The sequence below is a fragment of the Ceratosolen solmsi genome, unplaced genomic scaffold (assembly GCF_000503995.2).
Source record: "Ceratosolen solmsi marchali unplaced genomic scaffold, CerSol_1.0 scaffold26, whole genome shotgun sequence".
Taxonomy (NCBI): Eukaryota; Metazoa; Arthropoda; class Insecta; order Hymenoptera; family Agaonidae; genus Ceratosolen; species Ceratosolen solmsi.
This window is the reverse complement of record NW_011948442.1, coordinates 498904-566145: the sequence shown is the minus strand read 5'-3', so window position 1 is coordinate 566145 and position 67242 is coordinate 498904. Positions and strand designations below refer to the sequence as shown.

Sequence of the window (67242 nt, the reverse complement as noted above, 5' to 3'; positions counted from 1 at the left end):
ATCATTCCGTGGCGGCTCTGCTGAAAATACCGTCCGTTCCATGGCGGTCCTGCTGAGGGCAGATCGAGACCCGTGTGCCATGGTTTCTACTGGTAGATGGTTAGATCGCTTCACTATGGTCGGGTTCACTGCTATCAGGTCACGGTAATGTGACGCAAGCCTGTACTAGGATATTTAAGGAGACGCGCTTGACGCTCTCGCTCTCTTACTAGTTCAATCAAGCATTCATCAAGATCGGATCGCCGTCCTACAGATCGAACCCAGCTCAACGTACGTCAAGCTAGTTTCGGCCACCCAACACTGCATAGATCGATTCCAGCTCAATGGAAGCCAAGCTCACTCGGCTCACCAACGCTGCAGAGATCGACTACATTTCAACGAAAGTCAAGCTCACTCGGCCTACCAACGCTACTACAGAGATCGACCTCAACACATGTAAATAATACACACGTTCTTACGTACCATCAATTCAACTGAGATCGACTCCACAGACGTAAGCTACGCTATTACACACGTTCTTACGCATCACTAATACACGGCTCCCACCAACTAAGTAAGCAGCAATACTAATACGTGGTACCCGTCAAGCAGTGACGTGACACGGATATTCTCCCTCCATTAGACCGCTACTGCGTGCATCTCGCTAGCGGCAACGGCAGATCCACGCTGCTTCCTTATGAGTGACGTCACACAAGCGCCCCCCACTCAGGCCGCTACAGCTCTTCTCGGCAGCAGAAAAGGCGGCACCATCGCTGCCCTTTATCAGCGCGAGTCTCCCACCACCACCAAAGTTCATAACTACGAGTTGGAGAATCAAGCACCAAGCTACCAAGAATACACTTACAGGATTCTTGTCACTCATATTAATTGAAGAAACTCTCATCTATTCATTGAATCATACATTCAATTCGACATCCATAGACCACTGACTATTTATTATATTTATTATATTCAATAAAGGGAAAGACACAACATTCAAAGGCAGTTTTGAATTATTGCATTGTCCCTTCCACTTGCCAGCAAGCCTCCATCCACCATCACAGGGAGGCTTTTAGACTGATCCCAGACAGTAGGGCATAATACCTTCGTATGAACTTATAGTATATTAGATTTTATGTTGTAAAACTTGCTCGGACTTGCCGACTTATGTTTATAAACATTCGCCCGAGTGCGAGTCCCGGTCCGAGCGCACGTGCCGTGCGACGTACTGTGCGTATGACCCACTTTTTCTTAAATTTGTGGAAACTGCATTAATCTCGAACAACTAGTATTTTATAAATTGTTAACGATGAGTATTTTTAAACTTTATTTACGGTAATATTTTTGTCAATAAATATTTTTGTTAAATACATATTTAGCCGAATTCCTCCATAATTTTATTAATTTTTTAAATATAATTTCATAGAACTGTAAAAAAAATCGTTATTTACCAGTGCATATTGATGTATTTTTTAAACTTATAGACATTTTTTCAAGCGTTCGTTACGTTAAGTTATTAATTATTATAATTATTTATATTATTGCTTAGTTCTAATCAGTATATATAAGAATTATTATATACTAAATTTGATAACATTTATAAACGATTCTATTCACATTTTTAATTTACATAATTTTTTAATTATACTAACGAAATGGCAAAAAAAAATTTTATATTTTGTAAAAGAATTCAAATATTGGAAAGTGTATACCGTGGTATTTACATGAGAAAATACTAATTAATATTTAGCTTTATCAATTAATATTATTCCAAAAGATTTTTATAAAATAGTTAGAATGATTTTGACATCTTAAAAAATATATGAAATCTTAATATCAGTATGATATTTAATATATGTTGATATTAATTTATTTAAAAAATTATTTATACATTTTAAACTTAGAAATAATTAGGGCATAAAAGTTTTATTTTAAAAATATTATCAATAATCTTTATTAAATACTTTTTATATTCTGAAATATCGATAGCAAATTGTTATCAGAATACTATGTAACTTATATAATAATAGGAAATTTAGTTAAACAGTATTATAAATTAAATTATTAGCAATTTAAAGTAGAGTTTAAATTTGTTTATACAAATATAATGACATCAATTTATTTTACGATTAAATAAAAATACGTAAACAGTATTTATCAAACATTTTCATTCACATTCTAAGATAAGAATCTTATGAATTTTAGCGCCAACATGATCATATGTCTACACTTCTGTAGGCTTCTTTTGTTTAATAAAATGTATATATAATATTATATATTTACATTATATTTATTTCATAATTAAATTTTAACTGAATGATAAGTGATATTGCATTACTTACTCAAAGTATTTTATAATATGATTTTAATGTATACAAATAAGAAATAAAAAATTTTCTAAACTTGTTTATACGACATAGATATATTAAATTATTAAATAAATCTATGTACTTAAAGAAGAAGTAATACAATGATATTTTATGTAATTTCTATAATTTTGCTTACTAAATGTACAGAAATTATGAAACTATACGAATATTTTTAATAAATATATAATTCAATAAAGAACACTTGTTTGAATAATCAGTATATGAGAGATTTAAAATAGACGATTTATATTTAAAAAGACATATTTTAAATAAATAAAATGTTTGGGAAATTCACATTTTGTATATTCTTTACACATTTCAAAATAATTATTATTTAAAAATATTAAGCATCGATTTATTGAAAAAGATACGTATATTATTATAGATTTTTTATTTCTATACTTTATTCTAGTTTTTAAAGTTATATAAAAAACATTTATTTAAATTTTTATGTATGATTGTTTAAATTGTAAGTATAATTATTATTAGAATAAAAATTAAAATATTCGTAAAATGAATAAATTATTGAATATTTATATAAAAATATTTAAATGTAATCTCTTTTCAAAATCAAAAATCTATAATAAAAATTTGTGTACACAGTACAAATAATATACTAACTTAATCTTTATTGTATTCAATGAAAACATATTTTAAAACAACTGTATTTAAAGGAAAATTCTTTATAATTACTTCGTATTTTTACGTCATTTAAACCATGAAAAAATGTTTGGAAAAAAATTAATTGATAACCATAACACTCTTCCACGATGATGGTGAACATATTGGTGAAGGTAATGAGAATTAAAAAAAAAACTAATAAACATCTTTCATACTATTCTCCATATTCTACAAATCTAATTACAACAATGAATTGATTTTTAAATTAACGTCAACACTAGAAAACGTTTGAAAAAATGAAAATGCAGAATGTGAAACGAATACATTTTCGCAGTTTCCACATGATTTATATTTTTTAGTGATTTGTATTTCCATGTAAAGTCTTAAAAATTAAAAAAATATCTCGTGTGAATAAAAAATCTTTGAATTATTATTAATTACATTTTACGTTTATATTCATCATTAAATATTTTTTATTATTCTTTGGGAAATTGGCCTTGGATTGCTCTTCTCGGCAATTATTATTTAGATACAAATCAGAGGAGTTTTTTTTGCGTTGGTTCTTTAATTTCACGACGTCATATTGTTACGGCAACACATTGCTTTATACATGCACCCGTATTTCAATATTACTAATATGAAAGATGACATTGCTATTTTAAAACTCTTCAAAGATATAAATTTTACAGGTACAGAAATTTTTATATTTTAAAATTCATTTTTAATAAATAACAATTTATATAGTAATTTATAAATAAAATTGCAGACGTTATTGTAATGAAATAATAATACTTTAGATTTAAGATTAAAATGATTAAATAAATGATAAATAATAATAAACCAAAAAAAAAATATATTTTGGACAAATAATTTTTATTAATTAAGTTATTAAAATTCTTGTTTTTAACTTATTTTTAATTCTTACTGTTATATAAATAAATATACTGAATTAATAAAAGAATATATTCTAAATAGTATTAGTTTATTATAAATGAATATACAAATGAATAAGATTTTTAATAGTCCTGCATTATATAAGTCAATTTTACTTCAAAACACAGATACCTATATTGCCTAAGTCTTATAATTTATTTTAATGTTGTATATATTAATATATAATTATATAAATATATAATTTAATATAAATATGTAATTCAATTTACACAAAGTTATTTAACATTTTCAAAACGTTATTATTTATGTCATAAATATTAAACTAATTAGATTGAACCAAAAGAATATTTTCATATATAATAATAATTTAATTAGAAAATGTAAGTCGAAAAATGGTCTTATTTTATATTCCATGAAAAATATCTAATTAAAATTGATACTTTAAATATTTTTATTGTTCTTAAGTCAAGGATTTTATTTAACTTTATTTATTAAAATGTTGAAATATTAAGTAAATAAGCAAAATGTCCAAAAACTCGATATTATTTTTTAGAATTTATTATAATTAAATTTCTTTTATATATCATGAATTTATTTATATAATTAAATTTATTTAACATATAATGATGTTAGAATTATTATATGGAAAATTAAATATAAACATTTAAAAAAAAACATGAATCGACAGAACATCATCTGCTTTAAAAATTTAAAAATATGCATTACCAGATATAGTTACAAAAAAATAATGAACGAAAACTGGTGTTTATATAAAAAATCAATAGGGCAATTAATAATTAAATCTAGATATATATATATATATGTAGTAGAAGATTTTGTGCGCATTGTTATTAGTAATATAACACATTTATAAAAGTTCCAGACTTTTAATAACATTTCTTGTTTTGGATATGCTTTCATAGTCAATTTATTTTTGTCTATATAAGTACCACGCTTAAATTATAATAAATATAACCATACATTTTTTTATTTGTAATATAGAGTTCGGTTTTTGCTACGTAAACCCATAGATACAATTATTATAAAGAACGATATAATGATAACAATTATTTAGACAATTCTGAATTTCATATATTATTCCTTATCTCAGAAATATTATTAATATTTTTAATGCGTACCAATGTATTCTAGTATTTATTAATTAATTCAAAAAGTTCAATTTTTCAATAAGAAATTGATTCAAAATGAATTGAATCTATGATAGTCCTAAAAATGATTAATTTACATGTCATATTTCAAGTATATATTCAAATATCTATATAGTTTTTATAAATTATTAATTCAAATAATTTATTTTGAACACTTTTCAATATCTATTTTCAGTTCTTTGTACTATTTTCCATATTTACAAACTTATATGATAAAATGTAATTGTGATTTTATCTGTTTTTATTTCGTCCTAATGCCGACAAAGATGTTTTAAATAATTTGATTTACGTTTTATTTTTTTATAACTATGTATTTTCATTGGTTAATTACAAGCTTGATAATTACAATTTTATTTTATATAAAATTTTTAATATTGTTGTTTTAAGTTACACATAAATTGATTCAATTTCTATTGATTGAATTACAATTATTTTTATTAATACAATTATTAATACGAAGACATTTGAATAAATTGTATTTATGAATAATTTAATATAAAAATATAAAAATATGTATATATGTTATAGTATTTTAATATGTATAAATATAAATAAATATGTCTGTTACTTTTATTTTTATATATTTTAAAATCTATGTTATTATAAACTTTTAGTATCCAATGTAATATCAATTGATAATTTTTTTTAAATATATAAAAAAAAATAAAAAATAAAATGAAATATATTTATGCATAAATATTATAAAAGCATTTTATTAAGCTCATATTTAATTTTATAGTGTAATACTACATTTTTATTACACTATTGTTTAATGTTAAATGAGATATAATTTCATCAATATTTTGCAAATACATATGTAAAGAAGTGCATGCATATTTTAAAAATAATTATTGCATAATACAATTATATAATTTTATAATTTTTATTTAATTCTTAATATAAATGGTAAATATATAATATATTATTACAAAATATAAAAAAATTTGGTTTGATTAAAAATAATGATTAATTACAATACTTATATAAAATTAAAAATTTCTTTTTTAGATTATATACATCCGATCTGTATACCATCAACAAAACATACACGTAAAATTTTTTCTAACGTTAAAGTACATGCTGCAGGTTGGGGAGCGGTACAATATCGTTGTATTATTATTCTTAATAATTTAATTTCAAAACCCTGGTTGTGTTAAATTAATAAAATTAAAAAAATATTTTAGATTTAATAAAAATTTATACTCTAAAATAAGTTTCTATTTCAACCATAAATGTGAAAAAAGTAAAAAAAAGTAAAAGTTAAAATTTATATAAAAAAAGGTAAAAACAGCTATGTCGTCTGAAACAAGAAATACATACTTAATGCAAAATTAAGAGAATGTTTATATAATTTTATATATTAAATGAGATGAAAAATTTGTATTTTATAAATCTATTATTTATCATTTAAATCTATTATACCTTGTTCTTTAACAATTTGAAATAGTATTTTAAAAACAATTGTATTTATTCTTTTAGAGTCTAGTATGAGTCAAGTATTACGTTAAAATTGAACTTAAAATAATAAGTAATAACAATTGTCGAAAAGTTCTTCGCCATGTAGTGAATATAAACGTAACACCAAAAGAGACTTGTGTTGGAAATGTTTATAAAAATACGTGTCAGGTAAAAAAATTCATCTAATTATATACTGCTTATATTTTATTATATGCATATATATACAAAATTAAAAATATGTATTAAGCAATTCTTAAAGGTATGAAAAGAATCTGTTTTAATGGTCTAAATATGTATTATATAAATGTGATCATACAACATATTTTCAAGAATTATAAAAATTATAACGATATTTTTTTATTCGATTTTTTAAATATTAAATGTAATTACAAATAAAATATTTTCAAACAAATTTTGTAATAATTTCTTCTAATAGCAACTAATTATTAATATATTTATATGAATAACATATTTTAATTATTAATAAAACATAAAAATGTATTTAAGACGAATTAAAAAAGGATTATTACTTTTTATATTTAATTAATATATTAGATATAGTCAATTTGACAGAATAATAACTGTTATCATTTTTATGTTTTTTTTTAAAATAATTTTATTAAAATACATAAGCCAGTGAATAAATTCCTCAATATCAATAAAAATTACACAAATATTATAGAACAATTGAAATTCAAGAAGATACTGTCTGGAATCGATTAGTTGCAAGTCTTATCTTAATTAATAAATTGTAATTAGTTTAATAATCTCTAAATTAAGTATACCTATCAAAACTTATATATACTTACTTAGATTTGTATATTTCTGGTAATCTGTTTTAATATTTAGAAATTATTGTACAATTACATTAAAAATTATATAACTACTTATACAAAATATTTTCTTTTATTATCTAATATATATCTTATACAAATATTTACGGATAAAAATATTCGATTATTAATTTCAAAAGATTTCATAAATATTTTTGTATAATGCTCTTAGCTTTTTAAATATATGTACTTAATATTATATATATATACATTTATATACTTAAAATTTATTTATTTTAAAGGGTGACAATGGCGGCCCATTAGTATATATCGAAGATTCAATATATTATTTAATTAGAATTATTTCTAACGGAGTTGAATGTGGAAAAACCAATACTCTCGCCATTTTTATGTGCATTACTGCATATATTAACTTTATTTTAGCTAATATTAATTAGTTTACGAACGTAAAACAATAATTAATATATATTTGATTATGTAATTGCAAATAAATTGCTGTGAAATTATTAAAAATGTATTTGAAATAAAAATTAATTACTATAATATTGTATTCATTTTTGTCTTAATTCGCTAATAAATGAAAGTAAATAGAAATTAATTGTTATTAAAAAAATTTTAAATTAAATGTTTGTAAATTTACTGTAATAAAAATTTTATAATTCTAGAATCTACAAAATTCATTTAAAATATTATTTAAAAATATGATTATAATAATTATCCAAATACAAAATCAGCATTTTTATAAAGTGTTTTAAAACAAAATAAATTAAAATATATTTATTATTCATAACAAGTTAATTTGGTGAATTGTAAATTAAAATAATAAACAATAATTAAATAATAATAAAGAATCAATTCATTTTTTATTTTTAATTTTTTATATATTATGTTGATATTCTATTCTTTAGATTTTATATATTCATGATAAGAAAAAGTTTTATAAAAATATTTAATCATTTTAAAAATGAAAAATTAGATGAATAATAAACATTAAATTTTTATTTTTTGTATAATTTGTTGCATTGTATTTAATGATTAGATTTTTATACAAAATTAGAATAAATAAAAAATTATTATTTCTATATTTGATATAACATTTTTATATAATAGTATGTAATATAATAGTTGCACACAATTCTTTCAATTTCAATAAATTTAACAATTGTTGTTTAGAAAATAAAATATACAATTTTTCACTTAAAAATAATTTTAAATTACAATTAATATTTTTAGTAAAATGATTTAAAATTTGAAAATTTATAAAAGAATTTATAGACTAAAGCACTAAAAATGAACTATAAGTGTATTAAATTATTAGCATTTGAAGAAAAAATATAGTCAATATCTCACAACATATAACAGAGATATATTAGAGATTGCTATTTTTTTTATGAAAGAATTGATAATAAGATTGTTTAAAATTGAAATCAATAATTAACAATATTTAGTATTTATAATACAAATTAATGAAGTTCATTAAATATTCAATATTTAACTAATACAAATGAAAGTTTTTTAATTTCATTTTTTCTACACTCACTTTGAATTATTGTTCGATTTTGAAAATAAAAAGTTGAATTGAAATATTGAAGGCAGTCTTATCATTAATAAATATTAAATATGAAAGAAGGCAATAATATTAAATAACACATCTTCTAGTAACTGGCTATGGGATTATATCAAGAACATTTAAGTATTTATTTCCAGAATTATTTTGTTTGCAAGAAAAATTAATTAATAGTCACGCAGTTTCAAAAATCTGTATAGAAAAATCGAAAATGAGTACACATCGAAGTACGTATATTTTTTCCATTTTGAAATATAAAATAAATATTTCTTTATTATTACTATTTGTCTTGTTATAGTTTATCTTGTTATATTATATGTATATATATAATTTCTCATTAATTACCCATTGTGATTACTGAATTAAAATTTCAACAATATTTATAAATGGTACTACAATCAATTTTTATCAGAAATATTTACTGTTTATATATTATTTTTTTATAATTTTCATTATGTACATATTGTATGTACATATTTATAATATAAAAACGATTTTTTTTGTTTACTTTGAAATTATTCATTGTTTACTATTTTAAAAGATAGGAATAATTAGTTTTATAATCATTTATTTTTATAAAATATCAAGATTATTTAAATCATTAAATATAAAAACATTATTTTTCACTATTATTAGTGTTTGTACTTATTTATTTTTATTTTATTATTTTTATACTAGCATTTATATTATTATTATGCTCTACACTTGTTATTCATATTGTACATATAATAATTTTTTATTACTTAAAAACTTTTTAATTGAATTTCTAACAAATTTTGATAATGTTTTAATATTTGAAAACTTGTAAAAGTCATGAATATATTTGAATAAAACAAAATTATTAATTTTTATAACGTCTATAAAATATTTAATAAATTAATTAATTGATTAATTCAATTAATTAAAAACTAATTATAATATATAATGATAAAAATTATACTTTTACTTTGTTAATATAAATATATTTTTATAAAATTTATTTTATATTTTAGTTTTTTTATTATTTTAATTTAATAAAATTTAATTTATTTTATTAAAAAAATTAAAATAATATACAATAATTTAATAAAAAATTGATTTTAGTATATTTTACTTAACTGCTTATAGTAATATTTGTTTTGTTATTCAGTAAAATTATTTTTATTTAATTTTTGTAAATCTTTGTTTTAAATTTAAAATTGAATTCGAGGAATTCCAATATCAATATTTTTAATATATTAGAAAACAGAATAAGTTAAGTTTTACTTTTATTAAAATAAAAGAAGAGTAATTTAATTTATTCATTAACATATGTTTAATATTTTATTTATCCTACATATCAAATAAGGTATTAAATAAAATTATTACTATTTCTTTTAAAAGTAATATATTTAATAAATTTTATTTATCATTAAAACGATTCAAAATTAATCGATATAAAAATATAAAATATTTTATAAATCCGGTATTAGAAATTAAATAATTAATTCTTTCATTTAAAAATCATAATTGATCATATGAATGTAGTTAAATTATTATTAATAACTAGTTTTAAATATGGTTGGTTTTAATTGATTTATTTTCTCAAAATATTAAAATTGTATAAAAATATAAATATTTCATATTTAATTGAAGAATAGTATTAATTGCACAATTTTATGTACAATAGAATTGATAAAGCTAAATATAGTAAGATGCAAGTTGTTTTTGTAAGATAATGTATGAATTAATTTATCTGTTATTTATTATGCATTATCGACAGTAAAGGATATAATCAATGACTGTAGATACAGAAAACTTTACTGACTTGTTTTAATGTGTAGTTTGTTTTTGTTTAATCAACTGTATTTTTTAATTTAGTGCAATAAAATGAAACAAATGTACTAAAAGAGTAATAGAAATTTTTTAACTTATTCTTTAACATACTTTGTAAAAGAGGAGGTTGTGGTATATTATATAACATATTTATATTGGATTAATAAAGTTTTCCATTAATTAAATAAATGTACTGTTTAGCTAAATTTTATAATATTAATTTTGTATTAAATTAGTTAATTTATTTAAATTTCTGCACTTTTTAATGTTAAAAGACTAAATTAATATGTATTATTTAATACTGAAAAATATATATACCTTTCTGAATTGTAATGCGATATTACCATCATATTATAAATTTTGAAATATATTTTATCGTGAATTTTTATCACAACTATTAACATTCTAGTATATGTTATTTTTATTTAAACATTATAAAAATACTACTACACTTATTATAGTACTATAATTATATAAAATATAAGAATGCATTTACTTTAAATATCTAGTTTTCATAAAATAATGAACAATGATATTTTAATCAACGATTAATAGATTGTAGTAGATGAATTAGCTAGTTTTTATTTAAATAATTAACCATTATTTTTCATAATACAAGAATTCTAAATATTTTAAATATAGTTAATTATACTAAAATGGAGTACAAATTTTGATAACCTGAATAATATTTGAAAGCTACGTTATATCATAATTAATTATTTGTGCGAATGAGTAAAGAAGCTCATAAGACAATTTGCATTTAATTCAGTTCGAGCTAAGGTTCGATGGTGTCTACACGATTAAAGCCTAATTAAAATCAGTTACCGCTAGATGTCGCCTGTTTACGAAAAATATATCTATTTCGTATGATACTACTGTGATGAACATCATGTTTATAGCGACGTTGCACGTGCTAATTTATCGTAGTTTAAATAAAATCGCGTTACCCCTTAAGGTTTTGAGAAAACGGCAATTCTTTCGAGAACAACATATAAACGCATATATGTCTACTAATAAAATGCTGACAAGTTTTACAACTATTGAACGTGGTACACCCAATTCCCCTGATTATAAGCTATTTTTTCGTGAGTATTTATTATTGAATATCAATAAATCATATAACCTTTAATTTTCTTTAGTTTGTCGTTATCGTGTATTTCTTTCGCTACATTTTTTTTAACATGTTCAAGAAACTTTTAATTATTATTTAATTCTGTTAAGCTTCAATTAAGAGAAAAAATCAAAGTATTATCTTTCAAATGTTAATTTATTTAAGAACTTATACTAGTCGTTTTACAAAGACTATTATTATTGCAGTCTTTTTTTCCATATTTACTTTATTATTCTTAAAATATTATAAATTCGATGATTCATAAATTATTTAATTTTTTATATTTATTTTTAGAAAATGAGAAAAATCCAATATCACCAATGCATGATATTTCATTATTTGCGGATGAATCTAATAAGATATTTCACATGATTGTTGAAGTACCTAGATGGACAAATGCTAAAATGGAAATTAATTTAATAGAACCATTAAATCCTATAAAACAAGATATAAAAAAAGGTAATCTTCGATATGTTGCTAACTGTTTTCCACATCATGGTTATATTTGGAATTATGGAGCATTACCACAGGTATTATAAATTAATTTATTTAAGAAAATTTATTATTTATTACTTTTTAATATCTTTTTATAGACATGGGAAAATCCTGATGTTTTAGATGAAGCTACTGGTTTCAAAGGTGATAATGATCCTATTGATGTTTTGGAAATTGGTTATAGGGTAAATTAATTACTTGCAATTGTTTATTAAAATAATTGAAAACATTTTATTGTAAAATTAATCAGTTTTAAATTAAAAATTAAATTTATATAAAGAAATTTACTTTAGGTAGCGAAAAGGGGAGATGTATTAAAAGTGAAGGTTTTAGGTGCTGTAGCACTAATTGATGAAGGTATTTAAGAAGCCATTATGTAAAAAGTTTTATTTATCATAATTTACGAACTTATTTGTATTAGGTGAAACTGATTGGAAAATAATTGTTATTGATGTAAATGATCCACTAGCTAATCAGATTAATGGTAAGTTTCTTAAATTTTTAATAACTGAAAGTAATGATTAATGCTATTCTATACATTACCTAATATTAAGGTTATTAATTTATATACTTATTTAATTCTTTCGTTAATAACTATGTTTCTAACTTATCTCTAAGTTTAACACAAAATTATTTATGTACTTAGATGTTACTGACATAGACAAACACTATCCAGGCTTACTAAAAGCTACAGTTGAATGGTTCAAGATATACAAAATCCCTGATGGTAAACCAGAAAATCAATTTGCTTTTAATGGTGAAGCAAAACCAAGAGATTTTGCTTTACACGTTATTGAAGAAGTTCACAAACATTGGCAGAATCTCATTAAGAAAGAAACAAGTGCTGGAAATATTTCATGGTTAGTGTATATATAATAAAATGTTTTATTAATTATAACAACATTATAGAAAAAGCATTAAATATAATTAAACTAAAACATTTTAATGTTTTTAAATTAAATCTATTTTAAATGATGAAAGTTAATATTTTTTTCTAAAACAATAAATTCTAATAAAATTTATAAAAAAAATTTTCCATATTTTAAATTATACTTTTTTATACTTATTTAATTTCTAAATTGCATATTTTATTTTATATTAATTGTAAATATTAATATGCTATCTTTCTTTTATTTAGCTATTTCTTGTAATAAATTTGTTTTTTATTTTTTACTTCTATTTTTATTCATTTTAGAATAATAGTAATTGCATTTTTTTTCAGTACAAATGTAACTGTCATAGATAGCCCATTTCAAATCACAATAAATGCTGCTAAAGAAGTTGTAGAAAAGGCTTCAGAACTGCAAGAAGCATTACCTATTGATTCTATTGGTAAGTCATGAATAATATTGCAATTTTTATATAAATTTGTTTTGTATTTTAAAATTCAAATATTTTTATTACAGTTAATAAAAATTTTTTTGCAAGTAAAAATTTGTTAAATAAATTATAAAAAATAACTACTTGTATTATTATATTTTACATGAATTGTTTGTTGACATATTTATTTTTTTTATTTTCAAATTAATAAATTATTTGGATAATTTCAGTCGATAAATGGCATTATGTTCATCTTTAATGAAGAATTCTACAACCATATATAAAGACTTTACATAGATTATAGCATTACAACAAAATAGTTTTGTGAACATTTGCTATGTATTTTATATTATTTTTTATAATAATCAACCGCAAATACTTACAGTATTTTAATTAATATTGTGAAAAGTTTTATTTATTAAAATATCAAACTAATATAGAATAATTAAAAACTAATTACACAATTTCAAAGAACTGATTGTTTCTATTATATACAAAATTTGATATTTAAAAAAAAAATCATTTGGAAGAAAAAGAATCTAATAAACAATTAATTTTTTATACCATATAAACACATTTATTTATTTTTATAATGTTACCAACAAATTTGTTTTTCTGTTAAAATAATTTTTAAGGTTTTATGAGTTATTAATCTCATAGTATGTGTAGGTACAATTGATGTATATAAAACACATATAATATGATCTAATTCTTTTAATGCATGGCATTTATGATATTCGAAACTCCAGTATGTTTCTTTAGCACTTTTAAACTGATCAGTAGTTTTTTCTTCGTTTCTCTCCAAATTTTTTGTATAGGAATCTATAGTATAAAATAATGTTTCTACTGCATAGTGATAAAAAGTTTTTATAGTATCTAGTTGATAAGTTCTTGAAATTTGGTTTTTTAAATGTTGAACATTTCTACTCATAACAAATTTTTTTATTTTATAGTTGACAAGTAAAAATCTAAAAAAGTAAAAAAATGTGCATTTGCGTCAAATATTATATAATTCTTATTATAATAATTATATTAATAAAGTAATACATTGTTTTTTTCTTTTCTTACCCTAAAATCCTGGAATCCAATGATATTGAGTATGGAAAATTTCGTGGATAACACTGGACTGATGTACGTAATATCTCTATATTATTTCTCCAACATTGGAAGGCTAACCTTTCAATTTCTTTTACATCTGGATTAGGTCCACATAAAGCTAAAACTTGAATGTTATCGACTAAAGTTACATTGACTAATCGATAAGCTAACTATAAAAGATAAAAATTTACTAATATTGAATTTACAAATTTGAGTAATTTAATTAATAATACTGACATTAGGACTTTTGTATGGTAAAAAGATTGGTAAATCATTTGTACCGCAATTATTGTTTGTTGTAATTGCTAAAATAATTAACTTTCTTTCTTTTGGGTTAAGTGACCACCAACTTTCTGTAGCAACTGCTAAACAATTATGAATCAATATACAACCATACAATGAATCCAAGTATTCCATAAAAGTATCAAGACAAATCTATAATTATAGATATATATTATTTTTTATTCAAATTATTTTGTTCATTATATTTTAATATATTAAAATTTTAAAGATTTGTATTAAAGAAACCACATTTATATGCAAGCTATATTTAAATTGATAAATCTATTATCAAATCTTTTAAGTATAACTGTATGCATGTATTTAAAAAATTTTATTATAGATTATATTGTTATGAAAATTTGAAATGTATTTATTAATATTATATTAATCAGAATTTGTTATAGAAAAAAATATTGAAATATTTATTATATGTATTGTTTTATTATAACTAATAGATTAATTTATATAGTATTTTTTATCTCTATAAATTTGAAATAAAAAAATTGTACATCATTATTGAATTTTATCTACTAACTTGTAGTAGATGATTCTCAGAGCATATAATAGAATCTGTCAAATCAAAAAAATTTGTTTTTGTTCCACTTATATCACCAATATCTAAATATTCTAAAAGTTTGTCAATGATAGAGTAACAAGGACGCAAATCTCTTTTTAATTTTTCTACACTTCTAGGTTGTTCGATATCTTTAAGGCTGACAACTAAAATCATAGCATTAAAAACAGAATCTAAAAATTTAAGCATTACTCGTTTAGTCGTACCACTTGCAATGGCTATTAAAGTAATACATCCTTTGAATTCTTTCCATACAATTGAAGTGTCTGCCATATCACTATTTAATAACTCAATGTTGTGAGTTTTCAAAAACATATGTATTCCATTTAAAGATGCTATTTTTGAAAAAGTCATCTATGACATGTATAACATGTATATGATCATTAAGAAATAATAATTAAAATACGATATTTTGTTCAAACAATTTAATTACCAAATCTCCATCTCCTTTTTTTCTAACAAATAATGGAATACCACCTGAAGAAGTTAAACACATAACGTGAGATGTCATGATAATTAATAATTATATCTATTATTTAATATAACACTTATATGTGTCAACTATATACTTGATGCTGAAAAGCATATAAATTAAGATATCTGGTAGTAGGTTAATGGACGAAATCTCAATTTTAGTACAGGTTACTTTTTTTGTTTGAATTGCTATAAGATTTCAATTTATTATAATTATAAATCTTATTTAACATTTGATAAAGAATATTTTTAATCAATTATATCATTAAAACAAACATCATATCAATCAAGTAAATATTTATAAGTTCTATTATATGAATTACAAAATATTAATGCGAAGAGAACGTTATTCATTTCAGCCAACAGTTTTAAATTACACAAAAATAAAAATACCAATATTTTTATATCTAATCCATTAAACGCCTATTTATTTATAAAATTTAATCTCACAAGGATTAATAAAAAATACATATTGCAAACGTAAATATCTTATAAAATATATTTTTTATTAAATATATTTATAATTTAAATAGCTTCAAGTGAAACTTAATTTACTGAAACCCATTTCGATTTTTTAAGTATTAATATGATTATCTCTTTTTGACTATTGAATCGTGAACATTTATGTATCATTAAAAATGCAAATATTTTATATAACATCATAATTATGTAAAATATCAAAAATAATAAAATTGGAATTAAAAATTAGTGTAAATAAAATTCTATTATTAAAATTAAAAACAAAAGCTAATTTCTTTTAAGTTCAAGTATATTAAATATTTTCCTATAAAAATCACACTAATCATAAAAATTACTATGAGTTAGTAATATTATTAATAAAATTTATTTATACAAAGAGAGATAAAATATCTAGTGTTTACAAAATATAAAAATTATATGACATTATCATATATATATATTTGTATAAAATAATAAAATCTGCCGGAAAAGAAACCATTTTTAATTGACATCAATAAAACATAAAAAAAAAAATATATATAATAAAACAAATTTCAAAACACTTTTTATCGAACTATCAACTTAACCAAATTATTTTCCAAAAAAGTATTTTTATATTTTATGAGTAAATATTTTATCAAGATTATTACAACAAAAATCTATTTCGCTGAATTGAAATTAATTTTTCCGGATTAATTTGTTTATAATTTCTAACCCATTAAACATATTAATTTAATATCTTAATTGAATTATAAATTTTTTAACGATTCTTATTAGCTAGATACATGATAGTAACGATGTTTATCTCAGCTATGGACACTAACATCTCCATGCATATTAAATTATTTAATATATATTAATTACTTTTACTATACATGGATCATGGATGGATACTATATGATACATGAATATTTTATAATAGTATTATAATATTGTATCTCAAGATAAGTATAATAATACTCTTGTTATTTTTGGTATTCACGTTTTATAGCCGTACTTCAAGTATGCAGGTTTACATCAGACAGTATAAAGTAACATTACAATTTTTATCAAGATAGAACTCAATAATGCAATGTAAATAGATAGCATATTTTCTTATTTATGAAAAGCATAGGCTGTGGTTTTAATAAAATAATTTTATTTGAGTGATTGAATGTTTATCTCATTTTAATTGGAAGTAAATATTTTCATACCAACATTATCAGAAACACTTAAAAATTTATTGAAAACTGATATTAATTTAAATGTTTAACACACACATACACACATAAATATCAGGTACACGGATGTACGCACACACATATATATTGTTATAGAGATTAAAAAACCTGATCAAATGGTACAGATTCTAATAATAATATATTGGAGATATAATCTATTTTGTTTCGTAATGATTACTATAACAAGTAATATCATTTTAACAATAAAGCAATTAATACATTAATCGCGAACTTATATAATAACTATGGTTTACATTTATAGGTAAATCAAATTTTCATATTAGTATTTCATGAAAATTTTTTAAGAGTCATTTACAAATCATGTTTTTATACCATATTTAATTAATTTTTTTAATAGTTAACTAAAATAAATCAATATTGTATATACTTAAAAGAAATAAGTAATTGGCAAGTTATCTAACTATTAGCAATATAATATGTTTATTTATTAACTGTTTTCAATTTAAAACAATTTATATTTTGTAGTCAACAGCAAATTTTAAAAAAAATTGATAATAGAATAAGTATTTAACTTTATTAACTTTCAAATTATTTATTTTCTTTAAAAATAAGTCTCTGTAAAAGAGCTAATTTGTGTCAAAGTTTAAGTATTCTATTTGGTGCATTTGGATTCTTTGAAATAGATAAAATATGTCAATACAGTGTATTATTAAATAAATACACCATGAAATATGTTTAATAGATTTAAACAAGGACAATGTACAAAATAATATTATTTACTTACAATAATATTCCTAATTACCTCTTTTTAATTTCATCTATTCATTAACATGCATAAATGCCAACTTTCATGATACTGTTTATTACAAATGTTTTCCAATATTGAAAAAGTACTTATTTACCGAGAAGTTAAATATAATGTGTTATTTATTTTTTATTAAATGTGAAAATTTTTTTATCAAATATAGAGAAAATTGTTTAACCTTACTAACCTTTTATTTGACCAAAATAAGCGAATGATCTAAATACAATATACATGTCTTTAAATCGAGTAACTACGAGTTTCATATGCTAGATTAAATGCATTCCAAAAATAATAAAATATTTATTGTATCGCTTAAAAAAATAGCGTTATGTATGATGTTTCGTTTATTTATATGTATATAATTATTGCAAATATTAAGATTAGTGCCAGAAAAATTTGCAATGAGGGTTTATATTAATTATAGTTTCAATTTATAAATATTTTGTAAAACAAAAAGAGTCAATATACAAAGTAAAAAATCTATTGACTTTTATAAGTGATTTGTTTTTTATAAGTCAGGAAATTTTATATTAGATCATACAATATTATTTATTGAATTTCAAGATAAAGCTTAAATTTTATGGTTTACTAATTATACTATAATTAATAACTATAATATAAATAACTATAATGAAAGCATATTAGTATACTGTATGCATACCACTAACATATATGTTTCATTCAGAATAATTTAGTGTAATCTAATTTGAAAATATTTGAAACACGTTTAATGAGTCATATACTAGTACCCTCATTTAATATTAAATGTTATTACATTATGACTTCTTTAAGTGATCTCTTATATCAATAAATTAATTGCATAAAATAAAAATGTATAAGATTTTGACTGAACTAGATAAATAAAAATTAAATCAAAGTACATACTGTCAATTATAACTTTCTGACAGTTAAACGTTTGAAAATTGACAAAACGATTAGCAGATGAAATTGTCATTAATCCGTCAAACCAAACCTAAAGTCAAATAAATATAATTCAAAAGTACGTGTCAATGTGCAAAATGATGACTATCCATGCCGAGTAACTTTGATAAATAGTTTTTTAATAGGTTTAATATTGGCTAATTATATATAACTAATATATATTAACAAGCATCCTTTTTCACTAATTGATAACAATATAAATACCTGTAGTTATAAGAATATAAACTACACTCAAGCAATTACTTTGTTTTTTAAAATAAGTGAAAATGATAGTTTAATTTTATTTAAAAATTAACAAACGTCATCATTGTGTTGAACTATAATATAATCAGCTAAACAATACACTTTTGTAAACAAAAATAGCATACAATAAAACAACCGTTTTTAGAATACATATACTTATATACATTCTTTTAATAGCGTGCATTATGTAATAGTTTGTTACCAATTAAACTAATCATGTTTTACACACATTAAATTTGCCACGACGTAACATCTATAAGAATACCACTCCTTCCATTGCTTTTGTATCTTTTTTATTGCAAAGCATCTGTAAGAGAATAGTTTATAATTTTTTTAATAAAAACACCATATAATCATTATAATACAATAGATCATTATCAAAAATATTATAAAATACTATTACATTAATTATACATCATAATAAAAAAAATTCAATATAAATACTAATTTACTATAAATAAATTCTAATTTATATAGAATAAATAAGATATGATATATACAATTCACCTGACTATAATAAAGCAAAAAACGTAATAAACAGTTAGATTGAACGTAAAAAGGTAATGTAGAAGTTTTTACTGTTAGTATATACATATTATATACATATTCCTTTTTGATATAGAATTTAAGTATTATATATTATACCCATCACACATAGTTATAAAAATTCTAGAAGTTCTTCTCCCTAAAAGGCGAACGCTGAGTTGAGTCAATTAAATAATTAAATAAAAGTCAATAATTACGTTAAATTTCCATATTAGGAAAAAAATTAGACAAAAAAATTATTATTTATAAAAAACTATAATAAAATGAAAACACATTCAGTTAATACAAACACAATAAAATTATTTAAATAAACAATCGTGAGTTTTTATCGCAATTAATATAAATATCATTAAACATTAGGGTAGGTATTTTTGAAATTCATTTAAAATTAAATTTAAAAGCAATGATATTACAAGAGTTTTGGAGTTCTTGAGCTCTTATATCTTTATAGTATAGTATTTCTTTTAAACAATAGAAAATTGAAGATTTTGTATAGAATGGGTGTGTAAATATATGTCTCGAATCACACTAACAGCTTCCCTTATGATGGTGTATGGGAGGCTTGCTGGCAAGTGGAATGGACAATGCAATAATTAAATACTGCCCTTGTATGAATTGGTTTTCCCTTTATTGAAAATAATAATATAATAAAGAATCAGTGGTCCATTGATATGAGATTGAAAGTATGATACAATGAATAGGTGAGACTTTCTTCAGGTAATATGAGTGATGATAATCTTATAAGTGTATTCTTGAGTGTGGCGCGTGATTCTCCTACTTGTGGTTAGGACTCGTAGTGGTAGTGGAAGATACGCTGATAAAAGATGATGATGCCGTGAAGAGTTTCACGGTGTGAAAGGTGAGTATTGACGCCACCGATTGCCGCTACCGATACGCTGGAGAGGCCTGGGTGGTGGCGTTGGTGTGTGACGTCACTGAAGAGGATAATTGATACCGCCGTTGCCGCTACTGATGAGCTGGAGAGGCCTGAGTGGTGGCGTTGGTATGTGACGTCACTGATGAATGGCAATGATGCTGTGGTTTAGGTATTGCTGCTTACTTAGTTCATGGAGCCGTGTGTTAGTGATTCGTAAGAACATGTGTAATAGCGTAGCTTATGTGTGTGGAGTCGATCTCAGATATATTGATGGTACGTGACGACGTGTGTATTAGCATAGCTTACGTGTGTGGAGTCGATCTCAGTTGTATTGATGGTACGTAACGACGTGTGTATTAGCGTAGCTTACGTGTGTGGAGTCGATCTCAGTTGTATTGATGGTACGTAAGGGCGTGTGTAATAGCGTAGCTTACGTGTGTGGAGATAGATCGTTGTGTATTGGAGGTGATCTCTATGGAAGTAGTCTTTGACTTGTAGGACGGCGATTTGTGTGAATTGAAGGCGATCTCTGTGTAAATGGCGTTGACTTGTAGAACAGCAATTTGATCTTGATGATTGCTTGATTGAACTAGTAAGAGGTCGAGAGCGTCATGTGCAGCTCCTTAAATATTCTCGTACAAACTAGCTGCGCCGATGGTGCGTCGGTGGCTGTTGCTATGCCGATATTTATCGTGACGTCAACAGGGCATAGACTCGTAAAGTTCATTTGTTATTACTTTTGGAATTATAGTAGTATATTCGAGTTTTTCTGTTATAAGCATTCTTTGAGTCCGTTAGTCAGTCGCGCGCTCATACCTCTCCCACTTTTTATTCCGCTTAAAAACTGCTGCAATCCGTAACATTCCACCCACCATCATCAATTTATTGATGATTGATATCTGTATCTTCGATGCGAACTGGCAGGGGTGTAAGCATGTGAATTGGTTTTGAGATTATCGAGGAGGTGGTTTTTATTGTCACTACTCTAGTTACTCCATCCTTTCCTGGGTGCAGTTTCATGACTCTTGCGAATGGCCACTTGTATTGTAGTTGTCGTTGATCTGTAACGATAACTAGAGATCCGACTTTGATCGTGTTGCTGGAGTGATGCCACTTAGAGGTTGAAAGGAATTGATGTAGGTAATGTTTTCTCCATTACTTTTAGAATCGTTGGACTCGTTGTTGGATGAGTTGCCACCTTGATATCATTGACGCGTTAGGGTCACTTGCTGATGGATCTGGCAGCTTGTTGAGCTAAATGAGCTTGGCCTTCGTCGAACTGAAATTGATTCATACAGCGTTAGGAGGCCGAATGAGCTCCTTGTCAGTTGCGATGGTGTTACTCTTGAGAAGGGCAATTGTCCCATGGTTGACTAGCGAGTGTTTCTCCTTGTTTCGCTCAAGTGGTATCGAAGAATTTATGATTTTACCGCTGATCTTCCTCCACTGAGTGTATGAAGTATAATTTGAGTGCTTCCATGAAGTGTGCTGAAATTGTAAGTATCAGCTGGTGTAGTGAGATCGTTCCTGCTCATGAGGTAGTATGAGAAGTTGGTGTGCGAATTAAATATGTTTGATGTATGGATAACTACACTTGTTGTGGTATAAGATGTTTAATGGATCTTGTTGAGTAATCAATTATGTTTTAATTGTTTATGGGGGGCAGAAAGGGACTACTCATCCACAGGAGTAATTAATAATGAGTCTTCGTGCTCTTGAAGGACTTATTAAATATAATTGTAGTCGATTATTTAATGTATTGTTGTCTGGCCTTGACAATGTGCTTAATGACTTGCGTCGCTTGAGTCGACTCTTATGGGCCTGTACGGGGTCGAAGCGTTGTTCGAGGGAGACCGTAAGTTTGCCCGATCTGTTAATGTGCATAATGTGACTAGCTTATTTATTAATGCAGATATGTACCTTGTGAGATGCAGGCAAGGTGTGTAGGTTGCTGTGTAATTGATGTGCTCTTCGATTACTGTTCAATTCGCTTCACTGTAAATCACTACTAAATCTGCCGATTTCCCTTTAATAATGCACACGTATATTATTTACTAGGTTGCAGAAGTTATAGCCACGTGTCGTTTTCACGGTATATACTAAAGCACTGGGCGGCAATTACAGTTAAGTGAGTGCGAAGTAGGATTACAATGAGCCTCGTGAGTTGTGGTTGTTTAGAGAGAATGGCTGTGTTTTCTGTTTTCTGATATTGTTGTACTCGTTAGTCGTCCACCAACCCTTGTGACTCCGTGTGTGTCTATGTAGGCGGTGTGTTGATGGAATGCGTGTAATGGGGTCAGGCTTGTTGTATGCCCCTGGGGTCAGCCGTATCCACTATGTTCTAATCTGATTTAACTCATCGTGTAAGCTGGTTTGTGTAAGGGCGTTTTCCGTTGGAATGCGATGAGCCTAATGCATGTTGCCGTTATTCTCAGTAGCTCGATTAGACTTGGGTAATAGTGGTGTCCCAGTCGTATTCTGAAGTTTTGATAGTGACGATTAACGAGATGCTTGGACGGGCTTCCTGGTCGCATTGGTCATCATTGTTGATCAGTTGCGTTAGCCATGAGTTTGGAGTTAATGTCCATGGGGGACCAGTTCACCATAAAAGGTGTGTTTTGAGTTGTTGGGTGGTGAGCCCTCTGGATGCGCAGTTGGCTGTACTTGAGTTTCTGGGCACATACCTCCATTGAGCTTCGGTTATGAGTTCTTGCATTTATGTGACTTTATTGCAACTAATTCTTTTCATCGTGATGGGTGAGCATTGATCCAGGTTCGGGTTACTCGTGCGCCAGTCCATGAATGTGGCCTTTATCTTTAGATTCAGTTTACGGATTGTTTTGGATTCGGTGGTGCTTTAATAGCAGTGATTACTTCCTCGTTGCTGAAGTGTCATTTGCAACAAGAATCCGCCTGCCATGCAGGTCCCTTGATTGTTTGCTGTCTCCACTAATTGGCTTGGATTATGTGTTGATTGCAGGCTCTTCTTGACTACAGCGGTGGCTAGTAATGTCATTGGTTGTTGGTGCTCGATTACACTGGTGTGCTCCGCGTCTAGTCATTTGGTGTGTAGGGACTGGGCGTTGATTGGTGTGGTGTTTGGTGCGTGATGTAGTAATGTGTGGTGTACCTTGTCGCATACGTAGCATCCTTTCTTGGCTAAGCATGGCTGTGGCAGATGATTGCCCAGGCAGTTCGAGCATCGCCCCTTTTCTTTCCTTAGCTTTGATTACGTCCAGTCTCTGTGTGTGGCTGAGCTGCTTGTATTTTTTGCATCTCTAGATAGGGTGCCGTTCCTTGCAGTGGAAGCATTGCGAGTTTATGTTGGGCTTGTTTTATTAGCGGTTGACTTCCTTGTGTGCTTACCATTGTTGCTGTCCATGCAGCCTTTCTTGCTGAGTATGGACTTGACAGATGTTATTCAGAACAATTAGTGTATAGCTGTAGTTTTCCGCAACAGCTTTTGTTCGTTAATAGTGAGTTTTTTTTATTGGTCGCACATCCATACTTTGTGATTCTTGTTGCAGTAGATATGTAGGGAGTGAGATTGATTGTGATCCCAATGCCTTTTTTCTTTTTTGTTCGCCATTGATCGCTGATATATTCTTATGAATTTCTTACCGGATGTGTGGGATTGAGATTGAGCTTGTTGTTTTCTGATTTCAGTAACGTTATTTACTGTGGCTACTTGACTTAGTATAAATGATCTCAGTTGCGCGAGACGGTGATATGTGGTGGTGCTCGCCAGTGATCGTTCCCATGTTTTTTCTGTTTTGTAGTTGACATCAGTTAAGGCTACGTTCACTGTCATGGAGTTTCCTGCAGTAGCGATATCGTGTTGCATTGATACCTCCATGTCCCTTGAGGATTTTGAAATAGTTATTTCGAGGAGGTCATCCATTTCTCGTGGATCTACTGCATGTACCTTCTCTTCAGGCTTGATAATTTTGCTTGTTTGTGTCGATTCGCTTAATTCTCGACACGGCTTTCTGACATTCGCTACTGCAACAGCACAGCATGTACGTTCTTTTTGCACTACGCCCATTGTACAGTGTTCGTGATTCACACCAGTTGCTGGCCTGGTGGTTTTTGACCCCAATTCTTGAGACAATTTTGATGATTAGTGCCGTGGCATTGGTCTGCCAGATAGACTCTTTTGTCATGGCGTTCTTTGTGAAGTACTCGTGTGTTGCGCCTGATACTGGCCAGCTATTTAATATCGATTTGTGATCCATCATGAAGTTGTTGTGTGTCTCATCGATTTTGTTTTTCACTGCTAATACCTCGGGCCGGCTTATAGTTGCTCTGTCTGCATTAAGGCTGTCAATCTGTATTCGCATCGTCTCGATGCCGGCCCATTGTGATTGGGCAGTCATGATTTGTTCACCAGTCAATTTTTCTTTGTTCGCGCTGCGCGTGGTGACACTTACTCTCTATGGAAGTAGTCTTTGACTTGTAGGACGGCGATTTGTGTGAATTGAAGGCGATCTCTGTATAAATGGCGTTGACTTGTAGAACAGCAATTTGATCTTGATGATTGCTTGATTGAACTAGTAAGAGGTCGAGAGCGTCATGTGCAGCTCCTTAAATATTCTCGTACAAACTAGCTGCGCCGATGGTGCGTCGGTGGCTGTTGCTATGCCGATATTTGTCGTGACGTCAACAGGGCATAGACTCGTAAAGTTCATTTGTTATTACTTTTGGAATTATAGTAGTATATTCGAGTTTTTCTGTTATAAGCATTCTTTGAGTCCGTTAGTCAGTCGCGCGCTCATACCTTTCCCACTTTTTATTCCGCTTAAAAACTGCTGCAATCCGTAACAATTTATTTACATGTTAACTAATATCAAGCAGAAAATGCAAATATGAATGGGATGATTGTACAATATTAATAAGAATATTATGCATACAAAAGCATGAAGAGTCAGGAATAATAGCTCGATTCATACTAATTAACATGCAAATATAGTCAATCGTAAATTCATAAATATTTTGAGTTTTATTTCGAAAGAACTTTGGGTTTGAGGTATTATGTAAGCGTAAATGTCATTAGATAAGCATGAAATGTATTGAAAATACCAAGACTAATTCACGAATTTCACCCACATAATCGCTATACAAACACTAACTTTAATTTTTCTTATATACTGTCTGGGATCATTCTAAATTCCTCCTTATAATGGTGGGTGGAAGCTTGCTGGCAAGTGGAAGAGGCAATGCAATTATTCAATACTGCCTTTAATGTTTATAGTTTTTCCTTTTATTAAATATAATAAATAATGAATAGTTAATAATCTATGAATATCGAAATGAGTGTATGATAGAATGAATAGATCAGTGTTTCTTCATTGATGTTGGTGGCGATAAGTCTGTACGTGTATTCTTGATAGCTTGGAGCGTGATTCCCCTTCTTCCTTTGGGTTGAGTAGTTGTAGTGGGAGACTGTTGGTGATAGGGGCAGCAAGTTAGTGCCGTCTTAGCAGCCGGCGTGGAGTGAGCTCTAGTGTACAGAGTGGTGGGAGAACGTCCATGTGACGTCACAGCTTGTGTCCGTGAGCTCAAAGATAGTGGTGATTATTGGTGCACGTGCGTATGCTCGATGTGGGCGTAAACCGCGGTGTAGAGGTGAGATGTAAGAACGAGCGTCTGGTCGTATCTGACATGAGCTGCCGGGAACCGCTGTGTAAGGGTAAGATTTAATAACAACCGTTTGGTTGCATCTTACTTGAGTTGGCAGGACCCGCTGTAGTAGTAGTCGTAAGAACGAGAGTCGGTGTTACATACATGAGGGCGTAAACTGCGAGTGTAGATTGGCGGTCCTGTCGTGATGGGTGCTTGTTAACTAGTAAAAAGTAGTAAGGAATGAGCGTCTGTGTTGCTTACGGAGGCGTGGGTGCCAGTATAGTTGTGGCATCGCTATTAGTTCCTTAGGTTGCTTGATGTTTGCCATGGCCTCTCAATGACGATGGCAGGGTTGGATAGCGAGCCCGATGTGAAGAGTGCATGATTGGTACTAGCAAGGAGTAATCGCGACACGTGCAGCGCCTTACATATTCTTGTACAAACTGGCTGCACTGATAGCGCATCGGTGACTATGCCGCTATTTGTCGTGACGCCAATAGAGCATAGCCTTGTACGGTTCATTTGTTATTATTTCTCGGAATTATAGTCGTATTAGAGTTTTCGGCTAGAAGCATTGTTTGAGTCAGTTGGCCAATGTTTACAAAACAAATGTTCGCGCGCTCACACCTCTCCCACCTTGCATTCTGCTTAAAACTGCTGTAATCGGTAACATATACTTATAATTATTTATACGAAAAACTTAATTCTGTGTTTACAATTATTGCACTAGTATTTCTAATGTTCAATTGTCTTTATTTTAACAAATAATTCATAAACTTAAAACCAATCCAATTCAGCTTTGAATATTTTTAGCTGAAGGAAAATCCTGTGTCTCAACTATTTTCAATTAATTTTTTAAGGAAATAAAAATAACTAATCAATAACTTAATCCTTTAAAAATGTTTAAAATAGTATTTAAAAGAAAATTAATGTAATATCTTAATCAGTAACTACAGTATAAGTTATTATAATTTGTTATCATATTTAATAATGGCTTTTGGTAAGTTAAATTATATGCAAACATAATGCATAGATCTTTAGGTATCGTTCTATTTGCAAAAATTTTTTATTCTATTAATATAATTTTATCATTTTAATAATTCTAAATTTTTACTAATTTATATTAAATCATTCAAATTATGTTTACAATAAGATTATTTTTCCTTCTTTGACAAAATATTAAACCCAGAATGTGTATAATCAGATACTCAAAATATCCCGTATTGAAATCTTTGTTATTTATGTTCAAATCTGTTCGTGTCGCTAAGCGCTTAGCTCTAGTGTGGAGTTAATCAGGGGAAATATGTTATACGATTTCTTACCGTATGTGCAACTAATCTGTAAGCTTATTATATTTTTTAAAAACATCCAGTATTAACGTTTTATTTTACAAGATGTTAAAAAATATATTTTTAATATTTATTGTTATTATAATGTTGTAAAAATATATTTATGTATTTATTTTACTTTGTGTTGAAATATTCAAGTTTATTTTTGAATGAATGTGATTGAATGCATTGTGATGATTGTGTTTATTTTGTAATAAATATAATAAAGATACAAATTAAAAATATATACAAATGCATACAAGAAAAATAGAATTAGAATTATTTATCGAATATTAATTAAATAAATTAGAAAATATTGAACAAGCCAATAAACTACTTCTTTTACTACTTCTACTGCGCATGCTTTAAATTTTCGATTATCTTCTTTGACGTAATTTGTTTCCTCTTTTAGTTTCAAAGTCTATATTTTATGAAGTATAGATTGATGGGAATCTGAGAAATATTAAATTATTAACATGGCCCTTAAAGAAATTTGCAATATAAAATCATATATAAATTTAAATAATTCTGGAGAAGATGATGATTTTCTTGAAAAAATTGGATATCAGAATTTAACAAATAATATGGTTTTATCGTTACCACCATCTAACAATGTGAGTTTTTATATAATTTTACTGTTATCTACAGTGAAATTTAATACAATTTCTTTTACTTTATTTATCAAATATACTATTAAGTACTTTATTTATACCATAAATTATTGATTTTTTTTTTAATTGTAAGTTTTATGAGAAAATTTGAAAATGTTTGAATAAATTCATAATTTTGAGGTTATGTTGTTTTCAATGACTAATGTATTTTATGTTTGTACACGTTTAATATTATTTGATATTAAAAAAAATAATTTCTTAATATAACTAATTTTATATATGTAGTCAGCTAATTTCCTTGGTCAACTTGTTAGAAAAACAAATGAATCCGATAAATACTTAAAAATCCAATTTGATCATGGAACTACAACGTTAGGATTTATGTATCAAGGTGGAATTGTACTTTCAGTTGATTCTAGAGCTACAGGTGGCCAGTTTATTGGTGTGTTAGAATTTTGCATAAAAATATATAAATAATGTTAATCCTTCGAATATTCTTATTTTGTTTTATAATTAAAAATTTTAGGTTCTCAAGTAATGAAAAAAATAGTTGAAATTAACGATTATTTGTTAGGCACTTTGGCTGGTGGAGCAGCAGATTGTGTATATTGGGACCGTGTTTTAGCAAAACAGTGCCGGATGTATGAATTACGTAATAGATCTCGTATATCTGTGGCTGCAGCTAGTAAATTAATGTCTAATATGGTTTATAATTATAAAGGAATGGGTCTTAGCATTGGTAAGCCAATAGTAAAGTATTTTTATATCATGTATTTATATTTAATTTTCAATAAATATAAATGATTTTATTAATTTACAATGCACACCAAGAAACATTAAATTTAATCAAAAACATTTTTAAAATTAAAGTTAAATTTAAATATGGTATTAAACTGTAAATTAAACGTTTGTTAAAATTATTAAATATTTTGATAAGAATAGTAAACATGATTTTTAGAAAGGCAAACAATATTTTATAATTATATATAAATTTTATATTTTTATATCAATGTAAGAATTTCTTTATTATTGAATTATTGAAAATTCTATTTTAAATACAATGAAATATATATATATATATTTAAAGAATATTATATTGTATAACCAAACTTTCATTCACAACAAATTTTTTACTTTATAACTTCGTTTTTATATAGGTATGATGCTTGCCGGTTGGGATAAAAGAGGGCCAGGATTATATTACGTTGATTCAGAAGGTACACGTACACCTGGAACAGTTTTCAGTGTTGGATCTGGCTCAGTATTTGCTTATGGTGTATTAGATTCTGGATATCATTGGGAACTAACAGATCAAGAAGCTTATGAGCTAGGTAGAAGAGCTATTTATCATGCTACGCATAGAGATGCTTATTCTGGTGGAATTGTGAGAGGTAAGCTCTAAAAAATTATTAACTTATAAATTCATAACCATATACATTAAATATCATAATATTATATAGTCTATTATATATATATATATATATATATATATATATAATAGTCTATTACAGATTTTTTATTGTAACAGATACTTGTAAAAAATTTATATTTTAATTGAATTGACTTTGTGTTTTATTTACTGTATTAACATTAGCAAAGATAAGCACAAAAAAAATACAAATTTAATCTATTATTAATCATTCTTTTAATAAATCAAATATTTTTTGTATATACATTGTTTATACTTTGTAATCTATATTTAGTTACAGTTATATTTATATAAATATACTTTATATATTAATGTAATTTACAGTTTATCACATGAAATCAACTGGTTGGATACATATTAGTGATCAAGATTGCAAAGATTTACATTATACGTATACAAAAGAAAAAGTAGCTGTTGAAAACTAATTAAATCCTATTATTTATAAAGCGATTATAAACTTTTTTTTTAATAAAAATGATTTTTTTAAGTGTTAAATTTCATAGTATATTGAAGTTTTAAATAGAAATCTTAATTCTTATTTCAAAGTATAAAAATAATTTTTATGGACAGAGTTTCAAATTTAAAGCTTTAATATATTGGAAAATTATTTTTTATTATTGTATTTTAGAGAAAATATGATTTTTGACGTTATTTAAATATGTAAAGAATACAAATATTTATTCTAAAATTAATTGAATATTATTTTAATAGTAACTTTTAATAATAATTTTAATATTTCAGAAATACAGATCTAATGATAGCACGATATATAAGAATAAGTAAGAATTTGTAAATATAAGGAATTAAATTTTATAAATTAATTTATCTTATTATTAATTTTAATTTCTTGAATAAAAGGTCAATCATTTGTAACTCTTATAATGCTTTTAATATAATTCATTTAATATATAGAATTCAATATTAAATTATTTTTCCAAATAAATTATTAACTAATAGGTATTTAGATGACAAATAATAGATATTTATTTAATAGGCCATTAAATCAATATTATCTATAAATTATTATTTACAAAATAAAATAAACGAAATTAATTAATGTGGCTATTCTGATTTATAATATTGAAGGAAAATTAATAAAAATCCTTTTAAAATATTTAAAATAATATTCCATGAAAATAAATAAAAAGAATTTTGTATTTTAATAAATAATAATAAACAATTTTGTTATAACTGAATATTTTTGCACTTTACATTATTATATATTATTTAACCATGAGTATTGGTGAAATTTAATTTTAAGTGTAACAATGTAATAAAAAATGTGTATAAATTGCTCGTAACTGGATTCAGTTAATTAAATTTGATTTTATATTGTGAAAGATATTATTGTATCAACATAAATCACTCTAAAGCAAATTATATAAAATTACGTTTAAATATTTATTTAAGAAATGTATTAAACAAAATTATTTTACATATAAATTTGTTGAATTAATAATGTAAAAAAAGTAATATTCTTTTCTATTAATTATTATTAAATAGACTTACGAAATTTAACTTGGTGAATATAAATAGGGACCCTTTTTGAATTATACACACTTAGAATATAAACTTTTTGGTTTAATGTTTGCAATAAAGTCAATGTATTGTGTGTGTATGCATAGATATGTATATTTTGTATGCCAAGAACACACTGATTATATATGTTTGAAGAAATATGCGCAACAAATAATATTTTTTGAAAAAAATTTGTTTGAATTTTGATTCAATTAAGGTAATATATCGCTTTATTATTGGTACTTATTTGAAAACTTTGTAGGACTTAACCCCGATTATGTAAACATGCGCAAGTTATATTAAAACGAGCCAATACGCAATATGCCCCATTGCGCATGTACAAAATAATGTCTGTTTCTAGAGATAAATCAAGGAGCTAGATAAGTGGAAATAAATTAGATGTGATAATTTGAGTGAAATTCGTTATTTGTGTTATTGCAAATACAAAGTTAACATTTTTCATTGAATTTCTAGTGTGTGTATATTAGTATATATATTTTATGATTAAATATCTTGAATTTAAATTATCTCTCCTCTTTGAGTGGTTTTTTTAAATTAAAAAGAAAATGTCGACTGTAGAAGACGCAATACTTAAGGGCGGGCATCCTCCTGCAGGTGAGACTTTAATTTTCATGTTGATTTATCTCAATAAAACAACAATCGGACATTGAGAAATGAGATAAGATTAATAGTAATTAATAAAAAAATAATTTAAAATATTGAACTTGTTTGAATGTAGTGAAAGCTGGTGGTATGAGAATAACTCAGCATAAGAATCCTGATAAAGAACGTGAAATTAAGTCTCCAAAGGATTCTGATGATGTCAAACTTTCAACTAGGTGTATACACATTTTTTCGTTTTGTTTTTGTGTAAATTAATTTTAATTTGAACATATATATATATATATATATATATATATATATATATATATAATATAATATATATACTATAATATAAATGATATAATTTTTATTAAAAATAATTTTTTTAATTATATTTATAGTTAATTCATCCAATTTGAAATGTATTGTAACAAATTATTAAAATATTAATTTCATTATTTATTTTTAGTTTATTAACATTTATTTGAAAATTAGTAATTATTATTTAAAATATTTTATATTATTAATATTTTTATTTATTTAATTTTAGTCCTCCAAAAGCTATGATTATTAGTGGTGCTCAAACAAAAGGTCATGCTGATTTTCCTCAAGAGGCTATACAACATTATCATGATAAACCAATTCCAACTCATGATACTCGTTCAATTTATCATTCCCGCTCACTTATAATTCAACAGCCTAGAAAGTAGTTTGCACACTTTTTGTTGATCAAAACCTTATCAATTTAAATATTTTTAATTTAGTAATTATAAAAATATTTATGAAGAAATTTTCAAGATAAAAAAATATTTGCATTTATATTAACTTCAAATAGATTAAAAACCTATTATAAGATGTATATAAAATAATTTTGTTTGTTTTTATATTTTATCTTATTTTTCAAAGAATACTATACATAAATAAATTTATTAAAAAATTTCTAAAATTTGTAAGACATATAAAAAATGTATTATATTTTGATATTTGCATTTGAATAAACAAAAATATGCACATAATTATGAATATATATTATCTATTAATTATTATATTAGCAAAATTTATTATTTAAAACTTACTGCACCAATAATTTAAAATTTGTAAAGCAATAATGTAAATGTAACAAATAGAAAAATCATAAAATCGACAAAATCAATCGTTACACTAATCATTTGAATTAAATACATTACTTATTTAAATTATTAATTAAAATTTTATAATATCTTAAGAATATTTGTTATTATGCAATGTCTTCTTTTTTTCTATTTTGTTAGTAAATTTATATTTAAATTAGTATCATAAAATTATTAATATTTTAATTGTTTTTCTGATTTAGTTTTTCATTGTCCGGACGTTATAAGAAGAGTAATTTAAAGGATTACTTATATGTAGTAACGTCTTATAAAAAATATTTATTGAAACAATTAACTATTACAGAATGTAACTTACAAATAATTAAATAATTCATTTTAATAAGATTAAAATTCTGAAGTTTTTGTTAGGTAATCACAGTAAATATATCCCTATTTTTATTTTAATACTAATAATATTAATTTTTACTAATAATTAATAACTAATAATAATATTAATTAAATTAAATTAAATAATATAAATTAATAACTAATAATAATATTAATTTTTACTAATAATATTAATTTAATACTAATAATATTTCAAATTTAATGTTTAAAGTATAACTTTTAGAAGGGTTAGAACTAATAATTTGAATTTTATTTATGCATATTAACACTTTCAATTAGTGAGTGAAGTTCGATATAAAAATATCTCTACACTCTGTACATCTCCTCTATAGAAACATACATTCTATTCTTTTAATAATTATTTGTAAAATGTAATTACAAGTAAGCAAGTTAATATTCCTAAATCGATTTTGCTATGTATATAATAAGAAAAGAATAAACTTAAAAGAATTATAATTACTTATTTACAGTGTTTTAGGAAATAAATTATATTGTCTATTAATTAAAACAATATTGTATTATCCTAAATTACATGTATAAATTGTAAAAAAAACCTTTAATTGCATATATCTGGTATATATTATATTATATTATTATATTATTATATTATTTTAAAGATTTTATTGTAAAAATAATTTTAAAATAAAAATACATAAATTATTCATATATAAAAAATTATACACATTTAAAAATATTTCTATGTTTCTACTTATATTTTAATAATTGAATTTATGTTTATGTTTTAAAATTTGATTTGTTTTTAAATGAATTTCAACAACAAAAATTTTATATTTTCTTATTTTTTTTAATATTGTTTATTAATAATTATTAATTTAAGTTGATCTTATATACGACGGAGTATAAGATAATTGTATTTGAAAATAACAGAAATAAAAATAAAGAACTTTTGAAGAAAAAAATATTAATTTTTTCTTCGATTTAGAAATATTAAAACATGTTTCTCAAGTTTCAAAATATACAATAAATTTGTTAAAATTCACATTTGGTAAAAATTATAATAATATTGCAATAATTGAGAATTTTAAATCTTATTTTGTAATTATATTAAATAACTTTTTAAAACTAGCAGTATAATAAAAAATTAATTCTTCTATTGCACTAATATATATTCTATTTTATATTTAATTTATATTTTAAGCGAATTGTAAAAATTATTAATAAATTGTTGTTTAATCATATTTCTACATAAATAAAGTAATATATCATGTTCATAAAATATTTATAGTTTATCTAATAATAATAAACTTTAATTTTTACTTTTTAAACATATTTTTAGATTCTATAATAAAGAGAAAATAGTACTTTAAGTATACTTTAATTTTCAAACAAAACAAAAATTCTCCATATCTTCAAAAATTTTAAATTTGACTTGGCAACTGTTAGATTATATTTTTAAATATTTTATACATTGATGAAAGTAACAAAATCCAACCTTTAACATTTATAATAAGATGTTTCGTATTGTAAATTTAGCAATTATTAAAAAATATTTAAGAGAATATAAAAGATATAGCAATAAAAACAAAGATAATAATTAAGTAAAATAATTAAAAACCATCTAATATAATCCATATTACTTTTATATTAGAAGATTGTCTGAAATAAATTATTATTAAATATTTTATAATGTTCATAATGAATTGAATTTTCAAAATTTAATATAGAATTTCTTAGCTAATAACCGGTAAATTAATTTTTAAAAATAAGATATTAAAAATTCGGAAAGTAAAAAGGTAAACGAATTATTGAACTGCAATGATTCTGTGAGCTACAAATTCAGAGCTAATAGATCGCACCTATTGACTGCATAATGTAATCTGTCGCCGTGGTAACAAAGCTCTCATTCACATTGTAAGTAAATCCAACGCGTTCCTCATTCACGGCCGATTTATCAATAAATATAAAATATTTGAATTGTTGTCCTAAAAGTTACTTGAATATAAGAAAAGTCCTTTGCTACTTTTTTTTCTTTCTCTGTAATGAAAGCAACTATATGAAACAATTTCTATTTCTATGATCGAGAATACGACTAAAAGAATATAAATGGTACCATTACAGTTGAACATTGCAATCACTATCATCGAATAGTTACAACCGTTGGTGTTATTTTTCCGGTTGCTACGACAAATTATTTAGTATTTATCAAAATAAAATATTTTTTCAGCGTGCAACTTCCTTTCTACGAAGATTTTATCTTCTAAACTGTTTGTCAACGTGAAGAGCAAAATTTTTGTGTAAAGTGCGGGTAGGTAATGTGTGTATGAAGAAGAGCGGATAAAAAGAAAAAAACCGAATAGAATCATGTCAGGAAAAAGAATGGCCAAAAAGCTCTCAGAAATTGACACGCACATTACGAAACATTATGACATTGTTCATCGTCTCGGTAAAGGGGTAAGTTTTATAATTTATAATAATTGAAAATAATTATTGATCTGGGCTTTATATACTTACTTTAAGAAAAACAATATTTTAGATTCATTAGTTCGCTATTACTTAACTATATTAATATTCAAAAACAAAAATATTATTACCAGTTCGAAATCAATTTGTTTACTATCAACAAAAATATTAACATATTAAATCATGAAAAAAAAAATTATAAATTCTATGGAAATTTTTTAAAATGTAAAATTTAATGTACATTAAAAATAAAATTTTAAATTATTTTTATATCATTTCAAACAATATTTTCACAAATATTTATTATGCTTACGTATTTATACTGACACTTTAATCTAAAATTTATAGTACTTTTAATTGTGTAGCAATAATTTTTCATATGATTAATTTTATGTAAATAGTTAAATAGTTAAACGTTGGGGAAAATAAATATTTGAACAAATAATAATAAAAAATCGCTGTATCTGTAAAAATATTTAAAAAATGGCTGGCCTATTGTAAATTATAATTAACGAAATATAAAAATAATTATTATCAAACGAAAATATAATATTATAATTGTACATGTGAGGTGTTTTTTTTTAATTTGATTTTTTACTTTTTTTCTATTACGATCTTTATATTACCGTATTAATAAAACTTTTAAAGTCAAACAATAAACTTTATTGAAAATAAACAGAACATGAACATGAAATGTTTATTAAAATCAAAAATAAAAATACATTATTATTTTGTATAATAATAATTCTGATGTATTATATCAATAAATAATAAGTATAATAATAATTCTAATAAAAAATATAAGCAATATTTTCAATTCTTGAAATCTAAATTAAAAATTCATTGAATTAATCAAATATATGTTTAAAAATTAATATTCATATTACATATATATCTTGTAAAATAATAGGACTTATATTTAATTTTTTATAATTAATACATCATTTTATGAATTTATACCTTAATGTATATCAGAAATCGTCAGCAAAAACCTTTTTTTATTGTAATTTAACCAAGATATTTTAACTGCATTATAAATTATCATATAACTGCATTGTTTGTAAAAGACTGGTTGATAAGTCTCAGCATTCATATATTATATATTGAATTTGCACTAGTCACTAAATTTCAATATTTTTATTTTTTAAATTTAAATTTAAACGATTGCTTATTATAAAAGAATTGTATGTAAATATATCGTTGTAATATATTAATAATAAATATAATAAATAAATATATAATTGTAATATATTCATTATTATTTTTTAGGCATATGGTATCGTATGGAAAGCAATTGATAAAAGAAGAAAAGAAATAGTGGCTGTTAAAAAAATTTTTGATGCTTTTAGAAATCAAACCGATGCTCAGCGTACATTTCGAGAAATTGTCTTTCTACTATCGTTTTCTAATCATGAAAATATTATTCAACTAATTGGTTTGCATAAGGCAAATAATGATCGTGATATTTATCTTATTTTTGAATATATGGGTGAGTAAGAATGAAATAAAGTGAAAAATGTTTCCAAAATCGAGATTTAATTATGAATATAAAAGTATATTTCTTTATAAAAAGATTAATTTTGTAGAAAGTCTACATTTGTAGACTAATATAATGCATGTAAATACTATATAACAAAATAAAATAACTATGAGCATGTATGTCACAAATTGAATAATACTAGAAATACTATATTTATGGTATTAATTTAAATTTTGTTAAATAATATTGTAAATAGAATTTTCCTTTTTAATTATATATTTAATAAGATATTTGTTTTAATAACAAAATGCACAGATAAAATAATTACTTTGTAAAAAAAAATATAAAAGCTATATATGTAATTATAGCTATTTGTATATTAATAATACAATTAATATGGTTTATGGTTTTACAGAAACAGATCTTCATAATGTGATAAAACGAGGTTCCATTTTAAAAGATATTCATAAAGTTTACATTATGTACCAATTACTTAAAGCTATCAAGTATATTCATTCTGGTAATGTCATACATAGAGATTTAAAGGTGAACTTTATTACTGAATATATATATTAATATAATTAATAAAAATCATTTTTGTTAAGGTTTCTTTAATATAAATTTTATTTATTTGTTTAAAATGTTATATTTTCTAATAATGATTTAAGACTAAAAAATAAACACGATGTTCTCTTTAAAATCTATTTATTATTTTATTTATTATTACCACTTATATAAATATTAAGCAATATTGAAATAAAATAAATAATTGGTAATAATAATGAAAATGATTTAAAAATTACTATAAAATCTAACGAAATTATGATTCAAGAAAAAGAATAACATAACGAATACTAATCTATGTAAATATATTAATCTTATATGAACAGCCTTCAAATATCCTGTTAAACGTACAGTGTCACTGTAAAATAGCAGATTTCGGCTTGGCTCGTTCAATAAATCACCTGGGGGAAGGAGATGGCGAGGCTGGAAGTGATCCCATATTAACTGATTATGTCGCTACTAGATGGTATAGGGCACCAGAAATACTTATGGCGTCAAAAAGGTTATATATAATAGTAAAAACTTAGTAAAGTAGGAAAATATGTTTATACTGAATAAAGAAAGTACGTGCTAATTTTATATTTTTTAAAATAGCTTTATAGCTTTTAAAATTTTCTGGAAAGTAGCTCCAAATTAAAAATATTTATGAATTTTAATATTCTTTCATTTTCTAGTATACTATTTATTGTTATGTATTTTTATTAAGACAAAATATAGTGGGGTATTAAATTTAGAAGATATTTTTCAACTTTTATATCTTATCATTTTGGAATTTTTATATTATAATAAAAAATATATAGTTCGAATAAATAAAAATAAATCCGTTAAATAATTTAAATCTTTTTTATTTTTAGTTTTTTTTATTAATATTCTTATATCTGTAGCTTTCCATAGTAATTTTTCAATATCCTATATCAGAGTTTAATATTTAGACATACGTTAAATATTTTATATATACGTTTTTCCTTAAACATTTTATACTTTACAGTTAATAATTTTTTTGAAAAGTTTCTATCCAAAAATAAGACATTAAATGCTTTTATTATAACAATTATTATAGTTTTAGTTTTTGTATGCCCACCTCTGATGTTTATAATGATAACATAAAAATAAATAAATTAAAAAATTACTATTAAATTTTCCAAACATAGTGTTTCATTTACAAATTATAATCAAATTATAAACTGTTTTAAATTAATAATTATTTTTAATTATTTTCTTTTAAAGACATTTTTAATTAGGTGTAAAAAGTTAGATCGTTTACATTTTTACTTGATATCAATGGTTTTTAATTTTCAATTAAAAATATATAGTTATGACTTATTTAGGTATAGTAGCATTGCTAAACAATAAATTATTTATGTAATGTTAATGAATGAATTTTTTCTTATTTTAGTTGTAGCTTCAAATATATATAATTCTGACTTTGAAAATTTATATAGTAACTATTTATTGCTTTTTTATATTATTAGAATATTTAGACTTTTCTTATTTAGAAGTTTAGAACATTTCCGTGAACTACAATTTCATATAAAATTTATTATATAATTATTTTAAAAGTTAAATTAATTTCATTTAGTTACACGAAAGGAATTGACATGTGGTCACTTGGTTGCATCTTCGGTGAAATGTTACTTGGAAAACCTCTTTTTCCTGGTTCTTCAACGATCAATCAGGTAGAAAAAATTATGGTAACATTACCACCACCCACAGTAGATGGTAAGTTTTTCTCACCTTTTTACATATATGAACAATTTTCACAATTATGTATTAAGATAAATAGATACTTAAATATGTATGTAAGCTGACCGTAATTAAAGATAAATGCCTTAAATTTTATCGCAGGATTTTAATCAAAAACGGAACTTATTATTTAAAATGTTCAAAAATAGTACACCATTGTTGTAATGAGAATTATTAATAATATTAGATCGATAATTTGAAAACTGACATTAGTTCCAGATTGGTTTATAAAGATTTTGACAATATAAATTAATACAATTCGGTTTAGTAAAATTTGATTGAGTGAACTGCTACAATAGTAATGAGTATAATAATAAATAATAAACAGTATAAGAAGAATTTATTTTAACAATCAACGAACAAACGGATGGTATCGCTATTTTATATATGATTTTTTTTTTATTTCTAATTATTAAATTTATAGTGAAATAAGTAATATAATTTATTGTTTTATTTAGTTTTTTATTTAATTTTTTATTTTATTATATTTATTTAACAATAAATTTAATAATTTTAATAAATCATTTGATTGATTTATTATTTTTTGGACAAGTTATTTTATACTTAATATAATTATTAAACATTTTTTTATTTTTTACACTGGACCTTGATAATTAATTATTTTTAAAATGAATTGCAATAAATTATTGTAAATAAATACATTATATAATGAAATAATATTTTCTTGATTGCAAGGGTAGGAATTAAATCTATTAAGATATTAGAAAAAAATAAATAAGCCAAGGCATAGTTCCAGATTTATGAATAAAGGTAAAATCTAAGGGTTATATATTTAGATATATCATTTATAAATATTCGAGAAGAGAAAACAGATTAAATTTATAAAATATAATTAGAAAATATAATTATAAATTATAATTTATAATATAATTAGATAAAATATAGATAAATATATAGATAAAATACATTTTCAGGAGCATATTAAAAAAAGATAAAGTCATTATGAAATCGCTAATCTTCATTGTTTTAATACTTAATTATTTATCCCAAAAATCAATAGAAAATTATAAACAATTAACTAATCAATCGCACTAAGTTATTTAATATTGTTATTCAAGAAGAAATAAATTATTAATAGCGAATATGCAATTTATTCATTTTTTTTTATTTTGTAGTGAAATTACAAATATAAATTGTTTGTGTTGTTAAACCTAGAATAAATGTATTGAAATATTAAAATTTTTGTATTTTAAATAGAATTAGAATAGTGAACTGAAAATTATATATATATATATATATATGTATATATATATATATATATATATATATGGATTAAATGTTAAAATCGTTAATAATTTTGTTATATATACGTTATAGGACCTACATTTTTGTGACGGAAAAATATTTTTTATTATGATAGAGTAATTTTTATTATCTGTATGACTAATTTATATCTTTGGAATTTGTAGAGTATTTTTTATTATTATTATGAAATAATTATTTATATTAAGTTCAATTATGATTAAATAATTACTTATATACAGTTTTATCTATAATTTAAAAGTCTATTAATTTAACCTACATATAGCGTATTCGTGATAGCATTAATTTGTTATGACTTAAATGTTGTTTGAACTCCGGTAACCATTAATTGTTATAAAAACTTCGTTCCAATTTGCCAATATTTTTTTGGCACATATATAATACTTCATACGTATAACAGTGATGTATGGTTAACTATTTATACTATAGTATCGCTGCGAAACGTTTTAGAGAATCACCCTGGATTAAGAGTAGGAAACAATGCAAATGCATGAAGAGAAGTATAACAGAAGGGGGAAAAATATTTTATTTGAATTTGTACCTTGAACGTATCGAATATAGGTTTAATTAAATTCAATATAATAGCATCTACAACATTTTATAGTTCAGAAATTAAAATAATCTTATTTCGAAATTAAACGAATTTCAATTACTAAAGTCAATTCAAACAAATTTATAAATATTCCAATCAATTATCAAAATCTTAAATTATATCAGATCAACTCAAGTTATATAAACTTATATAAATACGTATATTAATAAAATAAAACAAATATATTATAACTTCTAAGTATTTCTGAATTTGATAGTCATATAATTTTTAATCAAATAATCAAAAATAAATTAAACTAATTTCAACTTTTATAAACTTATAAAAAAACTTTAACTTACTTAGTAGTACTTCTAGATGTAATACAAAAACAATATTTTCTTATTTTCTTACTATAAACAAATCATCAAAATTAAAACAATAATTAAAAAATATAGAATTGAAGTCTTATTATGTGTACCAAAGACGTTATAATTTATTTGTTTTATTTTATTAATATACGTATTTATATAAGTTTATATAACTTGAGTTGATCTGATATAATTTAAGATTTTGATAATTGATTGGAATATTTATAAATTTGTTTGAATTGACTTTAGTAATTGAAATTCGTTTAATTTCGAAATAAGATTATTTTAATTTCTGAACTATAAAATGTTATAGATACTATTATATTGAATTTAATTAAACCTATATTCGATACGTATTGTGTAATCAAGATTAAATAATTGTATGTGGTTACATTTTAATAATTATCTTAATAAAACTAAAAATTACTAGTTAAAATCATGATTTGCTTCAGACTTAGATTCGATAAGCGCAGGTTATGGCTCAAATTTATTACAAAAATCTCCAACAAGCCCACATAAATCATTGGAAGAACTTTTACCCTATGTATCTAAAGATGCTTTGGATCTTATTAATAATTTAATTGTTTTTAATCCAAATCGTCGTTTAACTGCCACTAACGCATTAGAACATCCATATATAGCATGGTAATGTATAAATGTTATATATAGTCAAAAAAATTATTTTTGTTTCTTATTGAAATATCTGTACTTGAACATTAATTATGTTTTTTTAACTGAAATTGTTAAAATTTAAATATTTTGTAAAAACTTTTTTAATATGTTAAAAGTATTTTATGCATTTATTATAAGGTATTAATAAATTTGTATTTTAAAAATAGGGAATTTAATTAATAATTGCAATAAAATAATTGTAGATAGATTTTTAATTAAATTAATAAATAAATCATTTTTCATTATTGAAAGTATAAGAAAATACAAATATATAAAAATACTAAAAATAAAATATCGTTCCATTTAAATTATAGATCCTGTGTAATTCCATAAGATGTATCATAAATAATATTACGTTTCAGTTTCCATACAAGAGAAAATGAGCCTGAAAGAGGTTCAAGCGTTATTCCTTTTTTAAGAGACGATGTTCAATTATCGGTTGAAGAGTACCGTAGTAAATTATACGCCATGATGGATGAAAAACATCGAAAATACAAAAATATGTGAGCGTTAAAAACTACAATTAAATTTAAATTTATTTCATTCATTAATAATATACTTTAAAAATATTTTCTATTAAATAAATTTCATTCTTTTTGTGCAAACAGAAAATCTTTTTTCAGGTCCAAATCTAGAATTAGAGGCTTATCGGAAAATATACGAAAAGATTTGTTTCCGATAGGAAAATGTAATGCAGTTACAAGAAAAAGTTTTCATCTATCGTGTGGTGATTTACCAAAAACTGAATACAAATATGATACTTACAAGACATTGTGTTTTGAAGGTAAAAAATCTATAACAGTTATATGTATATTTCCGAAAATCAATGTTTAATTATTATAAAAACAAGAAATAAAAATAAATAAAAACACACGCCATTTATAATTGCACCTTTAAATATAATAAAAAACATTTATTTTTTAAATAGATCATTTTATTAATATATATTCTAAATAATTATTTTTTATACGTTATATATTTTTGTTTTAACCTATTTTAAATAAAAGAATATATTTTATAATTAATAGCTTGTGTTACATGGATTCTAAAAGTAAATATTTAACATTCGAATAATAATTATTATAATGAATTGCTGAATATTCCGATTTTATAATCAATCTCCAATATTATTAAAACAAAAAATATTGAATTTAAAAAAATGTAATTGATCATATTTTTAATTATTTATTATAATAGTTACATATATTATAATTTATAATATTGTAATAATTATATTTTAAGCAGTACAGACTAAAGCTCAGTGAAAATTATTTTTTATTGTTTATGAATTGACAACTATTTTACAATATTACTCATAAGCAATTACAAATAAAGTACGTAAGAAATTAATTATTTTTCTGAAAAGAAAACCAATTAATATTTTTAATCATTTTATTCATAAAAATAATATTTTTTAAACTAAATTTTCATTTATAATACATTTCTATAGATAATATAGTTGTAAATAGATTCATGATTATGTATTTTAATGCAAATTAAATGTTCACAATTTATATTTATATTTATATAAATTATATTTATTTGAAAATTCTAAATAATTGATAAATTGATTAAAGCATTCAATAGTTTTTAAGTAATAAGGTATTACTTCAAATTTATGTTTTAGAAAAAATGCACCAGGCTATTTTTAATTGTAAAGTGAATAAAGGAACTCAAGTCACAAAAATGAGAATGATTGACCATATCTACTATCAGAATGGTATACATATTTTTGTATATAGTTTTTTCATACTATAAAAAATCACATAAATATAATTTTATATATTTTTTATTTCTTTTATAAAATTACAAAATTGAAGAACTGAATTTAAGAATCTTTGGAAAAAAAATATGATTTCTAAATATTTATTTAATAATAATGTGATCTTATATAGAAAATATATTAATTATTTAAAAATACTTTATATTATTATAAAAATTTACAAATATAAACTAGTTATAATTTCTATAATTTTTCAAATTAAACTGTTCCTGAAATAATTCCAAAAAGAAACAATGTTCACAGCAACTTTTGTTTTTCTTCTATTTAATATTGCTGACTTAAAAAATTTGAAAACTATGTTTGATAAAATTCAAACACTGACTGCCATAAATTAATTAATATTGTATTATTTTAAATTATATAAGTTAAGCTATTAAAACATTGAACTATTACAATTGATAAAATTATGAAAATTAAATATACATATTATTTCAGATAAATATTTGTCTGTCCCAACAACAAAACCACCATATAAAAATGTTGAGAATCAATATACGCCTGATTTTGGGAATAATAACTTTCAACGTTTTGCTTCAAGTCAAATGAAGAGTTGCCTTTATTTAAGTAAACAACAACAACTACAGCAGATATCGAGGTCACAAAGCTCAATGCAGCCAAACTTGTTAATACCAGTAACTATATTTTTTTAATCGTATTTTCTTTACTTGCAATTCACATAATTTATAATTTGTAAATTTTTTAATATGATATTGAATAAAAAATAATATATTTTTATTTAATTCCGAGATTTTTAGTGAAAATTATTTTAAATAGTTGTAAATATTTGTTTTTCTTTCACTAATAATCTTTTACGATATTTAAAATTTTTTACATAGGTTTAGATTCCGATTTTTCTTTTTAAGGTATTTATATATTTCTCATGATTGAAATTACAGATAGCTATTTGTAAAATATACAAATTTTTTAAATGTCTTTCAAAAAAAAATTAAAAAATAATGTATAATAATAATAATAATTAATAATAATTATGTACAAAATTTTATAAATAATTTTCTTAATTTAGAAATCTTGATTATTTATATAAATAATTGTTTAAATGAATGCATTTCCATATAAAAAAATAAGTTAGGTAATATGTATAAATTATATATTCTAATAGTTCTGTTTTTAAATTATTTAGAAACTTTTCTCACATTGTTTAAAAAAGTGATAAAATAATTCAAATTGCTCTAGGAAGTGTGTAAGCAGATGGTGCCACGAAATCAAATGATATGCAATTACATCGTCCATCAACATCAACAAAAACAGAAACAATAGTTTTTGAATAGTTCATTTCAGAGTCACTTCAAATTAGGTAATACTAACCTGGTAAGAAATGGGGAACAGACAAACAACAGCGAAAATAATATTAAATAAAAAAATAGACCTAGTACCAAAAGCTTAGATTATTATTATCAAAACAATGGGATTATCTCTAGACCAATATACAGAGATCTTTAAAAAAGCACCAGTGAATGGTATTAGTATTAAATATTATACTTTTTTCACAAAAATAATTTTAGTATGAAATAACTTATCCCATGTAATCAATTTTAGAATATCCTTAAATATTTGATTCTGTTTCAGTACAGTACTAATTAAAATTTTATTATATACACATATTTACATGCAAATTATGAAGCATTTTTCAAGCTTTTTGTAACTTCTTGAACAAACTTATTTAGAAATAATGTCACGTAAATTAAAAGAATCTTGTTTATTATTTATTTATATTTTTTACATAAATCATTATTGTTTATATGAAACTTGATATAAAATATACTTTATTTCATAAGAAAATCATATGAAATTTGCTTGACTTATAAAGAAATATATTTAATATGTAAATATTTATATTCAAATATTAAACTGCAAAATTATTTTTAGTCGAGCATTCTTTATATTTTTCGTTTTAGAAAAATATTTATTGTAATAGAAAATTTTTAATAATTAAATCAATAAAATAAATTGTATTTTATAAATAAATATATTATTTTAAAATTTTTTATATGATATTACAAATTCCATTCTAGTTTTCTAAGTGGTAAACGTCTTAAAATTAAATTATTAAATCTTAAACTAAATAAATTCTTAAAAGTCAAGTTTTTTAATTTATATTGAAAATTTTTAACAATTTTTTTTATTTAATACAAGCTAGATTTTTATCACGAATTAAAAACAATAGTTTAAAAAGATTCATTTCAAATTATTTTTAATATGATAATAATGTGGTAGATTTAAAGGATGATTTTTTATAATATGAATTTCAAAACTATATATTTCTGAACCAGTACAAATTTGGATAAGATCTCTGAATATTTTAAAATCGAAAAAAAATATTTTTATTTAAATGGTATTTTAAATACATTTTTATTATTTATATTTAATTTTAATTTACCTATTTTAAACAAATCAAATTAAATATTACCTTACAAAAATATGAATTAAATGTTAAATAATTGAAGTAACAAACCAAATGTAGTTCAAAATCTTATATAATATCAGAATAAAATTACAAATTGAATATACAAATATTAAATATTTCATACGAATTTAAATGACAATAATTAAAAATTGTATCTAATTAGTATCCAATAATTTAAAATATTAACATTATGTTATATTCTCAAATTTGTATTCATAGGATATTTTATATAAAGCATTTTATATCAAATAATTCAACCAAAAACCATGTTAACAGATATACAATAATTCGTGGAATATATATCAAATGATATAGATCAAAACGATATTATTTACTAATATATTATTATTTACAAATAATACATTTTTCCTTTTTTATCTATAGTCTTTTTAAAAGTTAAAAACGATGGTGGTACAATCTTTTAAATAGTAGGATATGAAAATTATAAAATTATTTAAAGTATATGCTCTTAGTAATATGCAATAATTTAAATTAAATCTAAAATTGTGAATAGGAAATACATCATACCATATCATTATTGTTTTCTCCCTTATTTCGTAAGATCTTTATGTTTATGTATCTTAAATTTGTAACACAAACTATTTAAATAAAGAGTATTAAATAGAAATTATAAAACATCAATATAATTTCTTTAATTATAACGTATATATTATTAGACCTAAATTATAACAATATATTCTTTCTGAAATAACGGTTAAATAATTATAATTATGTGAATAAATTATAAATTATATTCATTTTATCGCTGTTCTATGTAAATTAATTTAAATAATTAACATATGAAAAAAACTTTTTTAAAATATTTTATTAATATAAATAATATAATGTACTATAAATAAATTTAATTTGGATAAAATGTTCGCTTCAAAACAGTGAATGACTATTTTTTATAAAATATATTCTAATTAAAATTAAATTAATAGAATATATTACAATTAATTAAACATGTACGATATTGAAAGTACTGGATAGTACAAAATATTTAAATTTAACAATTTGTTGTGAATATTATAAAACAATATTTTATTTTACTATGTCCATTATCGAATAAATATATTCTTTCACGTACACTAATGAAATTGTATAAAACTATAAGGAAGCACAATATAATAACTTCTCTATTACTCACATTGCATTATCTAATTTAATTGATATTTATTATTACAATTTGCTTTTTAATATGGCATTAAATCTTGAAATCTAGAAGTGCCCATTGTTGTTTCATGTATTGCTGATACAATGTACAGTTCCTGTCATATTTCACTATATAATCAGATATAATCTACCCTCTGATGATTTCAGATAGAATTTCAATTTCTAAAGTCTAGGTATTGAATGTGCATCAAGTTATTAGGACGTTGCGTGTTTTTTGTACAGTGCCAATTCCGGTATCACTTGCATCTAATCACAATGTCTATAAACTTATTCATAATCTTAATTTATCCACTATTTATTATTATTAATAAATTATTATTAATTTCTTAATTTTAAAATTAAATTACAATTATATTTTATATATAATACTTAAATATTGTTGTCAAATGTGAATAAATTGAGATTTTATCTTACTCATTACTTTTTGACTTGCAATATTTCTATCCTTTGTTCTTATATTTTATTTTTTCATCTATTTTTATTAAATATTTACAACTCTTACTATGCTCTAATCAAGTTTAATCTCTTTTTTAATTTACTAATTTTTCACTTACTATGTCTTCTGGATCTATTTTATAGCCATTCGTTATTGTTTAAATGCAAATAATTAAAAATCATTTAACTGCCAGCCTAAATTCTGCTGCTTATGTATCTGTCTCAATACACGTTTATCTTAGTATGATTCAAATTTAGATGCATGACTACTCTCTGTTCCTTTTATTTTCTTTGAACACCTAGCATTTCTTCGTGACACTCAAATTTATAGACTTTATTTTATAATAAAAACTAATTTTTTTGACCAGCTTATTTATATTTTCTTTGAGAACTAAATAAATATATTTGAACAAAAAAACTGTTTACTGCTTTAAAATTTTTATTTAAATTACGATTATGTTATTAAATTAAATTAAATTTTGTTATATACATTTATCATTTATAATAAAATCATTATTTTTAGATGATTTAAAATAAATGATTCAATCCTAATAATTTATTATTTTTTCAATTGTTATTGTTTTTCTTAAAAAAGAAAAATTAACATTATTTTATGAAAATATTTTTACAAAATAAATATGGTTTTTATTAAATTTGAGACTAAATACAATAGTTTAAATTGATTTGCGTTAATACATAGATAGCCTATATTAATTTTAATATAATTTATATATATTTATCTGTATTCGAATCAGTGTATTAGAATTAATTTAAACTTATAAACAAAATTTAAATGTTTAACTACTAATATGACTCACATCATAACCAATTCTTATTATGTTCTATTATAATTATGTGTGTTAGCACATATGCCACTAAATTATTAATGTATTTTAACATATTACTGGAAGCATATCAAAATGAATTTAATACATTGTTAAAAGAAATGAATAATCAAAAATAAATTTTTAAAATTGTCATTGTTCACGAAGTATATGGTGGAACAAAAATCTGTATAAATATATAAGAGATTGATGATATTAAATTCATTTACCATCAGACATGTTACTTCCTGTACTTGTTTTATACTTAATAAGCTATAGCGTCTTATTTATTTAATGGTCTCGCCACAAAATTGGAAAAAAGGTTCACATAACTAGTTTTAAAATAAATTTTATATATTTTATAATTTTGTGCCTTAATTGACGTACCCTACAGTTTTCTTTGCAAACAATATTCTTCATGACAGTTCATATTATAATATATTCATAGAATCCTATACATAATATAATTATAAGTATCGCGAAATACTGTGAATATGATTATCATTATTGCTCACCATTGTCCATGTTTCACTCTCGTCTTTTTCTACCAACTCAATAGTGTTCTACTAAAATATGGTTTTTACAATTTTATCATTTTTTTGTAAAAGCATTATACTTTATAGCAATAATTTTTAGAATATTTTCATAATACTCTAGAATACAATATTGTATTTATATTATTAACTTATATACATGGACTTATTTAAAAACTGTATAATATAAATTAAGACACAATATAGTACATTGTATAATAAATAAAATAAAATGCAATAAATAAAATGTTTATAATATGTAATTAGTTTATTATAAAATATAACATAAGATATGAGATAATTAATTAAATAGTGAAATAAAAAATGTAGTTATGAAAGTATGAAATAAAATATAACAATTAATAAATACTGTTAAAATGTAACAATTAAGTTATTATATTTATATAAATTATTTAACAATTTGTATGCTTAAAATGTATTCTTTCTTTGAGAGAAACTTGGCTAGACCTTTAGCCATTATTTGTAATCATTTGTTTTTAACCAATAGCACTTTCTCATTGATATCGTTGAAATAAAATTTAATTTACAAAGAATTAATAATTTCTAATTATCTTTATTGATCGTTCTACAACAGCATATTATTTCGTCTAAACATATCAGTTGAAATATTAAACCTTGTTAAGTTAATGAAACTAGCAGAAAAATACAAAATAACACATAGTGTTTTAAATTACCACAAAACATTGAAAAAGTACAACGGTTAAATTACAGATATTTGTGCATGTTTTGAAATAGTGATGACGAAATGTTCAATTTTAAAAGTTAAGTATATGTAATTAATTGCATGCATGCAGTAATAAAAAGTACCTTATGTAAATATATTCTTGTCTACATTTATAACACAAAGTTATACAATTAAAGTTTTTGTTATGGTTAATTTCTTTCATCTATTTATGATGAAATGATTTGACTTATTTCTTATTATATATAATATATATTGTATGTAGATTTTTATTTAAAATAAATTGAATTATCTTGTTCACATACAATATAAAATATGTATAAACTTTACATAACTCCGTGAATATATGTATATGCATGTACGGTTATATAGATATACACGTCTCTTTCACTTTTGCTCATTTTACGATGCTCTCATTACGTTTTTCTTTTACCATCTGTTAATATATCGATCTGTTAATAATCGAATTAATTAGATTATATATATACAATAGTGTGAACAACAAATACATTTTTATGAAATGCAAACGAGACTTAAATATATTTAAAAACTTCTTTTTAATTTAAATTTACATATGTTAATCTAACTTGGACAAAATAGTTCTACTATTTTATTAGTAGTATTAAATAATGCCAATAATGTACTCAAGTAATGAATTGTTTAATATTAAATTTGTTCAAAAATTAATTCCACTAATCTGGTTCGACAACCAAACGTACATAACTAACTAAGAAACCACTAGATCTGTGGGAGAATGCGTGGGTAAGTGAGTAATTAACACATATAATTCTTACTGCTTTTTATTCCATTTAATTTCAATTGGTAATGATGATTTATTATAAAAGGATAGGTTATAATCTATTACTGGTTGAGAGGTTATGATCGTTGTTGTGCTCTGAACGAACACTATAATTCTTGTTTGTGTCGTAACTTAACACGTGTTGCAGTTACCTCTGAATAATGGGCCGTGTGAGTGAGCACGTGCCTAAAATAGAGGTCAGAGGAAATGTGTGCCACTGTATGGCGCGAATTGCTTGTCTTGCGTAGTGAGCATGCGCGGGAAGCTTCTGTGGTCGGATAACTTGCTGTCCGTTTTCAGAGTAAAACCGTGAGGTGAAGAATCAGCACTAGTGGTAAGGACTTACTTGAAGTTGTAGTGTGATGCTCCCAGTTCCTCCTCACAGGCTTGGCTTGATGAGAAGTTCCCATCCAATAATTGCTGCTCTTAAATTCTTTCTTGTCTCCTTTGCTGAGATGACAAGAATTTCAGTACATATGCTATCAGAGCTTGAAACTAGAGTTAACTGAATATTGAATCACAGTCATAGAAAGATAGTTTAAAAGACTCAACTGATCGACTTTTTTCTGGTCCTCCTTCATGAGAATAAGTCGTGACTTATTTGTGAATAAGAATAAGTGGTGGTACATTGCATTGTCCTTCATAAATAGTTCACTGCCCCGGTTTCACTTGGGATCCCTTCTTCTTTCCGGTATCCAATCAGATTTTGACTTTGGGCAGCATGATGGATCATGCACGCCTTCATTTCCACTTCCTTGCGGGCTTAATCTTGAATATGCTAGCCGAAAGAGTCGGAAAGGGAAGAGCTTTTACTGTTGGTCGTCTCTCCCTTCTCTGGGACTTGGCTAGATAAAGGGTCCTCTAGGGTGTGGTCGATTCTCTAACGCAATCGACAAGATGCGGCGTAGTTAGGAACAATGCAAGCATTGTCTTAAGAAGCAGAGTGCGCATATATGGCTATTGCTTGTTGTTGCACGTGCGGGGTTTTGGATTGCAGTGAAATTTAAGAAATGTTTGTACTTGATAGTTTACGTATATCTGATACTCTTTCAGAATCTACGTCTTCTTGGCAGTAAACAACAAAATAGTTTAACTGCACCGGAAAAGCATGAGCACGTTTTTAGATAAGCGAGAATAAATAATCTAACTATTCACGGGTGTTTTCCAGATGTATTGACCGTCTCGAGTGTCCAACGACCGTGAGAAGTCGTGGCAATAAACTTTTCTCGCAATCTCGAACAGAATTGTTAATAATAAGAAAAATTTAATATTCACTACTTGATATATAAAAAAAATATTACTAAAATAAAACAATATAATAATATCTTAAAATCTGTGAGATAATGATATAGAATATATTTAATACGAACTGAAATATCTATTCATTTTAGCATATTACTTAATATTGAAAATCATAATTTGCTTAGTGATTTTAAACGTAAATTTAGATGTAAACCAAGGGTATTATAAATTTAAATTTAACATACCCAACCTAAAATTCTCTTTCAAATATTTTTTCTTCGTAAAATGTTTTTCAACTTTGTTAAAAAAGAAAATGAAACTAAAAAGAAATATATAATATGTTTATTGAAAAATATATAATTTTATTATAGGTTTTTAAAAATAAAGATTTTCTATTGTTATAGAGGTTAAATATAATTAAAGGTTATTAAAGGTTATTAAACTTAAAGGTTATTAATAAAAAATTTTTCATTAATAATATTATTTAATAATACTTATGGGCATTATAATTGGAATAAAAATCTTTAAATTACTACTTAATATAATCAGATATAGCAGTTTTTATTAATTTTTCTTCACGCTGATTGCTGAGAATGTTGATTCATTGATTGATAGGAATGAAAGAATTCAATTCTATTATTATATTGATCCGAAGTCACTTTTTCTTGTGTCGTATTACTCAATTTTCTTTCTCAGATAACCTTTGGAACACTTTTTCACTTATTGTTTTTCTATAGAAAAATAAAAATATTTTGTTAATTATTATAATATAATGTTATAGTATTATAGAAATTATTTTCAAATTTTGAAACAAATAAATATATACATAAAATTTGTTCATCACTATCTTGTTTAATTATAAATAACAATTATGTAATAAATTGAAATTTTAATTAAACATGTTTAAATAAATTAAGAATTTATAAGGATACGAGAATATTCAATAAGTAATTAACAAATGTATAAAAAATATTTTAAGAATTAAAAAAGATCTGTCCAAGTGTGATAAAATATTAATATTTTGTATATATTCATATATGTAAATCGAAGCAATACAGGAAATATTTTATGTGCTTATATTTAATAAATTAACGTCATTATTTTGATAAAGCTCTAAATTTTTCTAAAGTAAAAATATAATATACTCTTTTTAGAATTTCGTAATGAAAAATAAAGCAGTGGCAAACATTACTTACTTTGCGATGAGCTTGGCGTTTTATAAAACAATACGTACTTTTACAATAATTTTAGAGATGTTCCTCCGAAAATTTCGAGACATACAACAATATACAATGGGATTGACAGCACTATTTATATGACCGAGTAAAAGGCTGTAGGACAACACCTCTGATACGAGGATGCTTTCATCTGAAGTATAATATGTATAAATATGTTGACCAATAATTATAGAAAGTACATAGAATTTGATTAATCCAAGTATTAATTTGGCAAGACTAACAAAATTATTTGTATTTGTTATTTCTCTATTACTATTTTTTAACTTTTTATTTATATATATGTTTTGCTAATTCTTTTACGTTTAAACGATTAATTATATAATTTACTTAATTAATTCTTACATTTCAGTATTTACATAAAACTGGTAATTATTCTATATATATGTTACTAAATACTAAAAAATATATTAACAAGTAACGTAACTCATCATTATAGCTTTAATTAAATAGGTGTTATTTTTATATGAAATAATTATCTACTACCTATTATTGTTTATAAATATCTGCTTCATCAAACTATTTTTCCTGAATTACGAATAAATTAATTTTTTAAAAGATAATGAATTGCTTTAATGCAAAAGAAACATAATACAATTTTTCAAACTCTGTATATTACAATTGTATTGTTGTTCGGGATTGATGCAGTCCCAGGAATTTCAAACAATAGAAAGGTCATACGCGCTGGCCGGTGTACCGCGTATGCGCCTAGACTGACCCGCACGTGCGGACCGAGGCGGGTACTCGAGCAAAATATTTACAAACAAAACTCGGCAAGTCCGAGCAAGTTTACGATCTGAAATATAATTTACTGCCAGTCCTCAAAAAAAAGGGACGCCTCCGAAACTTCTAGAAGCTTCGTTTTCTCACGCCAAAATAAATTTTCTGAAGGGACGCGCATCGACACTGTTGCCGGCGCTGCAGACGCCGCATGCACATTTAAACGCAACACGCCATGAGGCGACGCTCATGTAATATCACTTCGCGCTCACCCAAGCGTAACTGCCGCTCAGTGTATAGTATACCGTGTAGACGACGCGTGGCCATATAATCGGCATCATAGTTAAGAATACACGCGTGCATAAGAAAAGTAAATCGGCAGTTTTAAAATCGTGATTACAGTGAAGCCAATGAAATAGTAATCAAAGGAAACATTAATTAAACAGCAATCAACAGACTTTACCAACACTTTACAAGGTACCTATTTTTATATTAATAAATAAACTAGTCACATCTGGCACAAGAAACCTGGGCAATTTCGCATCCCCTGACGTAGTCGACAGGTGATAGACACTTGGTCGTGCATTCTCTGAAATAAACAACAAGTGATTAGCACGTGGTCGCGCATTCTTTAAATAGTCAACTAAATCACGCAACAAGTCAAGGCCAGACTTCAGTATATCGACTGATCAACAATAAGGACATTTTCCAGAAATCCTTAAGATTTCTAAGGTTTATAATAAATGATACTTGTGTGTGACTAGCTCTTCTACCGTTCCCATAAATAAATAAAGATACAATTGATTACTTAATATATTCCATTAAACATCTGACACCACATCAAGTATAACCATTCATCAATCAAGCATACTTGATTCTACCACCATCATCCCATGCTGCCTCACAAGCATGATTGACTGACGACATCAGCTGACATTAACAACACCAGCATAACCTCAAAGCAATACAGTTATATCCATAGAATCCTTTATAGCATAAGAATACAAGAACACATCATTTGACACTTCAATAGAATTATTTATCTCTACACAACAGTGCAATATTATTATAATTGTTTACAATAATAAACCTTGTTTTAATAAATATATTATATTTTTAAGCCTTGTCTGTTATTGTTTCCTTTAATATTATCCTGCCGAGAGACTAATCCACTGAACTATTGAATTGGCAGTTCGAGCCATAAACTAACCCTTTAAAATCGAACATTTGGTCCTTCGAGCCGGATTGTCTCATCGTCAGATAATAAATTAAAGGAATCGAGCAGACGAACAAGGCCCATATTGCCATACTAAATCTGCCAGGCTAATAGAAAGCAATACATCCAGAGGGATATCCTATTTCATTACACGAATCAGCAAAGAAAGACATTAAATACAGGATGGAAGCCAAAAGAGCAGGAACTTCAAACGCAAAGAGAGCCACCTCCCTTCGAAGCTCAACGTCTACTCGATCAAAATCTAAAATTACGGTAAAAATGAATGCTCAAACTGAACGTATAAAAATATTACAGGGTCTTGCTGAGAAGTATGCAGTGCCAGACCCTGATATCACGGTAGAAGAACTGTCAGATGCTTATTCACTTGCCGAAGAAATTCACAAGACCTTCAATAAGGAAAATGCATATATAGAAACGATCTGGCCCACTGCGCAAGACAGTGAAGACAGCATTCCTACCGATATGTTATCAACCGAAGCATCCCAATTTGTAACGACACGAGGAATTATCAGCAGACTTCGCCAAAAATTCAAGGTTGGGTGCAATGAGGAACAGCCCACACTGCATCCCATAAGAACATCCGGAAGTCGACTACCGACGATTAAATTACCCAAATTCAGTGGAAAGCAAGAAGACTGGGACGCATTCAGTGACCTCTTCGAGGCACTTGTTTTAAAAAGCAAAGAAATTAGTGAAGTGGAAAAGCTACACTACCTATTTACTTCAGTCGACGAATCAGTTCTACCCTGTATAAGGGGATACGCGCTCACTAAAGAATCCCTAATGCCTGCATGGGAAACACTAACAGAACAGTTCATAAACCCACACCAATCAATCCGTACCTGTTTTCTCAAAATCTTTCCTCGTGTAAAACCAGTAAAGGGTGATGCAGAGGGTTTGAAAGATCTTGCCAAAAGATCACAAGAGGCAGTAAAACAATTCCTTTCGCTGAACATACTACCAGATTTGTGGAATTACATTCTCGTACACCAAATCTCATTATACTTTGACCGTACTACAGTTGAGTTATGGGAAGCTGCGCTAGGAACATCCACAGCCTACCCTCGTCTAGATCAACTAAGGACCTTCCTCACCACGAGGGTGAGATCCCTTGAACAAGGCGAACGGGTGACAGCAACTCCTGCATGTCCATGGAAATCTCCATCAACGCGGACTCAACAGACGAAACCGTCTTATTCATCAAGGAAGCCCTTCAACTGTTATCAAGTATGTGCGAAAAAACCTCTATCAAACTATCCCACATCGCATTATAAGAATAGATGGTGCGCATACTGCGACAAAAGGCACACTATATATCACACTATTGAACACTATTGACACACTATTGAATTTGCAGTTCGAGCCATAAACTAACCCTTTAAAATCGAACAATTGTGAATATATTAAAAGCCAAAACAAATAAAACTAACTTTATTTTAAAAGTAAAATAATATGTAATCAGCTGAAATTTTTTTAATTGGTCGTGTTTTTGCTAAAACATTTAAAAAATATACTTACAAACAATTTCAAGGTCAATTAATAATCGAAGTAAATTATATGGTAGCCAACAAAGAGCAAAAAGAATAGCGAGTAATAATAAAATCCAAGCGACGCGTTTTCTTTCTCGAACAAGTCTAAATCCCTGTATAATATTAAAAAGAAAAAGTATTTATAAAAAATATTGTTGTGTCATATTTAAAAAATTTAGTAAATATTTATGTATAAATAATAAATATGAATATATCTATTATATTAATTACATTTTTCGGATTTTATCTGCTCCTATTTTTTATAGACTAGTATATAATAGTTATTTGATTGCAAAGTAGGAAATAGAAAAATAAAAATAGACTAAAGAAAATGAAGAAATACGAAGAAATAAACATTTTATTAAATTGACAGATAACTATTGATGAGATACATTAAATCTGTATAAAAATTTTGTAGAAATTGTATAGTGTATGTATATAATTGTTACTCTAATATATTTACTAATATCCATAATTTAAAAGGATCGATAATATTAGTTGGCAATGTGGATTCAGCATAATACTTGAAACTTATTGATATTATACATTCTTTTTTACTCATTTACCAACACATTTACTAATTTATTTAGATCTATGCATTTTTTAACTGGATATCGAAGCATTAACGCTCTCCAAATTTATTGCCAGATTCATAACTTTTAATATTGTTGATTTCAATGTTAAGCAATTTAAAATTAAGGTTTAATTAATTCACAATTTTATGAACATGAAAATGCAAAATATAATAGATATTCTATGCTATGATATTAAACTGAAATTTCTTCTTAGTATTTAAAGCATGATAAGTACTATATGATAATAATTTGTTCTAATAAGTAGTTTTAAAACACTAAAAACCGAGGAAAACATTAAGGATGATCAATGAAAGCATCAAAGGTAAACTAATAATGATAATTAATAAATGCATATGTCTAATAGGAAATAATGTATACATACTACTTTTTAAAAAAGATTTCAGAATTGAGTGGATCCAATATAATGCAATACAATTGAGTTCTTATAGTATTAAAGAGTAATTTTTTAAAAAATGGTTGTAAAAAATATGTAATTTTAAGAAACATATATTCAATCGATAAACCCATAAATTATGATGTAAACCAAAATTATTACATTATTTTTTTTATAATACTAATCCATAAAGCATGCGTTCAAAGTATGTTAATGAATATTCTGCTAATTCAACGAGAATGAAAATCAAACTTTAACTTTAAATACAAAAATACAAGATAAAATTTTTTTTAACCAACTGTATAAGCTAAAACTACTGAGTAATATCCATTTACAGCTTCTATTATAATATATATTAATTAGTCTTAAATTAAACTTGATTTTAATTGTACTATCTTCGTTTATAAAATAATGATCTAGTAATTGACAGTGTAATAAAATTTTCCAGTTTGGTTATAATACCAATAATATAGTAAGTTTATATGTTCATAGCTAGAATTTTATTACAAAAACTTTTTTTTTAAACAAAAATAAATTCTTTTTAAATTTGAGAACTTATAATCTTATATTGACAAAATATTGATGAATGATTAAAAGTATTTTATAAAAACATAAAAATATGTTCGTGGTTTGTATCGTTTACGTCATTATTCCACTAATAAACTTTTATTCTTAATATTTATTAATAATCATAATGTTTCTATATATTAATATTGCATTATATATAAATAAATCTTTTTTAAATTAAATATTTCGAATGACTTATGATAAGACATGTTACCTGTTCAGAACTTGCATTCTTTTTTATACTATCATAATCAAAAGGTGGTTTTCTGACGCAAAGGATTTTGCCCATCATAGAATATGTTGCTATTACAATGAAACCTGAAATCAAAGTCTTATCTTATTGAAATATCCTCCCAACTGTAAAAAAATATTCATAAAAGCATATATGCAGGAGGAATCTGATTTATTAATATCGCCATAAAAAGTATTCAGTCAAAGAATTTTTATTATTTAGTTTTAGAAATAGTTTTTTAAAAATAGTAAATCTATTTAATTATAAGATAACAGATTAAAGAATTAAATATAATAGATGAAAATATTATAGCTAGAATAAATTACCATGTTTAAAATTAATATATATTTATCATGAATATTTTGTAATAATATATACAAAATTTTAATATATATATATATATATATATAATAAATTAGTATTTAAATTAACCAATGAAAATAAAATGTTATTTACCAATAAAACAATGAAATGATTATTTAAGAAAATGAAACAATTTCTTATAATTTAAAAAAATATTGAAAAAAAATAAGATGTGTATAATCTATACCTGGGATAGCATAAACGAATACGAAGCAAGCAGTACCAAATATGTGGACATGAATATCATGAGATTTAAAGTCCTCTGAACATATATAGAAAATCGGAAGTTTCGGAATTTTTAAACTGTTGATTCCTTTCCATTGACCAGTTAAAGTAATATTATCTAAATGTATTATTGGACTTTGTAGAGTAACCTGTATTACAATAAATAGACAAATTAAAATTTTAAATATTAACAAACTTTTATAATACATTATATAATATTTAATTAATATTTTAAACTGAAGAATATATCGTTAACATTTTCCCTAAAATTTATCGATTATTTATTAATATTAATTATATAAAAAATAATTGATTATTTAACATTATTAAGAATTAAAATTATTTTAAGTTTTCAGAAAATTGTCTAGAAAAAACAACTTTTTAAATATTTTAAATCAACGAAAGATATAGGCATTTCCAAGATAGTATTCAAGTAGGGCACAAATAGTTGTTCGAGATTTTGAGAATCTTTCGAATGCTATAATTTCGGGGAAAAAACCCAACGGCTGTCATGTCGGAGAAAAACTGCAACGGTTATAATTTCTGTAAAATTTTCCAACGGTCGTTGGAGGTCTGGAAAATCAAGTGCACAATTGCATCCACTGTTCTAAGCACTACAATCGGCTCCTTATTATCAGCTAACAAAGCTGCCGCGTGTATATTTAAGGTAAGTACACCACGAGATAGGCGCTAATCAGCCATGAGCGAGTCACCCAATATTTTTTCATACCTTTCTCATACTAGGAGCCAAAGCACGTACTGTCAGCAGAGTAGCTACGGAAGGTACACTCATCAGCTTTATACTAAATATAGTCTCATACATAGTACTGTTGCAGGTCTTTGTCACCAGTCCATACCACAAGATAGCTTGGAGGAGACCAACAATGAAGTTACCACCACGTGGCACTAGACGAAGAAATGTCAAGAGATTTACGACCTCTCACTTCCCAGTGTAGTACACCACCAAGTGTACTGAATCAGGAGGATTCAAAGACTTACGACCTCTTACCTCTACAAGTAGTGCATGCTGACACCACGTGACAACAACCAAGAAACGGCAAGATCTCACCGATTCTCATCGTCAACGTAGAATCATTATAATGTAGTTGTAAAATAAACGAAATACCAAGCACGAAAAGCAGATGCGTTAAATACTGAATTGAGTCTCTACCTCTTCCACTTGCCCATATATTCCCCCCACCACGCAACTGTTGGTCATAATCTAATTGTAAACAGGTATGTAGTAAAACTTGTATAAATACCTACATAATGCGAATTTTATAAATCTTGATTCAAGAGTTTTACCGTCTGTTCAATAAATCATATGGGAATGACATGGGTACCGAAATTAAATCCCTTTAGTGCAAACATTTACTCTCTTCTTTTTGTTTCTTTCTTGTCTATTTGTATGTATATTATGTATTTTTATATGTATAAGCTTTTTTAAACGTATATTCGCTTTTACTCATGTACTATATTTGATGGATTTCTCTAATTGTCTGAGATCAGACTAAAAAAACTTCCGGTGATGTTCGATGGGGGGATTACTGGCAAGTGGAAAAGAAAGGCACATTAATTCAATTTCAACACACAGTGTATATTGGGTTTTCTCTTTATTGACGGACTATAATGAATATGATTCTAAGGTGGTGCTGGAATCTGTGAAATCTTTTCAGTATTTTTCACGTGGTGATGGTATTTATTACCCGCAGCAGTATGAGGTTATAAATATCTGGTTCTTGAGTAGTGCACGTGTTGGTGACAATCTGCCCTTGTAGTCGTGAAGTATGTTTTAACTATGGCCGTTCGCGGGACCTTGGCGAACTAATTTCCGTCCCTTGTGGCCGTGGTGCATGTTTCAACTGTGGCCGGTCGCGGAGCCTCCTTGTAATATCCCTGCCCTTGTAGCCGTGGTGTATGTTTCAATTATGGCCGTTCGCAGGACCTTCGCGAACTGTCAAATACTTAGACAGGATGTCGCTCTACCGCCTTTAATATGTTTTTCCTTTTAGTTTATTTTTATTACATAATTTTGTGATGAAGTGTAGGTGGTGCGCTTCTATTTTGACCTCTGAATCACACTTACCACTGGTGTCTGCTTGAATATAGCGCACTTAAATTATTATAATTTCTTATGGCTTCGCTGTTAGCTTATTACATTATTATTTCAGAGTTTGGCAGAATTATATACTGTTCGGGATTGAAGCAGTTGAAAACGGTATTCAAAATTGGGCGAGGTTATCTCCCGGACATTTATGTTTGTAAACGCGATTTAGCGAATTCAGGAAATTTCCTACGACGAAAATTCGAATATACGATTATATTTCCGAATAGCAATGCCGATGGACCTTCCAAGCCTATATCCTATAGACGTTGCAACAAATTTCGACATAGCAACAGGCAGCGGTGCGCTGCCGGCGTCGTAAGCTTATACGAGAATATTTAAGAGTAGCGCTTGATGCGCAGCGCACTGTGCTAGTAATAATTACGCAGTCACCAGGACGGGCTCACTATTTCTATCTTCAAGCATTTATATTACAGTTATCACTCACTGTAGCTATACAAGTAATCAATCATCAAATAACAAGCAATCTAATAAACCAATAGTGACGCCACAACGATCAGAATCAGTTAAACTTATATTCAAGAAGCGCTAGTGCAGACATAAATTAAGAGTGAAATTAATGAAACTATAACTACAACATACATCAGCGGATCACACCGACGGCTAAAGCAGCATCAACTCATTCGAACCTTTAGTGCGCGCAGCTACAACAGCGACACTTCTCATGAAAGGACGGATTCACGCCTCACACTACTGAGAGTGCACACACTCTCGTCAGCACGTAAAATAATTGGAGAAACTTCATACATAAGTCACTCATACTCTCCATTCATACGATTCTATACCATTAACTATTATTATATTATTGTATTTAATAAAGAAAAGACCAAGATATACTGTGTGTAGAATTGATTAATTGCATTTGCCTTCTCCACTTCCCAGCAACACCTCCACCCAACATCACCGGGAGGTTTTCAGTCTGATCCCAGACATGTACGTATATTATAGTAATTATAATATAACATTACTGGTATGTGGCGGAGTGAATAACTAATAAATGATTGATTGAGAAATGCTAATGATGCGATGACAGATGCGAACGATTGGTAAAAATGCAGTGAACAGTAACTGATAACTGAATGATTGATAAAGATACAGTGAGCACCGACGTGTGGCGAGCTGCTTTTAAATATTAGCGTGGCAGCTTGCATCGCTGTTAGCAGTGCTTGGGCTTGTTGATAGGCAGAAAGTCTTTATGATGTCAGAGCGAGGCTACAGACTTCTAGAAGTCTAGAAGGACACTGCATTGGAAGGTTGCAGAATTTTCAATTTCAGTAGAAAATAAATTTTTGTTTTACCTTGAAAATAACCAATTGTAAAGATAAGGATGATATTTCAATCATAGTATAATTATTATTTTAGAATAAATCGAAAAAGAGAAATTGATTAATAATATTTTTCTTCTAGTAACATTGTCTACACTGAAGCTTTGCTTGTGGTAAGACTCTTTAAAGGCTTTAAGTATCCTTTTTATTCAGGGTTACTACGCGAAACACATCATCTGATGCAACAGCGAGACTACTCCGTTCTTTTCAAAACAAAATCATTTTTAAAACCAATTTTTTAATTTTTAAATAATTATTTATATCGTTAATTCTTTAGCATATTCATATTTATTTAAATCTAGGTATAATTAATCTATGATATATATAAAAGCATTTTTTATAAAACTTTATATTAAATTGAAGCAGCAATATTGGTTACTCCAGTAATAAAAGCCATAAGACTTAAATTAAACGTCGAACAATAACAGGTGGTCTACAAAACTTCCAATCAATTTATGTATTCTATATATTAAAATTATATAATAATAATAACACTACTTTTTAAACTGTAATTTTTACATTAAAAAATAATTAAATGTATTTTAACAATGTTGTAAAAATAAATATGTTTTTGAATTTCTATGAAACTTTGGTTGTTAATAAATTGTTTAATAATTCAACTTAAATAATAACAAAAATAGTAAGTTTAGATTTAGTAAATGCATACTAACCACTTTTAAAATAGGAAAAAATATAATTAAAGCAATTGTCCACAATGTTGCTATTATAATTATAGTAATTTTTCGATTAAATACCCTTCTGAGGGTAATAGAACTCTTTACTGCTAAGTATCTGTCTACACTCATTGCTGTAATAGTAAATACCGAGACTGCTACTGCTACACCTGTGAAATAAAATCTATATAAATCACACAAATGATTTAAGAAAAATAATTGTTAAATAATCGTTATTTAGTTATAAATATTATATATACATTATTAATATTATTCACTTATGGAATTAAATAATTAAATTTATTGAAATAAAGTTAAACATACCAATAAGTCTAATCTATATTACCAAATTAATAGTTAGAATCAGAATATCATTCAAAACATTCAAATATAAATAATTAAAATATTTATATATGTATTATTAAAAAAATGCACGATTAAATAATTCTGAGGCATTAAATTTGACGGTAAACATTTTTTAATATTTACTTTTCGTACATTTAGAAGTTAGAATTTATATTAATTTTTTTATTTATTTTCTTTAACTCAAATGTGTAATGTATCATTTATAATTAACGAATGTAAATTGGATAACTAGAGCATGCTAAAATATATAAAAGTATTAGATATAATAAGATTATACACATTTTTTTCCCACAGAATTACAAGACTAACAGATTTGCAAAACTAGTATAAAATGAAAACGGTTTTAATATGGGTGATTCATACTAATTTTTATTCGTATTTTATTGTAATTTAATAGTAGATTTTATTTATTAATTACATTATTAAGTAGAGTTCTAGTTGAAGAGTATACAACTGAATAAATTTAATGTAAATTCAACATTAATTAATAGATAAAAATTTTAATTACTTTGTATACATACATTAATTCATTTAATCGATTAAATTTTTAAACTGTTTACATCAGAATTCTTCAAATATTAGAAATTCAGTGTATTAGGAAAAAAAATTACCAAGCTTTATTATTTATTTAATATTATTGCAATTTAGAAATAAGTAAAAATATTAATATTTACAGTGCAAATAATATTTATCTTATCAAGTATAAAGATTTCAAAAATTAATAAACGGACATTTAAAATTGTACATAAAATTAAATATAATGCTTAATTAATTGTTATAAATGTTTGTTATTAATTTCTGATGAGCATAAAAGGTATTATATATTATTTAGTTTTAAACTTAGATAATATTGGTATTAGGGCTAATAGAATACTTATAGGCGTATACTATGATACATGTATGAATAAACACATTACTGCATTTAAAAAGTGGAACAATAAAATTAAATAATCAGTGGAATCATTAGATAATATTTAAAAAATAATTTATATTACGTATGATTTAAATATTTTACAGTTATATTTAGCTCTTCGTTTCATTTGCTTGTTTTGTATTTAGAAAATGTAATTTAAAAAAAAATAATTCAGCATAAAACCATGCCAGACTCGGAGAAAAGAGCGTCAACCATCTCCACTGAAGCGGATGTCCACAGAACTTGCAGCATCAATCCAACATTGCAAACCAACAAGTTCATGCACAAATCTAAGTCGCAATGCAGTCGCATTACAGTGATGAAGAAAACCGGGGAAAGGCTCCCAATTCCCCCGGAGACAATCTCCTATGAAGAAATCGAAGGCGCAAGAAAAAGAATCGACGAGCTTCACAACCTTCTTGGCGTGCATCCCTGTTATCTTACGAATACTATGCAGGGGATGCATCAGGAGAGGAACTCACGATTTACCATGAAATACATGAAGCAATTGATAAACTGCACCGGCATATAACAGAGCCAACTCAAACCACATTCGGGACGTCGAAACTACTCACTGACAGCTTGTCTATGATGAAGGAATAGAACAACAACAGGCCCAGTGAGGTGAAAAATTACAATATGTTAGAAATTTACTAAAAGAAAAATCATTAAAAACGATTGAGAGAATCCCTATTACAAATGGCTCCCTTGCAACAGCGTGGAACAGCCTAGTAGAAAAGTATGAGGATCCAAGAGTATACATCGAATCACAGCTAAATTAACTACTGGCCAATACATCACGCATAGAAGATGAAGACGATGCAATAGAGGACTTCGCTCGTGATACAAGTGATTTACTGACAAGATTGCGGCAGCTAAAACTAGAGGAAGACAAGTGGGATTGCATTATGATTCATCAAGTAACGCAGAGATTCACTCAACGTACTAGAGAACAATGGGAGAAATCATTAGGGAGATCTATCAATTATCCCAAGTATGAACAACTCTATGTGTTCGATTTTAAAGGTTTAGTTTATGGCTCGAACTACCAATTCAATAGTTCAGTGGATTAATCTCTCGGCAGCATTACTTCAAGGGAAATAATAATTGACAAGACTGAAAAATATCGTGTATTTAGTAAAACAATGTTTATTAATGTAAATAATTATAACAATATTGCACTTTGATGTAGAGAGAAATAATTCTATTGAAGTAGTGAGGGTGTATTCTTGTATTCTTGAATTAATGCACTGACTAATAATTAACACATGTCTTTATTATTTCTGTTTATTTGAATTGATTTACAACAGGGTGAATTACAGACGAACTTTATATTTCTTGATAATCTTGTGGTGTTGAAATATATTTACTATGAATGAAGCAGGTTATAATCTATTGAATATTATCGCTAAGAGGTTATCATGATTGTAGTGCTCTGATCGAACACTGGAATGCTATTGTGTTTATCTTAACACGTGTGTAGTTGCCTTTAAATATCGGTCGTAAGAGAGCCGAAATGGAGGTTATGTGAAGCTGTGCGCCATCTGTGGCGGAAACAACTTATAGTTGGAGGGATTGAGAAGCCAATGTGGCGTTTATAGCTGGTCTTGTTCAAGAGTATGTCCGGGAAGCTTCCGTAGTTGGACTTTATCCGTCCGTCTTCTACATAAGCCGAGAAATCAAGAATGAGTACTAGCTGTAAGGACTTACTTGCAGTGTATCGTGATTTTCCAGTCTCTCTTCGGTAGCTTGTTATGACATTCCCTTGCAATGTTGCAACTCTCTAGTTCTTCCTTGTCCCCAAGTGAGATTACAAGTGGTCAGGTCCTATGCAATCCAGTCTTGATGAGATCAATTCAACTGTACACTAATTCACAATCGTAGAAAGAACTTCTTATTAAAACTCAGCTAGCTAAACGACTCATCTCTCCGGTCCTCCTCCGTGAGAGTAGGTCGTGACTTATCCTTCAACTGTAAGAAGTATTTGGAAAGAGTAAGTGAGGGTACATTACGTAGTCCCTTCTTAAATGGTTCACTGATCCCGCTCCACTTGGGATCCCTTCTTCCTTTATTAATTAACCAATCAGTAGTTGATCTTGGGTCGCACAATAGATTATGCAAATTTTCATTTCCACTT

The 67242-nt window shown here is 25.3% G+C and overlaps 6 protein-coding genes across 13 annotated transcripts in view; 4 read left to right on the top strand and 2 right to left on the bottom strand.

Annotated features, from left to right (window-relative positions):
* Positions 1 to 11387: 11387 nt before the first annotated feature.
* Positions 11388 to 13964, top strand: Nurf-38 (Inorganic pyrophosphatase Nurf-38). Its single transcript, XM_011504020.1, has 8 exons — positions 11388 to 11730; positions 12051 to 12286; positions 12350 to 12436; positions 12545 to 12608; positions 12673 to 12735; positions 12898 to 13111; positions 13474 to 13583; positions 13802 to 13964. The coding sequence occupies exons 1-8, from the start codon at positions 11526 to 11528 to the stop codon at positions 13828 to 13830; spliced, it is 1008 nt and encodes a 335-aa protein (XP_011502322.1). The 5' UTR covers positions 11388 to 11525; the 3' UTR covers positions 13831 to 13964.
* A 202-nt stretch (positions 13965 to 14166) lies between these two features.
* fy (fuzzy planar cell polarity protein-like protein) lies at positions 14167 to 16397 on the bottom strand. 6 transcript variants are annotated; one of them, XM_011504017.1, is made up of 6 exons: positions 16393 to 16397; positions 15959 to 16002; positions 15487 to 15879; positions 14907 to 15104; positions 14640 to 14839; positions 14167 to 14539 (listed from the first exon to the last, which is right to left on the bottom strand). In XM_011504017.1, the coding sequence occupies exons 3-6, from the start codon at positions 15877 to 15879 to the stop codon at positions 14167 to 14169; spliced, it is 1164 nt and encodes a 387-aa protein (XP_011502319.1). In that variant the 5' UTR covers positions 15959 to 16002; positions 16393 to 16397. The 6 variants fall into 6 exon arrangements, with proteins under 6 accessions (XP_011502319.1, XP_011502317.1, XP_011502318.1 ...); XM_011504015.1 differs by lacking the exon at positions 16393 to 16397 and having other exon boundaries at positions 15487 to 15671; positions 15732 to 15879; positions 15959 to 16229; XM_011504016.1 differs by lacking the exon at positions 16393 to 16397 and adding an exon at positions 16095 to 16229.
* A 12189-nt stretch (positions 16398 to 28586) lies between these two features.
* Positions 28587 to 30498, top strand: Prosbeta5 (Proteasome beta5 subunit). Its single transcript, XM_011504083.1, has 5 exons — positions 28587 to 28616; positions 28899 to 29055; positions 29140 to 29352; positions 29771 to 30004; positions 30367 to 30498. The coding sequence occupies exons 1-5, from the start codon at positions 28587 to 28589 to the stop codon at positions 30465 to 30467; spliced, it is 735 nt and encodes a 244-aa protein (XP_011502385.1). The 3' UTR covers positions 30468 to 30498.
* A 1782-nt stretch (positions 30499 to 32280) lies between these two features.
* On the top strand, positions 32281 to 32935 carry LOC105365773 (uncharacterized). Its single transcript, XM_011504013.1, has 2 exons — positions 32281 to 32399; positions 32714 to 32935. Exons 1-2 carry the CDS (start codon positions 32314 to 32316, stop codon positions 32871 to 32873), a joined length of 246 nt encoding a protein of 81 aa, XP_011502315.1. The 5' UTR covers positions 32281 to 32313; the 3' UTR covers positions 32874 to 32935.
* Positions 32936 to 35332: 2397 nt separating this feature from the next.
* On the top strand, positions 35333 to 45976 carry LOC105365772 (Extracellularly regulated kinase 7). Of its 3 annotated transcripts, none has more exons than XM_011504011.1 (11): positions 35333 to 36053; positions 37332 to 37551; positions 37958 to 38088; positions 38433 to 38608; positions 39686 to 39825; positions 42486 to 42678; positions 43068 to 43208; positions 43329 to 43489; positions 44333 to 44425; positions 44924 to 45120; positions 45683 to 45976. In XM_011504011.1, exons 1-11 carry the CDS (start codon positions 35964 to 35966, stop codon positions 45764 to 45766), a joined length of 1626 nt encoding a protein of 541 aa, XP_011502313.1. In that variant the 5' UTR covers positions 35333 to 35963; the 3' UTR covers positions 45767 to 45976. The 3 variants fall into 3 exon arrangements, with proteins under 3 accessions (XP_011502313.1, XP_011502311.1, XP_011502314.1); XM_011504009.1 differs by having other exon boundaries at positions 43314 to 43489; XM_011504012.1 differs by lacking the exon at positions 44333 to 44425 and having other exon boundaries at positions 43314 to 43489.
* A 7215-nt stretch (positions 45977 to 53191) lies between these two features.
* The window catches only part of Gr10 (gustatory receptor 10), a 27361-nt gene continuing 13310 nt past the window's right edge, over positions 53192 to 67242 (bottom strand). Inside the window, 7 exon segments of the mRNA XM_011504082.1 lie at positions 53192 to 53356; positions 53860 to 53868; positions 53871 to 53993; positions 57336 to 57459; positions 59097 to 59200; positions 59665 to 59851; positions 63824 to 63996. Coding sequence (XP_011502384.1) covers positions 53346 to 53356; positions 53860 to 53868; positions 53871 to 53993; positions 57336 to 57459; positions 59097 to 59200; positions 59665 to 59851; positions 63824 to 63996 — 731 coding nt within the window. The 3' untranslated portion in view covers positions 53192 to 53345.

Excerpts from the sequence above, each read along its gene's own strand:
- fy (XM_011504014.1), bottom strand. The coding sequence starts at position 16,036 with ATGACATCTCACGTTATGTGTTTAACTTCTTCAGGTGGTATTCCATTA. Across the intron at positions 14,840-14,906 it reads TACCATACAAAAGTCCTAAT|TTAGCTTATCGATTAGTCAA; the intron begins GTCAGTATTATT and ends TATCTTTTATAG. Across the intron at positions 14,540-14,639 it reads TTGGATTCCAGGATTTTAGG|ATTTTTACTTGTCAACTATA; the intron begins GTAAGAAAAGAA and ends TTACTTTTTTAG.
- Nurf-38 (XM_011504020.1), top strand. The coding sequence starts at position 11,526 with ATGAACATCATGTTTATAGCGACGTTGCACGTGCTAATTTATCGTAGT. Across the intron at positions 11,731-12,050 it reads TGATTATAAGCTATTTTTTC|AAAATGAGAAAAATCCAATA; the intron begins GTGAGTATTTAT and ends ATTTATTTTTAG. Across the intron at positions 13,112-13,473 it reads AGTGCTGGAAATATTTCATG|TACAAATGTAACTGTCATAG; the intron begins GTTAGTGTATAT and ends ATTTTTTTTCAG.
- Prosbeta5 (XM_011504083.1), top strand. The coding sequence starts at position 28,587 with ATGGTTTTATCGTTACCACCATCTAACAAT. Across the intron at positions 28,617-28,898 it reads CGTTACCACCATCTAACAAT|TCAGCTAATTTCCTTGGTCA; the intron begins GTGAGTTTTTAT and ends TTATATATGTAG. Across the intron at positions 30,005-30,366 it reads TTCTGGTGGAATTGTGAGAG|TTTATCACATGAAATCAACT; the intron begins GTAAGCTCTAAA and ends TGTAATTTACAG.
- LOC105365772 (XM_011504009.1), top strand. The coding sequence starts at position 35,964 with ATGTCAGGAAAAAGAATGGCCAAAAAGCTCTCAGAAATTGACACGCAC. Across the intron at positions 37,552-37,957 it reads TCTTATTTTTGAATATATGG|AAACAGATCTTCATAATGTG; the intron begins GTGAGTAAGAAT and ends ATGGTTTTACAG. Across the intron at positions 38,609-39,685 it reads ATACTTATGGCGTCAAAAAG|TTACACGAAAGGAATTGACA; the intron begins GTTATATATAAT and ends AATTTCATTTAG.
- LOC105365773 (XM_011504013.1), top strand. The coding sequence starts at position 32,314 with ATGAGAATAACTCAGCATAAGAATCCTGATAAAGAACGTGAAATTAAG. Across the intron at positions 32,400-32,713 it reads GATGTCAAACTTTCAACTAG|TCCTCCAAAAGCTATGATTA; the intron begins GTGTATACACAT and ends ATTTAATTTTAG.